We start from the raw sequence: 72089 nt of genomic DNA on the forward strand, positions 1-72089 counted from the left end.
TTCCACTTTCATGCATTGGAGAAGGAAATGGCAACCCACTCCAGTGTTCTTGCCTGGAGAATCCCAGGGACAGGGGAGCCTGGTGGGCTGCTATCTCTGGGGTCGCACAGAGTCGGACATGACTGAAGCGACTTAGCAGCAGCAGCAGCAACAACAAATGGCCTAGTGGTTTTCCCCACTTTCTTCAATTTAGTCTGAATTTGGCAATCAGGAGTTCACTATCTGTGCCACCGTCCCCTCCCGGTCTTGTTTTTGCTGACTGTGTAGAGTTTCTCCATCTTTGGCTGCAAAGAAGATAATCAATCTGATTTTGATGTCGACCATCTGGTGATGTCCATGTGTGGAGTCTTCTCTTGTGCTGTTGGAAGAGGGTGTTTGCTGTGACCAGTGTGTTCTCTTGGCAAAACTCTACTAGCTTTTGCCCTGCTTCATTGGTTACTAATTGAACTAGGATTTACCCTACTTACCCTATTCACAATAGGACTCTACTCTGTGTCTCCCCCTGAGTGGACTATCATTCAAAAGCTTTCCCCCTGTTTTACCTGCTTCTCCATAGTTCTTGTTTTTGGGGCTGTGGCCCTCCTCTTACTATGATCATCCTAAATGAATTCATTATCTATTTTCCTTCACATGGTAACACAAACACTTATCTTTCCTGGAAACACCACTGTTACTGATCTCCCCTTACTCTTTGACTTTTTAACAGATCTTTGGCTTCAGGGAAACTTCATAGAGTTCACATCAACCCAAATTGATGTCTACACCTGGATTCTTATTTTTATCATTTTCTCCCCTTAGACATGAGACGTCACATCACATCATGATTTTATTCTTACTCTCTCTTCTTTTACAGTCCAAACTCCACATTAATACCCTGCCTATAACTCTCTTTCTTTAGTTGCTAAGTCATGTCCAACTCTTGCAACCCCATGGGCTGTAGTCTTCCAGGCTCTTCCATCCATGGGATTTTCCAGGCAAGAATACTGGAGTGGGTTGCCATTTCCTTTCTCCAGGGATCTTCCAGACCCAAGAATCGAACTCGGGTCTCCTGAGATTCTTTACTGACTGAGCTATGAGGTAAACCTGCCCCAAACCTTGCCTACATAGTCAGAACTCTAAATCTGACCCATCATTTACTCAATACCTCAAACTTGACCCTGGCCAGTGATTTTTGGATTTGCTTATCTATCTCCTTGCCTGGAGGATCAGCACTCCTCATTTCCACAGATAAATGGACTCACATAAACATTTCTCTTTACCACACATATAGAGAAGAATCTCTCTTTTTATCACACATACATTATTTATATTCAGTTGATCAAATTCACAATCCTGACAAAATACTGACCTCCTTCCTTACAGATCTCATTTCTACTCATAAAGGACCAGCTATAGGAGGACCCACCACCTCTGACATTTGTCTACAACAATAGGCTCCTTTCTGTTTTTCCAGACAAAATTCTATGAACAATTCTTACCCTCAGCTAGGAACTATACTGCCACACCTCTGTAATCACACTTCACATCTCTCCTTCCCTTTAGGCCAATCTTTCTACCATGTCTTAGGAACTGCAGGACATTCTCTTACTTTCTCGGGGAGACTCCCTTCTGCATATGGTATAAATGCTTCTCTTGTAGGGGCTACAGTGGTGAGTTCACTGTCAGTTTCAGAGACTACTAACAAGTTCCCAGAAAGACTCCTATTTGCTATCAATTTCAGCTGTTGTCTTTTTACTCCTGGAATATTTTTCTTATGTGGAACCACCACCTATTTATGTCTTCCCACTAACTGGACAGGAACATGCACCCTGATATATCTGACCCCAGATATTTCTATTGCTCCTAACAATCAGATCCTTCCTATCCCACTAACTCATAACTGACCCAGACGGGCAATTCAATTCATCCCTCTATTAATCAGTTTAGGAAGAGTGGCTAGGACTGGGACAGGGACCACAGGACTCATAAACTCTTTAAATTACTATCAAAGCCTTTCTAAAGACCTCACTGACAGCCTAGAAGAAATAGCTAACAGCCTTATCACTATCCAAAACCAGGTAGATTCCCTGGTAGCCGTGGTCCTCCAAAACAGAAGAGGACTAGACCTCCTCACAGCAGAAAAAAGAGGCCTATGCCTATTTTTGGAGGAAGTCTGCTGCTTCTACACCAATAAATTAAGCATTGTAAAGGGAACAGCAAGAAATCTGACAAACAGGGCCTCGAGGATACGTCAACACCTCAGTAATTCATGGGAATACTGGTTAAGCAATTGCAATTGGATGCCCTGAGTGCTACCTTTTCTAGGTCCTCTCCTCTACTTACCCTCATACTAACTTTTGGCCCTTGTTTAATGTGTCTTTTTTCAAAATTTCTTCAGGACCACTTACAAGCCTTCACCAACCAAACTATCCATGAGCTACTTCTAACCCACTAAGATTATCAAAAGCTTTGACCCCATACAAATCCCTCTGACCCACATTCCAGCCTTTTCTTATCTCACCCTCATGACGCCCCTGTCCTGCAGGAAGCAGTTACAGAAGATTGACCTTTGGCACTAATCCTAAATAAAAAAGGCTGTAATGATAGGGCCTACATGGGGCCTCATTGTTAAGATGGCTCATTATGTTGACCTTGAAAACAAAGAATAAAAATCACAGTGATCCTTGGGACTGACCAAATTGCCCAAATGATGTTCTGTTTTCTCACTGGCACCTCCCTTCTCAAAGCTATGAGCCCACCAGATTCCAGACCTCCGGCTCCATGACCACAGGACTACAGGCTAAAAATTAACCATCCATTCAGAGAATCTTTCACTGGTGGGGTATAAGAAAGACCCTGTCAGAAAGGGAGGACGCTGGTTCTCCTTAAGGGCCAGTCACTCTCTCTTTTCCCTCTAATAAAATTTCCTTTTCTTGCCTCATTGCCCAGCTTGCTCTTTTTTTTCTCTGCACTGCTCTTACACATGGCACTACCCTGTCATGACCAGAAAAGATAAGAGAGAGATAAAGGACAATGCCTTCTTTCCAGGTGAGGGGTTTATTGTGAGCGCAGGTACTTAGTGGGACTATGGGAAATGCTGAAGGGACAGTTAGTTGATCACCCTAAATGACCCAGAATGACCCTTAAAGACAGTGTGGAAGAATTTACCTAAGAAATGCAGCTTGTGACTCAATGGTGGATGGTTTTGACTATCAGGCTATCAATTTGGTGTCTTTATCATTTACAGCATTCCCGACCAGTCCTATTTGTAGTCAGGATCCTAGCACCATATCTAGTATCTAGTAAGTATTAAATGCATATTTTCACATTTTTTTATACTGTTTCTCCATTTACTTGTGATAGAAAGATGACCCAGACATATGCTCTGATCTCAAACAGCTTTGTTCCTCATGCTTTGTTACAGAAAGCCAAACCATAAAACAATATGAGAAGTGCCATCAGAGAGGTGGGTGTGGCATTTTCTGGGCACAGAGCAGAATCTTCTTATTCTGGCTCTGCCTGGTGGAATCCAGTAAGGCAGCATGGATGAAGTGATAGCTAAGCAAAATATTGAATAGTAAATAGCCTTTTACCAGCCACAACAAAAGCATATTCTCAGAAAAAAATAACATGTGCAAAGGCAGACCAAGCACTAGAGAAAAACCTGGACTGCCTAGTTGAAAGGGGAACTAGTCCCACCTCAGTGCCTGTTTTGTTTGGATTTGTTTTGTTTCCCCTTAGGCTCTGCTTTGGAGGGACCTGAGCGAAGGTTTGCAAGTAGGGAATGAGAAAGTGAAAAACCATACTGCTAATGGCTGGACCATGATCTTCCTAACTGAACATAAACAATGCTCCCAGGATATAAGTAACATTCAGATAAGTATTCTATGACCATGTTTGGAACATGACAGGAACAAAGCCACTCAACAACCACATGTTTACACATATATGCATCCCAGGGTCATCCCTTTTCTGACCCATGTGAATTACTGAGGCTTCTTCTCAATGACAACTCTAGCTCCACTTTAATCCTCCTGCCACCTAAATAAAAACTATACAAAAATAACCAATAACTGAACTGTTTCTTCTTTCTGATAACACCTAAATCAGAACTGGTCCCCATTCCCTTAAATGGTCCTTAGGATCATTCAGCACAACTCTGCATCCTGTAAGAAGCTCCGCCTTAACCCCTCTTACTGAGATCTTCCTGCAGTGTGTCTCCCTCGATGCAGCAAAGTAAATGCCATGCTAAGCCACTTTAGTCATTTCTGACTCTGTGTTACCCTATGGGCTGTAGCCCACCAGGTTCCTCTTCCCATAGGATTCTCTAGGCAAGAATATTGGAGTGGATTGCCATGAGACCTCTCTTTTTCACTGTTGCTATTGCAGGTATAATCCTAGCAGTATTTGGTTGTGAATTCTAATAGCAATTTATTTAGAGATGCTACCAGGGAGCAAGAGTGAGGGACCAGAGGTGGGGTGATGGAAGGAGGGAAATTCAATATAAGGATATATATCAAATTGGCCACTATTGCAGGGGACTGATGTTTGATCTTTAGGAACTTCTGAGGAGCCTTATGAAGTGTATGTAAGAATTACCTGTCTAGGGAAGAAAAGAGGAAAGTATTGGCTGATTAGTTCCTGTCCTCCTTTGATCAAGGAACATTCTACTGGTGTTGATTCCCTTGTACAATATGAATCAGAGTCAGAAAAGCCCCAGGACAGAAAGCAAGGAGGACTCAGTGAGGGCCTGTGCACAATGACTGAAGCCTGGTCAGGACTGGCCACTACAGCAGTAGCTGGAATAAGAGGTAGAGCCAAGAACCTGTGCAGCAATGCCCAAGAGCTCTCTTTTATGCCAAATTTCAGTTCTGCTGTGGGAAATGAAAGTGAAAGTGTTAGTTGTTCAGTAGTGTCTGACTCTTTGTGACCCCATGGACTGTAGCCCACCAGGCTCCTCTGTCCATGCGATTCTCCAGGCAAGAATACTGGAGTGGGTTGCCATTCCCCTCTCCAGCAGATCTTCCCAAGCCAGGGATCAAACCTGGGTCTCCTGTATTGCAGGCGGATTCTTTACTGTCTGAGCCACCAGGGAAGTGGAACATAGTATTACCAAATTGTCAAAGATAGAGCTGAAGGTGAGCAGAATATGCCACCCCAAAATATGTCTCTATGGCATAAAGATTACTTTGAGCTGATTGTTTTGGGAAATAGTAGGCAAAGGAGAGGGCTTCCCTGGTAGATTAGTGATAAAGAATCTGCCTGCAATGAAGCAGACTCAGGTTCGATCCCTGGGTTGGGAAGATCCCCTGGAGGAGGGCATGGTAACCCACTCTAATACTCTTGCCTAGAGAATCCCATGGACAGAGAAGCCTGGCGGGCTACAGTCCATGGGGTCACAAAGAGTCAGACATGACTGAGCGATTAAGCAGCAGCAGCAGTAGCCGGCAAAGGAGAAGATCTGAAAACTGAATAAAAGTTACTCTTTTGTAAGAGATATTTGCATTTACAAGGGAAATTATCATTTGTAACAGTGTCTCCTCTGTGCAGAAAGAGATGGATGACACTCAATTATAAGAGAGGATTGTCCTGGTGGTCAAGTGGTTAAGAGTCCACCTGTCAGTACAGGGGACACAGGTTCAATCCCTGCTCCAGGAAGATTCCACATGGCAAGCCCGTAGGCCACAACTACTGAAGCCCCACAACACCTGGAGCCTGTACTCCACAGCAAGAGAAGCCACAGTAATGAGAAGCCCTTGCACCGGAACTAGAGAGTAGCCCCCACTCACCTCAACTAGAGAAAGCTCATGAGCAGCAATGAAGACCCAGCAGAGCCAAAAATAAAGTTTAAAGTTTTTTTTAATTAAAGAATAAAATAAATTACAGGAGAATCTTATCAATGGAGAAAGCAAGGACTTAAATCTGCATAGCAAACACTTTACCCTTGTTTACTGTGCTTTTCATGGTCACCTCCATAGCCAGCCTCCCCTTCACACCTTTCTTTCCTTTTATTTTTAGCCAAGATGGCATTTAAGCCTGTATTCTAAGCTACCTCACAGAATTACTCATTTTTCTCTGCGTTTCTCCCTTGTATACATGTCAATACACTTCTGCTTGTTTTTCTCTTGTTAATATGTCTTTTATTACAAGGGTCCCAGCCAAGAACTTAGAAAGGTAGAGGAAAATTATTTTTCCATCTCTACATCACACCACAAAGTTTCTAAAGGAAACCCAGTCACTAATGAAAATTAACAAAGACACTTATAAACTGAGCACACAGCTCCAGTGAGAGAGTAGAAATGAAGACTTGGAATTTTTTGGTGGGTGGGCGGGGGACAGCATTGCCGGAAGCTACACAGATACAAGCTGTGTTGGCAAACAAGTGTTTTAATCCTGGATGTGGTAAAATTCAGAGAAAGTCTGCAAAGAGGCAGAGTGAAAGAAAATGTGGGTTATTATTTTAGAAATGGATTGCGAAAGGGGTAAGATTTAAAAAAGAAGAAAGGCTTGTTACTGGAAGAAACCGCTGACCTCAGAAATAAGCAGATGTGTCTCTACCACCAGGAGACAGTTTTAGAATGGATTCTCCCTTGTTAGCTCCAGTTTATTCTTATCCCTAAGCCCAAACGGCCTAGGCGATGGGGACATGGCTTGACTGCAGAATTGCACATATTGAGAGCCAGAATGCCAGGATAGTGGGAAATACAAACCTTGGAACCAGTCTGCTTTTGTTGAAAGACATAGATGTGACATATAACCAACTTTGTGCTGGTGAGCAATTTACTCAACCCTCCTCAGTCTCAGTTCTCTCTATCTGATAGATGAGGTAAGGATGCCTACCTCTCATAACTGCAGAAAGAATTAACATGGCAACATATGAAATATTCTTAGCGCAGTTCCTGGCACACAATTTCTCAAAAGATGTTTGCTTTTGTTACCAAGTCCAGGCTTGCTCTGCTCGCTCCACGTCAGGCCATTGAACTGGAGAGGAGCTGTTGAGGCAAGAAATTCTGTTGACCAAGAAGACTGCAGACTTAACATCTCAAAATAACTGACTCATTGAGGTCTGGATACCAGGTTCTTTTATAGGTCAGAGATGAGGGGAAACAAAGTAGAAAGGCCATTAATCTTGCAAACATCTCCTAGAATGGCAAGCCTCAGGCAGAGGATGTGTTAATTTCTTCCTTCCTGCCATCCACAGGTGGACAGGGTTCTGAAGAAAGGCACCTTAATTTGACAGTCAGGCAGAGGAGTAGGATTCTCTGAGGTAGGCCATTATGTATGATTATAATAACAAAAGCAACTAAAAGCAAGTCAAAGAAAAAACTCGAACATAGAGTCAAAATTGGCTTTTCTCTGTAACACTTTCAACATTTTCTTGTCATTGGATTTTAAGATTGGCACAGTAGAAATAAAAAATCTAATATTTACTGAAACATTTAGACTCAGAGCTTAACTTGCTCTGAAATTTTGTTCTAAAGAATAATAGCATTTGTTTCAGTCTATTTTAATTTTTACAAGTTATTTACATAAATTCCAGAAACCCATAGTGGTACTGTATTACTTAAAGTGATTAAGACCCACCATCTTAAATCCTATAGAAAACAACTTCCCAGCAAAGCAGGCCTTTAAGACTATGGTACAGTGCTGGCATCTGGTGGCAGCAGGCCCTGAAACATGAAGTGTTCTGATTTAATGTTTTAGGAAGCAAATTGGCAACACCCACCACAAGAGTTTAGTCAGCTACATTTTAGAACCCTTTCAAGTTGTACAAATATAACCCAGTTCTAGGAGTTTTAGAGAAAAGAAACTCCAAAGGACTGATAAACATATGAAAAAATGCTCATTGTCTCTAGAAATCAAGATGAAAACAATGAGGTACCATTGTATATCAACAGATTATCAAATATTAAAAAGCCTGATACCAATTAGTGGCAAGAATATGAAAAAAATGGGAACTTTCAAATATTGCTGTCCATATTTGAAATGCTATTTTGTTGTACTAGTAGCAATTTAGCAATACCTTAGAAAAGTTAAGATATAAATGAGCAGTAATTCTAATTTGGGGTATACACTCTAGACCTAGGGAAATGTCTGTGCTTAGGAAAAGTGTTGCAAGGATGTTCATGGCAGTATTATTTGTAACAGCAAAAAAAAGCAAATATTCTAAATGTTCATCAATATGAAGATGACTAGTTTTCATAGGGTTAAATAGCATAAAGCAGCAAAGCTGAATAAACAAGGGTTACATGTATCAACAAAGATGAATCTTAAAAATAATAGAAAAATTCTAGAATGACACACACAGTATACTATTTATGTACAAATGAAAGCACAATAGTATATATTGGTTTTGGAAAACTAAATATGTAATGTAATAATATACAATGGAACAAATTCAACACAGAGGGTGCTTTTAGGGAATGAGGAAGGGAATTGGGATTGAGGAGGGCAAAAGGAATTAATCTATATCTGCAAGGTTTCACTTCTTAATTTTGCCTATTTTCTCTGGCATTTTTATATAAATGGATGTTTATTATATTCTCTTTTTCTACACATTTATATGTATACAATGGAATATTGTTTAACCACTCAAAAAAATGAACTTCTAACATGTACTACAAAAGGGATGAACCTTGAGGACATGATGCTAAGTGAAAAAGGCCAGACACAAAAGGACAAATGGGGTATGACTCCATTTATGTGAGGTACCTAGGGTGGTCAAATTCGTAGAGATGGTAGAATGGTGGTTGCCAGGAACTGGAGGGAGAAGAGAATGAAGAGTTGATGTTTAAGGGGTATAGACTTTCCATTTGGAAAGATACGAAAGTTCTAGAGATGGATGGCGGTGATGGTTGTAAAACAATGTGAGTGTACTTAATGTCACTGATTTGTAAATTTTAAAAATTGGTTAAGATGGTAAAATCTTATGTAGATTTTACCACAATAAAAAAATATTTTTTAACCCCTAAGCTAGTTCCTGCCCACTGGGCAATCACTCGAGTGTGACAGAAAAGTATGCTATATTGATGCTTGCAGTTGTCGTACAACTGCAGCTGTGCTCAGGAAAAGTGTTTCAAGGATGTTCGTGGTGGTATTATTTGTAACGGTAAAAAAAAAAAAAAAAAGGAAATATTCTAAATGTTCATCAATAAGAAGATGTAGTACAGCTTGCAGCTGTAGTCAGTGGCGAGGCAAGGAGATAGCATTAGCTAGCATTTCAGCCTTTCGTAAAAGCTATAGTAATAGGATAACATCAAGATTTAGTGTTTGGTAATTAAAGACGAGTGCAATTTCATTTTACTGCTTCTGGAAATACTTGCTTTTTCTGCCCTGTCATCAACAAGGGACGAGGACCAGCAGTGCCTGCTGATATTTGAACAAATTCTATTCTTCTACTTCCCCTGGACTCCACCCTCAGCAACAGAGGTATGACTACCGTTTCCTGATGATGCTTGGTTGTGGTGACAGGATGCCAGGAGATGGCAGCAAAAGCCCATCTAGTAGGAAAGTCCTGCCAAAGGCCCAAGAGAACAGAGAGAAGTCACAGATTGGCTTCGATTGTTATGTCTCCATATCAATTCACCAAAAAGCTTAGTGTTCTGTCGCTGTGTAATAACACCATGCCTTTGGCCAAGAGAGAGACACCAAGCAAAAGAGCCAATCACCCAACAAAGAGCACTTCTAAAGTGAGGTTTGGAAGGAGAGAGAAAGATTAAGGTCAACCTGGTCAGTTCATGGAGTTTCAAAGAGTTGGACACAACTGAGTGACTTTCACTTTTGGGAAGAGACAGGGAGTACCCAACGAGCCATGTAAACAGCAATTGAAACTCTTTGAGCTCACATAGTCAGACAAAGACCTTGGCAAGAAGAAGAGCCCACTCTCAAACATCAGGCACATAGGGGAGTTTGAACACCCATGCTGGAATCAGCTAGCGATTTAGCAGCATTTTCTGCTAAGTCAGCTCCTTGCTAGGTGACCTAAGATAGGAAGGTACCCAGCCATCCAGTAGACAAGTGGGCTTACGTCTCCTCTGAAAAGATTTTAAGAGGTCCAGAGTTTAAGCCCAACCTCTGTGGGATGGTATAATTAATCCATAAATAAAGAACATGAGCCTATGGAAGGCAGCATCTTCTTAGAGTGCAAAAAAAAAAAAAAAAGGAATGAAAACAAATTGAACTGAAGTAAGAAGTAAAAAAAAATGGAGAAGGCAATGGCACCCCACTCCAGTACTCTTGCCTGGAAAATCCCATGGACAGAGGAGCCTGATGGGCTGCAGTCCATGGGGTCGCTAAGAGTCGGATACGACTGAGCCACCTCACTTTCACTTTTCACTACCATGCATTGGAGAAGGAAATGGCAACCCACTCCAGTGTTCTTGCCTGGAGAATCCCAGGGACGGGAGAGCCTGGTGGGCTGCCGTCTATGGGGTCGCACAGAGTCAGACACGACTGAAGCGTCTTAGCAGCAGTAGCAGCAGGATAGAAGAAAAAGAGTCACTAAGGAAAGCCAATACTGTCATGCCCTGGCTTTAGCAGACACATGTAGGCAACAAAAGACTTACTTCTGTTCATTTAAAATCTATTCAGGTAATGCTTTAGAAACAGCAGAAAAACCTCTGGGAGAGAACCAGAATCTGGGAGAACATGGACCAAACTCAGGAAAACAGGGAAACTCTTGGCCTCCAGGCTAAATCTGTATGAAAAGGAATAAGCAGGCTTGAGACTGGAGAGAATCTACCCTCAACCCTGTCCCAACTTGGGAGAAGGCAAGTTAATTGATTTTGTTTAAGAACATAGGAGTAAATATTTTATAAACTTGGAAAACACACAAAAAACACTAAAAAAATTAAAATCATCCAAAATTCCTCAACTGAAATGTGTCTTATTTCCTCTTTTACTTTTCTTAGGTATATAATTTTTTAATTTTTTTTTAAATTGAGACTATATGAAACAGTGTCATGAGTACTATTTGAATTTTAAAATTCTGTTCTTTGTACAGAAACAGACTCATAGACTTAGAGTACGAACTTACGGTTGCCAGGGTGGGAAGGGATAGTTAGGGAGTTTGGGACTGACATGAACAAGCTGATATATTTAAAATGGGTAACCAAAAAAGCCATACTGTACAGAATAGGGAACTCTGCCCAATGTTATGTGGCAGCCAAGATAGGAGGGGAGTTTGGGGGAAAATGGATACATGTGTATATATGTGAGTTGCTTCCCTGTCCTCCTGAAACTATCACAACATTTTAATTGGCTATATGTGAAAGTGAAAGTTACTCAGTTGTGTCCGACTCTTTGAGACCCCATGGACTTTATAGTCCATGGAATTCTCCAGGCCAGAATACTGGAGTGGGTAACCTTTCTCTTCTCCTGGGAATCTTCCCAACCCAGGGATCAAACCCAGGTCTCCCGCATTGCAGGCGGATTCTTTACCAGCTGAGCCACAAGGGAAGCCCATTAATGGCTATACTCTGACATAAAATAAAAAGTTTTTTAAAAAATCCTGTTCTTTGTAAGTTATTACATGATCAAAACTTAACATAGACTACATGACTTACAATGAAACTAAACATGTTTTTCCATTATATTTCTAAACTTTATGTCATCAACTGAGCTATTAGAGATGAGGATTTAGCACTCTTACATAATGCCAACCCCCTCACCTCTAACATTATATCAATTTCTAGTTAAACTAGTATTTACTATTTTCCTTATTATGATTATTATGATTCTCTGCAAAGCTAAGTGGTAAGTATGATATGATTCCTTTTCAGTACTCTTCTATTGCATTCCTGGAATTCATTTGCCTTGTTTTTCCTTTCATTTCAGTTATATATTTGTATAGGTTCAAAAGAAACAATTTGGAAATCTGATATTTAATTATCAGATTAATATATAATTAATTGTATAATTATCGGTCATTAGTAAAGGCAAACCTTTTCAAACTAAAAGATACTACCATTATATGCTTCAGCTTTATGTGTTGAAATAGACTTCTGTACATTCTTAATTTTCACAGAATTGTTAAGCCCTAAAAAGTATTGTTTGATGTATCACACAGACTGCAAGATAACATTGTTCTTATGCTGAATGTCCCAAACCACACATATTGTCAGGAGATATTGATGGTGTGCTCTTTGCTAACAAGAAGGAAGAGAAGGAAGAAGGGCAACAGAAAAAGATGGCAGGGCCTTTTTTCCCCTTACTTGGCATTTATCATTTTCAACATTTCTCCTTTGCCTTCTGAGTGATGTCTTACGTTCCCTCTCCCATGGAGACTACTAGGAATGTTCTTAGCGGTGGTCCTGAGCACCTAAGTGGAGATGTCAGTTTCTCTGGCTCTCTAAATCTGAAAGTCTTCCATACCTTCTCCTCATTGGTGAGCATAGTGTCAGTGACTCTTTCTGGAATGGATCAGTGTTTTCTGGGTTTTCCTTGTTAACAGACTCAGAATCCGAGTGCCAGAATGGTAAGGGAAACTGAGGCCATTTGGTACATCTTTTTGAGCACTTAACTCAAGTGGACCTTCAGTTTTTGAACCATATTAGCAGTTACCGGCTCCAGTCTCTGCATTACTTTCAGCACAATAAATATTCCATTGAGGATCTTTTTCCCCGTAACTTTTCATCTTTGCCGTTTGCAAATGTCTGGACATCCCCTTCTTCATGTTATACTGTGGCACTCATACTCGTCCTTTCTCCCAAGGTTGGCTTGAGAGAGTTCCCTGGCAGTTCCACGGTTGGGACTCTGCAGTCCCACCCCAGGGTGCAGGGGTTCAATTCCTGGTTGGACAACTAAGATCAGGCAAGCTGTGCAGTGCAACCGAAAAAAAAAAAAAAAAAGATAAGCTTGAGTTATGTATAGCTTTCTCTTCCTTCTTCCCTCCATTTTGTAATTTGATATTTAAGCAGAAGCATGCATAATTTTCCCACAGAACAGGGCCATCTTTTTCACATACACTAAAAGGACAATCCACCTTAGGATATTTCACTATTCAGATATATATTTGTCATACTTGTCTTGACCATGACCACAGGTATGACAACATAGTAAAATACTCATTTCTTTCTCTTTCTTTCATCTGTTTTCTACTGGAAAAAAGATTAAAGTCATTCAAATTTTTATCTCATTTTTCACAGACAGAAACATATGTTTTCATTATTATACTACTGGGGACAGTCTCCTAATACTGTAACTCAGCAGTGGAAGTGTTACAACCCTCCAGACGAAAATGGAAAATCCCAGGAAAGCAGTAAAACAAGGAGAGCTCTAGGTGCTGAAAGGTACAGTCACCCAGGAAGAGAGCAGGTATCCAGCAGGCACTGGACATTTCCAACTCTTTGCCGCCCCATGGACTATAGCGCTCCATGCTCCTCTGTCAGTGGGATTCTGAAAGTAAGAATACTAAAATGGGTAGCCATGCCCTCCTCCAGGGGATCTTCCTGACCCAGGGATCAAACTCGCCTGTCTTATGTCTCCTGCATTGGCAGATAGGTTCCCACCTGGGAAGCCTATGAGAAACGCTCTAATCTGGGAGACGGGGTAAGGATGAAGGCAGAGACAGCACTGTTCAGCATCCAGTTGTCCAGCAGAGGGCAGTGCTGTCCAGAGATGCCAACATGGGAGGCAGCTGTGGGCTGGGGTAGAAACCACTTGTAAGAACTGGTGAAAACTCTAGCTGTCTCAGCTTGGGAAAACTCAAGGACAAATATCTCTTTGCCTTTTTTTCATTTTCTTAGTTTCTTACTTCTTTATCATGAGTTCTTTATGTTCTACACTGAACTGGAAAACCCCTATGAGTACATTTTTCTACATCAGTTCAGTTCACTTCAGTCCCCCAGTCATGTCCGACTCTTTGCGACCCCATGTACTGCAGCACGCCAGGCCTCCCTGTCCATCACCAACTCCTGGAGTTTACTCAAACTTATGTCCACTGAGTCGGTGATGCCATCCAACCATCTCATCCTCTGTTGTCCCCTTCTCCTCCCACCTTCAATCTTTCCCAGCATCACGGTCTTTTCAAATGAGTCAGTTCTTCACACCAGGTGGCCAAAGTATTGGAGTTTCAGCTTCAGCATCAGTCCTTCCAATGAATATTCAGGACTGATTTCTGTTAGGATGGACTGGCTGGATCTCCTTGCACTCCAAGGGACCCTCAAGAGTCTTCTCCAACAACACAGATCAAAAGCATCAATTCTTCAGAACTCAGCTTTCTTCACAGCCCAACTCTCACATCCATACATGACCACTGGAAAAACCATAGCTTTGAATAGACAGACCTTTGTTGGCAAAGTAATATCTCTGCTTTTTAATATGCTGTCTAGGTTGGTCATAACTTTTCTTCCAAGGAACAAGCATCTTTTAATTTCATGGCTGCAGTCACCATCTACAATGATTTTGGAGCCCCCAAAAATAAAGTCTGACACTGTTTCCACTGTTTCCCCATCTATTTGCCATGAAATGATGGGACCAGACGCCATGATCTTAGTTTTCTGAATGTGGAGTTTTAAGCCAACATTTTCCACTCTCCTCTTTCACCTTCGTCAAGAGGCTCTTCAGTTCTTCTTCACTTTCTGCCATAAGGGTGATGTCATCTGCATATCTGAGGTTATTGATATTTCTCCCAGAAATCTTGATTCTAGCTTGTGCTTCGTCCAGTCCAGCATTTCTCTTGATGTACTCTGCATAGAAGTTAAATAAGCAGGGTGACAATGTACAGCCTTGACGTATTCCTTTCCCGATTTGGAACCAGTCTATTGTTCCATGTCCAGTTCTAACTGTTGCTTCTTGGCCTGCATACAGATTTCTTAGGAGGCAGGTCAGGTGGTCTGGTATTCCCATCTCTTTCAGAATTTTCCACAGTTTGTTGTGATCCACACAGTCAAAGACTTTGGTGTAGTCAATAAAGCAGAAGTAGATGTTTTTCTAGAACTCTCTTGCTTTTTCCATGATCCAACAGATGTTGGCAATTTGATCTCTGGTTCCTCTGCCTTTTCTAAATCCAGCTTGAACATCTGGAAGTTCATGGTTCACATATGGTAGTTTGAACATTCTTTGGCATTTGCCTTCTTTGGGATTGGAATGAAAACTGATCTTTTCCAGTCCTGTGGTCGCTGCTGAGTTTTCCAGATTTGCTGGCATAATGAGTGCAGCATTTTCACAGCATCATCTTTTAGGGTTTGAAATAGCTCACCTGGAACTGAGCTAGCTTTGTTCCTCCACTAACTTTGTTTGCAGTGATGCTTCCTAAAGCCCACTTGACTTCGCACTCCAGGATGTCTTGCTCTAGGTGAATGATCACACCATCATGATTTTCTGGGTCATGAAGATCTTTTTTGTACAGTTCTTCTGTGTATGCTTGCCACCTCTTCTTAATATCTTCTGCTTCTGTTAGGTTCCTACCATTTCTGTCCTTTATTGAGCCCATCTTTGCATGAAATGGTCCCTTTGTATCTCTAATTTTCTTAAAGAGATCTCTAGTCTTTGCCATTCTATTGTTTTCCTTTATTTCTTTTCATTGATCACTGAGGAAGGCTTTCTCATCTCTCCTTGTTATTCTTTGGATCTCTGCATTCAAATGGGTATATCTTTCCTTTTCTCCTTTGCCTTTCGCTTATTTTCTTTTCATAGCTATTTGCAAGGCCTCCTCAGACAACCATTGTGCCTTTTTGCATTTCTTTTTCTTGGGGATGGTCCTGATCACTGCCTCCTCTACAATGTCACGAACCTCTGTTTATAGTTCATCAGGTACTCTGTCTGTCGGATCTAATCCCTTGAATCTATTTGTCACTCCCACTGTGTAATTGTAAAGGATTTGATTTAGGTCATACCTGAATGGGCTAGTGGTTTTCCCTACTTTCTTCCATTTAAGTCTGAATTTGGCAATAAGGAGTTCATGACCTTAGCCACAGTCAGCTTCCGGTCTTGTTTTTGCTGACTACATCATCAAAATCTGATCTTTTGACTTCTTGAAACTACCTCTACCGGAATCCTCTATTTTCCTTCTACAGTTTCGGTGGACATTGATCTGATAAGGTCTTACAAGTTTGTTGAAGCCTCACCAAGTGCCCTTATCAATAGGCTTTCTCTAGAAATTTTATCTCTGGAGAAATTGAACAGTCTTAATCTCCAGAGTAGGATAGAAGGGTTAAGTTCAATGGTTGCCATTAATAGGAGTGCGCATGAGAAGGGATTGTGAGTCCTCGTCATTCAGTTGGGAAGACCGTCATCAATCTTTTCAATGTGACAGTCTCCCTCAACTGCTGTGCCTGTTGTCCTGGAATTAAGAGCTTCTCTGGTATGAAGTATCTTCAGAATAAGCCTTTAGTTTCCAGTGCAGTTCTGGGAGGAGTGGTCTCCTGGATTCATAGAAGGAGAGGGAAAGGTGGCTGGGGGTGCAGCTGTTCATTGCGCTGACTTTGAAAACAACTTCCTTATTTGCAGCACCATGCCTCAGCTCACCATCAGAGCTACACTATTTTGTGAGAGCATTTCCTTGTCAGCAGCTTGAACCAGAATACTTTCCATGGCATCCCCTCTGCCAGCTGGTAACTTCCTAGCTGCCAAAGATGTGTGGATATGTTTTCATAGTTGTCTCTTCTCCCATCTTCTTTATCCCTGCTTCTTTAAAGAGCCAAATTAAAACAATTCCTTAAAAAGTATTAATCCCCAAAGGCAAACACTTCCACTCCAACATGTTTAAGTATAAATTCAACAACGTTTTTTTCTCTTAAGGTTTGTGAAAGCTTACCCAGTATCATTAACAACTTTAATTTAAATTTGTATATTGAAATTCAAGTGGTTTAACATTTTACTTCTCCAATTAGCGTATTTGCTGTTCCTTCCTCTTCCCCTTCCTTTCCTCCAGCAATCTGATTTTTATTGATTATCTTGTCCTTTTCAGTTTTAACGTTAACTTGATACCAAAGCTGGATAAAGACAGCACAAGAAAACTACAGACTAATAACATCCCTTTTGAATATAGATGCAAAAATTTTTCAGCAAAATTCTAGTAAAACGAATCCAGTAGCACGTCAAATAATGTAACCTCCCAGCTATATAAGATGAGGAAATCAGCACAGTTACAAATTATAACAGTGTAGAAATGATATTGCTTCATACCATCTCTTCTCTCTCCCTTCCATTTCAATTAGTTATAAAACAGAATGTGAATGTCCAAAAGTATTTTAGCCAGTCAGATATTTAAGTATATTGTGATGAGTTCTTTTATCTTTTTTCCAATACTTTTATATGAGTGAATTTCATATTTATCTAAGGAAAGGGCTCATTCTGTGAAATCGAGAATGTTCATTCAATGCTCTTGCAGGCATTTCTCCAAACTTTTGTTCAAATATGGGCAAGCAAAGTCCTTAAGTAAATAAAGCATGACCAGAGCATTTTCTAAGGAGCAACGACTCTTTGAGAGGTAGTGAATATTGAAGATTAAAAGTAGTCTTCTTTCTATAAAGCTTTAAAATTAGAAGGCCACACCACAATCTCATAAGAAAGAGACACTCTTAGAAAAAGTTATTTGATTTTAGTGATGACCATTTTGTGTTCAAAATCAAAGTGAATCTTTGGACAGCCAGGCAAAAGATTATCATTCATAATAGAGAAATAAAACATAAAACTATTAATGTTTGATTTGAAACCATTAAAGTACTAAAGCAATGGCCCAGAGCAAATAAATGGATAAAAAGAATTTAAAAGGCCGAATGAGAAAAAGAGATATTTAAGGGAGTCCAGTCAGTTCAGTTCAGTCACTCAGTCGTGTCCAACTCTTTGCAACCCCATGGACTGCAGCATGCCAGGCTTCCCTGTCCATCATCAACTCCTGGAGTTTGTCCAAGTTCATGTCCATTGCATCAGCAATGCCATCCAGCCATCTCACTCTCTGTCATCCCCTTTTCCTCCTGCTTTCAATCTTTCCCAGCATCAGGGTCTTTTCAAATGAGTCAGTTCTTCACATCAGGTGGCCAAAGTATTGGAGTTTCAGCTTCAGCATCAGTCCTTCCAGTGAATATTCAGGACTGATTTCCTTTAGGATTCAGGGAGTCCAATGCATACATAATTGTATTCTGCTTTTTTATTTCATTTCGTTTGCTGTGATTCCTTTTGTTTGCCACCTTCTTTCAAAGTCCCATGGATTTTTTCTTCCATTTTAAATATGACTTGACAGAGCTCAGAAAATATCTTTCCTATGTCAGTATATTTTCCATGAACTCTTATACATTTGCTTTGTGTTATTCTTTCATAGAGAATATTGCTTTTCCTGAGTTTTACTGTTTAGAATGATATATTTCAAAGTTTTTATTTTCTCTGTGGCAATATTTTTCTGGTGAAGACTAGCCTGTCACATGTTATTTCCATTCTTTTGTTTCCTCTTTTCATCTCTAAATAGGTCATGTGCTGTTTCCTTTCTGATTATTCATCTTTAGCCCAGGAAATACCCTGGTTTCCTCTTTGGAAACACCACTAAGACTGTCAGTGTGGTTCTCCCCTTCATTGTACTATATCCAGTGAACGTCTCTTTGTTCAATCTGATAGGTTTTTCTGGTGTACTTTTTTAAGGAGTGGACAGATGACAGATCCTAATATGTTAAACCAGCATATAAGTGTACAAGTTGAGAATTATATATTAAGCAAAAAGTCTTATTACCAACAGACTGAAACCACAGCCATGACTTTCATTTCACATTGTTAGCAATTTAAAGGACCACTGAGAAAAGTAATAGATTGTCAGTGGTACTTTCTACCCTACTTCCCCCACCTCTACTTACATTTCTAGGTTTATAGGAGAACTGTCCCGAGAGCATAAGAACCAAATGAAAGCGAAGATAGTCTAGCAACTTCACTTCTAAGGATACATCCAAAAGGAATACAACATGTCCAAAAATGTTGAGAAAAGTTTTGCAAAACTTGGAAATAACGCAAAAGAATGAATTCATGTCCTTTCCAATGTCATTCTGGAGTATTTTCTAAAAGATCTGTTCATGGGTTATTTAATTATATAGGAATATATATCATTCCCCTCCATTCACTATTATTGTGGGTCAAGATTACTAGTTACACGTTAACATGTAATAAGCCTTTGTCCTATAGAGAGGTAAGTGATTTTATTTTCTAGTAGAAAAAATAATCCCAATGGTATTTTGTTGCCCTACTGGCCATTAATCAGTTATGTATCTAATTTAGCAATCTTATGCCAGATTTATTTCAGGACCTACATATACTGACTTGCTTGATTTACCCTTTGAACCAGTTTTATCAACTTGTCAGTTCTCTCAATAATTAGTTAAACATTTCATGAACTTGCTACATTTACAGTTGGTCTCTGAACAACATGAAGACTAGGAGCATCACCACCTGTGCAGTTGAAAATCTGAGTATAACTTTATACTCATCCTTCTATATATGCATTTTTTTAAATATCTGAGCTTCTGAATCCACAGATTCAACTAACCACAGATTGTGTAGTACTTTAGTAGGTATTTATTGAAAAACATCCATGTATAAGTGGACCTGCACAGTTGAAACTCATGTTATTCAAGGTTCAACTGTATATCAGTAACCTTTTTAATATTTTAAAAAATGTATACTTTGACAAAGATTAGGCATCGGGGTGTTTATAAAAGCAAGATTAAAACAAAAAAGTAGCTTCTAATTCTGAACAAAATGGAAGAGGTGTGATAACCTTATTCTTCACACTGCTGCTGCTGCTGCTGCTGCTAACTCACCTCAGTTGTGTCCAACTCTGTGTGACCCCATAGACGGCAGCCCAGCAGGCTGCCCCGTCCCTGGGATTCTCCAGGCAAGAACACTGGAGTGGGTTGCCATTTCCTTCTCCAATGCATGAAAGTGAAAAGTGAAAGTGAAGTCACTCAGTCGTGTTCAACTCTTAGCGACCCCATGGTCTGCAGACTACCAGGCTCCTCCGTCCATGGGATTTTCCAGGCAAGAGTACTGGAGTGGGGTGCCATTGCCTTCTCTGATTCTTCACACTAAGTACAGCTATAAACCCTGGAAATAATACATAAATCAACATTCAAAGGTGCTGAATGATGAAGAAAAGAACACAGACTATTTAGGGATCTCCCAATTTGAGCATGACATGGAGGTGAGTTCCCTGGGTTTTGTTTTTGCTTTGTATATATATGGACTGGGCTCTGGAGAAGTCCACAATCTGCAGACAGAAATGAGAAAGACAAAAAGGCCTCAGGAGAAGCATACTATTGTTAACCAAAGGAACAATAATGGTAGTCTAACAAGATAGAAACATTTTTACAATATTTACCCTATTGCAGTCAAACACCACTGAAAAAAAAAAAATGTGAATCCCTCTTTGCACCCCATCAGCAGAGACTGAGTCAGGAGCAAGGATTCCTGTCTTCACTTGTGAGTAGTAAGGTAGTGATCTGAACTCTAAAGAAATAAATGTTAAAAACAGCTAGAGAGAAATAATACATTGCTAATACTACAACAATGATTGAAGACAAGATTTGTCATTGAAAGCCATGGCGGACAGAAGACCTGGGAAGAACATTTTTTTTTAAGTGATAAAAGAGAAAAGTGTATTCACCCAGAATTCTTTAGACAATGTAAATATTGTTTAGGAATGAAGGGAACCAACCCTGTGATTAGAAAGTTGAAACCTTCAGCTTCACCTCCTGATCTCTAGGGAGGGTAGATGGGCTGGAGGTTGGGTCCAACCACCAATGGATGTTTGGAGAAGGGATAGGCTACCCACTCCAGTATCTTGGGCTTCCCTTGTGGCTCAGCTGGTAAAGAATCTGCCTGCAATGCAGGAGACCTGGGTTCAATCCCTGGGTTGGGAAGGTCCCCTGGAGAAGGGAAAGGCTACCTAAAACTAAACTACTGAAACTAAATTATACCAAACTGAAAAATTTCAGGACTGACGTTTTCCAGTCCTGTGGCCACTGCTGAATTTTCCAAGTTTGCTGGCATATTGAGTGCAGCACTTTCACAGCATCATCTTTTAGGATTTGAAATAGCTCAGTTGGAATCCCATCATCTCCACTAGCTTTGTTCATAGTGATGCTTCCTAAGGCCCACTTGACTTCACACTCCAGGATGTCTGGTTCTAGGTGAGTGATCACACCATTGTGGTTATCATCAAATTACATATGATATTACTTATATGTGGAATCTAAAAATATGGTACAAATGAACTTAATAAGCATCTACCATATAGCACAGGGAACTCTACTCAATAATCTGTAATAACCTATATGGAAAAAGAACCTGAAAAAGAATGTGTGTGTGTGTGTGTGTGTGTGTGTGTATATATATATATATATATATATATATATATATATATATATATATATAACTGAATCACTTAGCTATACACATGAAACTAACACAACATTGCAAATCAACTATACTTCAATTTTTTTAAAAGATGCACCTATTAGACATACAATTTGGGATATAAACCTGGAGATCAGGAAAGTGATCTGGGCTGAAGATATAATTTGGGGTGATACCAGCTTATGGTGGCATTTAATGCAAAACCAAATGGCTAGATCGGCTATCAGGTATGACCTAGTGTGTCTTAGATATTAAGAAGTCTCACTGGGCTATTGATGATCAAAAAGGTAACAGCTCAAGCTATCACAGGCAGTGGAAAAGTCAGAAAAGCTAGAAGTTTAAATGGTCAGTCTTCATCCTACATCTTAAGAGGATGAGACCAGTTTTCTAAAGGCCCATGGAGTTGTTTTTGGAGCACAACAACTTGCAGGGAAAATGAAGTTTCACTTGGTGAAGATGAAATTCTGCCCCAAAGACTGGGCAAGTCCAAGGCTATAACAAATGGACACAGGGTTGTCCTGAGAAGTGGTATAACACAAAACTTATAACATCCCCCAATTTGGAATCCTGTTTCTTGTCATGTGGTTGAGAATTGACCCTTGCTACCAAAGGGTTGGACACAACTTGTGGCTAAACCACTACCACAACAATCAAATCCCAAGTACTCTAGACTGAGGACCTACCAAAATGCACTTTGGGTTAAATAGTGTATGCTTATCAACTTAAGGACTTGATTTTTCTTAGATCAAGGAAGCCCAATATCCAGATTTAAACATGAAAAAGAGTTGTACTAATGTGTTGGCTTTGACACTGTAATAGAGTTATGTAAGATATTAATAGTAGGGGAAGATGCGTGAAGGGTAAATGGGACTCTCTGTACCATTTTTTCAATTTATTGTGAATCTATAATTACCTCAGTATAAGTTTTGGTTGTTGTTTCAGTGAGGTACAGGAGTCTCTCCAGAGGTCTTTCTCAAGGTCAGAGATCCTTTGAACACTTGTAATTAGATTCCTAGCCTCACAGATTAACTTATCTGAATAAGGAGCCTTATAAAATATGCTGTCACAGTAGGGATGACCATAACCCATGTGCTCCAAACCAAAATAAGCAATTTATCTTTTACACTAGCGGTTCTTAAGTTAGGAATCCAAAGTATTATAATATCCATGGAATTTTCATTTTATTGGGAAAGCATTCGTCTTTATTTTTACTAACCTCTAATTCAAATTTAGTACTTCTTCAGCTAATATATTCACCATTAGCAAAATCAATGAATGTCACCGTAGAAATCAGTTATTTTTCATTCCACATTACCTTGCTACTGAGCTCAATTTTGTGTTGTTCACTACCTCAAAATTATGGTAGTAATTAGAGTAGCCACCAGTTGTCACAAGATCACTGTCTTTGTGTCTACAGATATTGGTACAAGGTAATTGCCCAACTCTGGGCCAGGTAGACATTCAGCTACTGAGGAATGAAGTAGAAATTAATGTCATGGCCGACCAAGAAAGCCATGTTGTTTTCCTGTACTCACTACCTACAATTAGTTTGGGCTTCCCCAGTGGCTCAGCTGGTAAAGAATCTGCCTGCAATGCAGGAGACCTGGGTTCAATTCCTGGGTCGGGAAGATCCCCTGGAAAAGGGAATGGCAACCCACTCCAGTATTCTTGCCTGGACAGAGGAGTCTACAGTTCATGGGGTCGCAGAGAGTCGGACACAACTGAGCAACTAACACTTCACTTCTTTCCTATAAATGAAAGTTTCTGAGTCATTCTTGTTTTTACAAAACTAGCACACTCAAATAAGAACACAACTCTTCATAAGGCAGCATGAATTTTCTAACAGATAGTACATGGACTGTAAGGGTGGACCAGGCAAGTTGAGACACATCTGAGAGTTGTAGTAACCTTAACCAAGACATTTAAACAGTTATTACTAACAGATTGTGTAATGTTGTAGGTCATGCACAGTGTAAATGTGATGATTAACAAATGATTTTTTCCTTATACTCTTTTAGTACATGGTTAGGAAGTAAAGGGGCTTCCCAGGTGGCTCAGTGGTAAAGAATTTATCTGCCAATGCAGGAGATGCAAGAGGTGTGGGTTCGATCCCTAAGTTGGGAAGATACCCTGGAGGAGAAAATTGCAACCCACTCCTGTATCCTTGTCTGGAAAATCCCATGGACAGAGGAGCCTGGTGGGCTACAGTCCATAGGGTCGCAGAGTTGGACATGACTGAGCGACTGAGCATGCATGCAGGAAGTAAAGACATACACAAGGGTGAAATAAGGTATTTTACAAGGGGTATTCATATACCGTTTTGTGGAAATACCCTACTCAGCATTTAAAAAACAATTTTTGCAAGAAAACCAATTACACAAAACACTATTTTTCTAGAAAGGCACAGAAGGCCACATATCTGGAATGATAGAAGTTCTTTACCAAGGTGAAGCTGCAATTCAAAATTCTATTTCACTGATGAAAAATGACTGACTCCTGGAAACACTGCAAAACTCTTTCAAAAGTTTTTTTTTTTTTTTCCTGATGATAATGCTGAACCATGGGTTTGTAATCTCTTCTTAAATATAAAACTATATCAAAGAATTTGTCTTAGCCAAAGATGATCTATTGATTTTTTTTAAACAGTAGTTTTGAGATATAATAAACATATGAAAAGAATTAACTCATTTAAATTATTAAATTCAGTGGGATTTCTTTAGTATAGGAAGTTGTGCAGCCATTACCACCATCTAATTTCCAAACATTTCATCATCTCAAAAAGAAATCCCAGGGACTTCCCTGGTGGTAGAGTGGCTAAGACTCTTTGCTCCCATAGTTGGGGGCTTGGGTTCGATCCCTGGTCAGGGAACTAAATCCCACATGCTGCAATTAAGAATTCCCACATGCCACAACAAACACCTGGCACAGCCAAATAAATATTAAAATAAAAAAACCTTGGGGAAGACAAGTGTTCTTGTCTCGCAACATGTATTAGGGAAGTTTTAGTTCCTTCTGAAACAACACCTTGTGAAACTGAGAGTTTTCATCACTTGCATCCACTAAACAAACTGGAAAATAAGAATTGAATGGATGTCCGATATGACATGCATACTGTCTGACTCAAAGACCACCTAGATTCAACACTGTGACACAAGCTAAGCAGCCTTCACACTGATGTCTTTAAACTTTAACTTATTCATGTTTAAAATGGATTGTCTTATTATTTAATGCATTAAGATATATATTTTTATTATACAAGTTTGCTTTCAAATTGATACCTTGCAAATTTTTTACTTTGAAATCCCATGTGTTTTATTTTAGACTTTTATACACATTATTCTGAACTGCCCACAGAGTTCAAACTACAAAAGTAGATCACGGGGAAAAGCACAAAGGCCTTGCAGCAACTGCAGAGAAGAACACGTCTTCCAAAGGACAAGAAAAATCACTGCAGCATTTTTTAAAATGCTGTACTGAAATATATCAATAGTGAATGACAATGAGCCTCTGGCTCTTTTCTACCTCAATCTAAAGTTCCAAATTGCATACTGTCAATTTGATTGGGAGTAACAAGAAAGATGAAGCCTCTGACTTTTCTATATGAAAAGTCTTTAACCCTTAAAAGAGGCCAGCAAATAGATATTTCCGAGATTGCTTGTTTGCAATTATTACAAGCAAATTTGTAAAGCACACTTTTTTTTCAGTGTGTCTTTTTTTTTCTTTTCTTTTCATTTTGTCCACACCAAGCGGCTTGTGGGATCTTAGTTTCCCAGCCAGGGATCAAACCCAGGCCCTGGCAATGAAAGCACTGTCTTAATCACTAGACCTCCAAGGAATTCCAAATATATGTCTTTTAAAAATTGTTATTGAAATATAGTTGACTTACAATGTTGTGTTTATCCTTTTCTATTATGGTTTATCACAGGATATTGAATATAGTCCCCTGTGCTCCACAGCAGTACCTTATTTTTTATCTATTCTATATAGAATAGTTTGCACCTAAAGCAGATTCTTATATCAGCCCAAAATGGCACTGTCTTCAGAGTTACATTTGATCTTTTTAGAAAAACTTCCCAGCTTTCTATATAGAATTATCACTGTGGGTAGCAGAGTTGATACTAGTTTGTAAATCTTCACTGCTATATTATGGATGTAAGAAAGATGGCTTTTTTCAACTAAGTCAGATAGTAGAAATATAAACCAAATTCCCTGGGATCAAAGGCATCTAACTGTATATTCTTGTTCCAGTTTTTAAAAAACAAACAACCTTATAGTGCAAAGCATGGCGACTCTTGGGTCAACTGCCCTGTGCCTAGGTCAGCTAGGACTTATAGGTGGGTTCTTTGAGGAAGAACCAGAATCTGGACTCACACACAAGATACATATAAATACCTCAATACACTGAAGAAAAGGCTCATGATCGAATCAACAAAGTTCCCGTTCCATGGTCTCGGACACAAAGAGAATCAATCAGTGAAGAATGAAAGTTTAAGATAATCAGGAAACAAAAGATGGAATAGGAGAGGCTTCCTACTGAGAGGAAGATGAATTCCTTACTAAATTCCCTGATTCTAATATTATAATTTTTAATGGAAATATTTCTATCCATTTCAATCATTTTAGCACCTGCCATGTGTCAAGGGCTAGACAATGGAGATCCAAAGGTAAATGACTGTTCTTGACCTCAATGAGTTTGTAGTTCATCATTTTGCATATTTAGGCATATCAGCCTTGATACGTTCAAAACAGAACACTTCAGGATCCCCATGCAGTATCCCACCACACCCCCAGTCTTACTCATCTCAGCTAATGTCACCATCCACACAATAGTCTGGGAGAAAATTCTGTGCTACCCTTGATTTATCTCACATCCCACAGCCAGTTTGTCAACAGTCATGGAAGTTAAAGCTTCACAGTTTTCAAAACTAGACCCACTTCTCATGACCTTCCTCAAACCCACCTGCACCACCACCACCTACTTGACTCTACTGCCAGGTCCTCTTAACTGATCCTGCTCCATTCTCACCCCTGCACAAGTCAGGGTGACCTATCGACCATGGATATCAAGTATCATGCCCCTGCTTAAAACCTCCCAAAGAGGGACTTCCCAGGCAGTCCAGTGATCAAGACTCTGTGCTTCCACTGCCAGGAGCCCAGGTTCAATTCCTGGTCAGGGAACTAATATCCCACAAGCCACACAGCCCCAGTGAGGTGACAATATAGTGATACTTAACAAAAAAATCCCAACTGCTAACTCTTTACCATAGTCTGCAAGACTACACAATCCTGTCCCTGTCTGCCTTATATCTTTCTGCTTTCCTCCTTATTCAGTACTCTTCAGCCACACTGGTCACATTTCTGTCCTCCTGCACTTACTGGTAAAAAGAAACTCCCTCCATCCCTCCAGGCATTCATTCTACTGCCTCCTTCCCATTCAGGTCTCTACACTACAGAGGCCTCCCTTATAACCTTAACTAAAATAGCTATCCTTGCTGTAGCTACCCCAACCACATAACCCTGTTTTGTCTTTATGGCACTTGGTTTTAAACATTCTGATATATACGTGCCATTTCACTAGTACCACTAGTCCTCATTCTAGATTCTGGGGATAAAGTATCAATAGTCTGCTGGGTCTTATGACTGCCTGACTTAGCGACACCCATTCCTGACTGTTCTTTCTGTTAGCTAAAGTTGCCTATAAGTACAGTTATTTAATTTCTGTCTAATATCTGCTTATTCTGTTTCTTAAATGTATTCACTTACCTCTCTTACTCAGCTTGAGACATCTTCCTCTCCACTGTACCTGCTCTTTTTCCCTCTATGTGCTCTATTCTCAGAATTAGATATAAGCAGACATTTACCTGATGCTTCCCATACAAATATAAGCATCTCCTTCTCAATGCAAACTTTGCCTATTTGCTGTCCTAACAGTAGGTCCCTCCAACAGTTGTTGTTGGTTTTGTTCAGTTGCTAAGTCATGTCCAGTTCTTTGGACTGCAACACACCAGGCTTCCCTGCCCTTCACCATCTCCTGGAGTGTGCTCAAACTCGTGTTCATTGAGTTGGTGATGCCATCAAACCATCTCATCCTCTGTTGTCCCCTTCTCTTCCTGCCTTCAATCTTTCCTAGCATCAGGGTCTTTTCCAATGAGTCAGTTCTTCACATCAGGTGGCCAAAGTATTGGAGCTTCAGCATCAGTCCTTCCAACGAGTATTCAGAATTGATTTCCCTTAGGATTGACTGCTTTGAGTTCCTTGCAGTCCAAGGGACTCTCACAGAGTCTTCTCCAGCACCACAGTTCGAAAGCATCAATTCTTCAGTGTTCAGCCTTCTTTATGGTCCAACTCTCACATCTATACATGACTCCTGGAAAAAGCATAGCTTTGAGTATTTGGAACTTTGTTGGTGAAATGATGTCTCTGCTTTTGAATATGCTGTCTAGATTTGTCACAGCTTTTCTTCCAAGGGGCAAGCATCTTTTAGGGTTTATAATGAATACACTAGGAAGTCTTTCATATATGACAGAAGTCTAACAGACCTCTGGGATACCTGACATAAGGAACAAAACTATGACCCCAATTTGTTCTAGAGATGGACACTGGAGTGTCTGTTCCTTTCCAAATTGGGGTCATCTAGTAGGTGAGCAAATCAGAGTTGATCAAAGCCTATAGCTTTCGGAACCAGAGTTTCCTCTCTCATTGCAGGACCCATTCACTGATCAGTTGAATCAGATTAAACCAACCTCTCAAATTCTAGGGCTCCCAAAGCTACTGAGGAGCAGCTCTGCAACTCAGATGTCACTGAAAAGAGAAGGATTGCCGAGAAACCACTGAGTCAGAAATTCTAGCCCTGTAATCTCAAGTAGTAACTGCTCTGATGCTGCAGTGCCTGTGTTGCTACCATCCAAGTCTAATTGCATCAAGCTCACCCACTTGTCCAGCTGTTCTGCTCAGCTGTAACTGAATATGGAGCTACAGAATCCAAAATTCACAGGGGACAGAACAGCAACGTTCTTTAGGCCCCAGCTTACTAAGGAGGTGGGACATGGGGTACAGCCACAACTGTAATCATGACATTTGGTAATCCATAGAGAAATCATGACATTTTCATCACAAGACATGTGCTCCATGCACATACATCCATTATCGATGGCATTAGTCCCACTGTTAAGCCCAGGAAGAGGAACATGGAGGTGAGGGAGGCAATGATCCAGCCCAGTGGGCTGCCCAGCCTCTAAATGAGTAGATTTGAGAATGGCTGGAGATCAATTCTATTCACCTCCTCCCCACCACATTCCCTGCTTACCTCCACTGAACAGGATATGGCATCCTGCAGCCAGCCGTATTCACACTAGCTCCCACAGAGGAGGTGTGCCCTACAGGTGGGCTGCTACAGTGTGATGCCCCAGGCTCAGAAAGCCTTTGCCCCTTCTGCTAAGAAGTACCCTGGGCCAATAGTAGACACTGACAAGCAGGCCCTTATATTGTATCTCCCATTTCCCATGCTCATTTCATCCCTCTGAGCAGTGTTGCTGAATACACCCATCTCCTGTCCAACATGATGGTCTATCAAAGAGAATCCACAGATTTGTGAACCAAGCCTTGGTTCAACAGTCCAGTAGAAAATGAAAGAAAGGCACCTGTTGATGGGTAACTCCTGCCAGGGATGGGGTGATATTTCACAAGACCACCCTGTGAAACAGACTAGTGTCTTACCTTACTGACTTTACCGAGCCTTTGGCACTAGGATCCTTTAAGCAACAAGCTTCATCAGCGTGACCACAAGATCCAGCCACTATTTTTTCAGCTGTGCCACCAGACCTATTTATGTATTCCACAACATCTTGCTCCTTATATTCATATTTTAAGTGCTCCATCTCTACAAATATTCCAAATACAGAGACAAGAGAGTTGCCTCTATGTTTTATATTCCTGCAGAGCTGACTTAGTTCCCAGGACCCAGTCCATAGCAAAAGGAGATTCCCTTCTAGAAGCCAGATGAGGTTTGCTAACGCTAACTTGCAGCAGGGGTTGTTAATCCGTGGTTTGGCTAATGGAGAGTTCAACCTCTATCGTGTCACCAAGATCAGAGCATAGCCCACTCACCCTTTGTTTTTGATCCTTCACATGTGAAGGTCACAGGTCTTTATCAAACTATACCTCTGGGATACCCCCAGTCTTGCCAGCCTTCAGCAAGGACTTCTAGCTGTTACTGAAGCAGGAGAAAACAATTTGGTCTGGACAATGGCTGGATGCCCACCAACAGTAAGGACAAAACTCAAGACTATGAATGGAATTCGGGCAGTTCACCTGGGCGTTGTCTCCTTGAGAATCTGCTTCAGGTAGACTCAATAGCTCCAAGGAGCCTGTATTCACCTCTTCCTTTCACCACACTTGTAATATAGAGATACCTAGTGACATAATTGACAACCTTTGAGAAACTCTTTGTAACACCTGAATTTGGCTTAGAACCAGGCATGGGAACTTGAAGATCTTTCACCCTTCCAAGCTCTGAACATCTCTGGATTTTGTATGAATTTTCCCAGTGCCTGTTGTGTCTACACTAGTGGACATCTTCAAAGAAATGGTATATGTCAGACTTAGCTCAGGTACCACATTTACTCTACCCACTACCACCTTGCTTAGTGAAACTCTATGACGTGTGGACTAAACCACTTTATTTTTAGCCCAAGTCACATTTTTGAGGATAAGCTCCAGTCTCAAGTCTGTACCCCCAGCTCCTTTCCCATCACTCCCAGGCATCTAAGGTACATCAGTGGTGTTTAAGAGATATATATGCTATTTCATATCCCATGAATAACATCAATGTTGCACCTATACTGTAGTCAGCAATTTTTGTTGTTGCTATTTAGTTGTTAAACTGAATCCAGCTCTTATGTTACCCCTTGGACTGTAGCCTACCAGGCTCCTCTGTCCATTGGATTTCCCAGGCAAGAATACTGGGGTAGGTTGCCATGCATCACCCCCAAAACCATTCCACACAAACTACAGCTTCTACACCTCTGGCGTCTATTCCTGAATGCTTACCAAACAACACTTGGGGTATATCACTCCTCCCCAATATCCTAGAAGTCCCCAGCTGCCACCAGTCATTTAACTTATCTCAATGGGTTCTATTGTTCAGGACTTCCTGTTTTTTTTTTTTTTTTGGACTAATCACTCTTGTAAACAGAGTGGAGTATCCTATATCTGATTTGGCAACTTGACTTTTTAACTGACTACTTCCCTTTAAGATTTCTTCAACCATTTTTAAAAATTTTTTATCTTATATTGGAGTAGAGCCAATTAGTAGCCAATTAGTAATGTTGTGTTATATACACTGTACTATATTTAAAATGGATAACCAACAAGGTCTTACTGTAGCACATAGAATTCTGCTCATGTTACATGGTAGCCTAGATGGGAAGGGACTTTGGAGCAATCGATGCATGTAGATGTATGGCTGAGTTGTTTTGCTGTGTACCTGAAACCATCCATGTTTGATACAGCACGAGGCACTGCTACTTACTAGTCCAAGGCCCTCTCTCTGTTTCCAAATAGCACATGGCCCTCTTTTGGAGCCACTCTGACCTCTCAGCCACTTTCAGGTCCATATATAACCAGCCTGTCCACACCTGCACTGTTATTCTACCCAATAGGTTTTTTCTCTTCCTGGGGTCCCCCACTGGTTTTACCCCCCAAGGGCTGTCACAACATGGCCACAGTGAACTGAGCCTTTGTCTTATTACAGTACAGTAGTATAGAGCCCACTATGTTAGTTGGGTACCTCAGCTAACTCTGCTGGACTTAAGAACAAACTGGACTTACAAACATGCTCTCAGAACGTAACTCATTCATATGTAGGGGACTTATTGTAGTCTATGTGATGTCTTCCCATCTGGCCCAGTAGTAGAGAATCTGCCTGCCGATGCAGGAGACCTAAAAAATGCAGGTTCGATCCCTGGGTGGGGATGATCTCCTGAAGGAGGTCATGGCAATCCACTCCAGCATTCTTGCCTGGAGAATCTCACAGACAGAGAAGCCTGGCAGGCTACAAGTCCATGGAGTCGCAAAAGAGTCGCGCATGACGAGATTCAAAGGCAACTGCAGCCACTCAGCATCCTCACATGGTAAAGAGCAGTCGTGCAACTGGGCAAACCTCTGCAAAGCAAACCCCAACTCAGAGCCCCAGGGGCTTCTGACAACAAAACAGGAAATTCTGCAAAATTTTGGAGTCCAGCAGACTTTATGGACATGGAATGAAACTCACTTGTCCTTTCACAGACTGGGAAACTGAGGAGGAAAAAGAGATGCACATGATAAAGAAAGAAAGAGGCAGAGTCAAAGTCTTTGCAAGTCAAGACCCTTACACCTCAAAGGATATGACTTGACTTAATGACTTTAGTCAATTTTCTCCACAGCTAACTGCTTAGAACAATTTTAGAACAATATGTCTGAGTTTAAGAGGTAAAGTCACTTGTGGGTAAAAAGCAAAGTCTGAATTAGAGAGACTTCATGAAGAATAAGAAAAGTTGTTAAATTTTCCAGTTTATTTTCCTGACTTGCAGACCTAAGATGAGAAATCAGGTAGAACACAGAGAGAAAACTAAGGGGATTTACCAGCCATGAACTTTAGCTTTTTAACATTCACAGGCACAGGACACAAGTGATGTCTGGCCAAGGAAAGGTTGTTTGTTCTCAAATCAGGCCAGGCTGCTTTAGTAAGTGCTCTGTGTCACAAGAGAAGTTGTTCCTACAGAGATTAACTCCTTGGATTACTGAAGTGTCTCATTAGGTTGTAGCAAAGACAGATATTTGCTGAAGAACGCCATTCTCCAAGAGAAACCTCTATCTAGAAACCAGCATGAAGTATGCAGGTTCCTTCCTTATTCTCAACTGTAAAACTGAGCTGGTTATACGTGGGACATAGGGGAGAGAGGATTGGCTGCACACCAGGGGAAAAACTGTTTGCAAAGGATACTGAGGCCCTGCTAAGCCACATTTTCGCCAAAATCTTGGCCATTGTCAACTTGCAAAACCATTCCAAACAGCCAAAAATCTGACAGGCTCAGCTCTCTTTCCTTCAGAAGGAGTCTTGCCCTGGTGCGTATTGAGCAAACATTTCCTAGAAAACTAACCACCATTGGCTGTCTATTTTGATTCATGGTGTGTGCTCAGTCACTGAGTTGTGTCCAACTCAGGGATTTTCCCAACCCAGGGATCGAACCCGAGTCTTTCACATCTCCCACATTGGCACGTGGATTCTTTACCACTAGTGCCACCTGGAAAGCCCTGAACAGGACCTGCAGGGGGATGATTAGCAATATCCTTGGCAACCTTGTGTTGAAGCACTCCTGCTGAGGATTCATAATAATAGTCTAACAAGAGGAATCCTATAAAAGACCTTACCAGGTATTTTATTACATGGGAGTATCATCTGCTAGATGGTTTTTAAAGCTAATTATTCCCTTAAGACAGCAGATTATTTACCTTCTCTTTGTTGTAGGGTTCTTGATGCAAGTTTGGGATGTATTAAAGCTAAGATTCTCTGCTCCCCTTCCTCAATATATTCTGTCACTTTTCTTAATAGTTAAAGGAGTTTTAAAGCCTCCTGGTTAAGCTGTACTATTTGCCAGCTCCATTACTGAGCTGTACAGCTGCACAGTGAGAGTTTTTCACTGGAAAGGAAAATCATTCAGACTAAATCAATCAACTGTTTGTCCTCAATTTTTAACAACTTTATAGCCTTCTTTTTGGGCTTCCCTGGTGGCTCAGAAGTTAAAGCATCTGCCTGCAATGCAGGAGACCTGGGTTCGATCCCTGGGTCAGGAAGATCCCCTGGAGAAGGAGATGGAAACCCACTCCAGTATTCTTGCCTGGAGAATCCCATGGACGGAGGAGCCTGGTGGGCTACAGTCCACGGGGTCGCAAAGACTCAGACATGACTGAGTGACTTCACTTTCACTTTCATAGCCTTCTTTGGATATCCTATCCATCAGATATATATATAGACAAAAGGAAGGTAATATGAAGATTGTTGAATAGTAAAGCGGAGTGGGGGGTGGAGGGGAGGGTGCGGCTAGCAAATGTTTTGTGTCATTCACCATAAGATGCGAGGAGTGCCAGGAAAATAATGCTGAATGAGACAAGTACCCTGCCTTCATGGAATCCCAAAGAAAGGCAATGCCAAAGAATGCTCAAACTACCACACAACTGTACTCATCTCACATGCTAGTAAAGTAATGCTCAAAATTCTCCAAGCCAGGCTTCAGCAATACATGAACTGTGAACTTCCAGATGTTCAAGCTGGTTTTAGAAAAGGCAGAGGAACCAGAGATCAAATTGCCAACATCTGCTGGATCATCAAAAAAGCAAGAGAGTTCCAGAAAAACATCTATCTCTGCTTTATTGACTATGCCAAAGCCTTTGACTGTGTGGATCACAATAAACTGTGGAAAATTCTGAAAGAGATGGGAATACCAGACCACCTGATCTGCCTCTTGAGAAACCTGTATGCAGGTCAGGAAGCAACAGGTAGAACTGGACATGGAACAACATACTGGTTCCAAATAGGAAAAAGAGTATGTCAAGGCTGTGTATTGTCACTCTGCTTATTTAACTTATATGCAGAGTACATCATGAGAAACGCTGGGCTGGAAGAAGCACAAGCTGGAATCAAGCTTGCCAGGAGAAATATCAATAACCTCAGATATGCAGATGACACCACCCTTATGGCAGAAAGTGAAGAAGAATTAAAGAGCCTCTTGATGAAAGTGAAAGAGGAGAGTGAAAAAGTTGGCTTAAAACTCAACATTCAGAAAACTAAGATCATGGCATCTGGTCCCATCACTTCATGGCAAATAGATAGGGAAACAGTGGAAACAGTGTCAGACTTTATTTTTTTGGGCTCCAAAATCACTGCAGATGGTGACTGCAGCCATGAAATTAAAAGACGCTTACTCCTTGGAAAGAAAGTTATGACCAACCTAGACAGCATATTAAAAAGCAGAGACATTACTTTGCCAACAAAGGTCCGTCTAGTCAAGGCTATGGTTTTTCCAGTGGTCATGTATGGATGTGAGAGTTGGACTGTGAAGAAAGCTGAGCGCTGAAGAATTGATGGTTTTGAACTGTGGTGTTGGAGAAGACTCTTGAGAGTCCCTTGGACTGCAAGGAGATCCAACCAGTCCATTCTGAAGGAGATCAGCCCTGGGTGTTCTTTGGAGGGAATGATGCTAAAGCTGAAGCTCCAGTACTTTGGCCACCTCATGGGAAGAGTTGACTCATTGGAAAAGACCCTGATGCTGGGAGGGATTGGGGGCAGGAGGAGAAGGGGACGACAGAGGATGAGATGGCTGGATGGCATCACCGACTCGATGGACATGAGTTTGAGTGAACTTTGGGAGTTGGTGATGGACAGGGAGGCCTGGTGTGCTGCGATTCATGGGGTCGCAAAGAGTCGGACACGACTAAGCGACTGAACTGAATTGAAAGCCTGGCTATGCTTTCTTCTTTGTTCTTCACAGCTGACAAAGAATTTACAAACCAGTGATGGTATTTAAAGCTTAGGACAAAACTGTATATTGATATTTATGCCACCAAGTTTTGCAAGTGCTACAAAACATAGAAACAAATGTCTAAAACACTTCCAGTTGTGTGGGTGTACTGGTTTAGAAAATCAAGGCACACAGTCATCTCTCTAGATTTTCAGCTAGAATCAACTATGTCTATGAACTTTGGTTCTTGACATCAATTCATCTGGGAAAAGAGAGAGAAGAAAGACACTTTGAAGAATCCTATATATCTGATATTTGGCAGTCATAGACATAAAGATTAATTAGACAAAACTTTTCTAAAATGATCTTATAGTTTTCATAGTCTACCTTTTCAATGAAGATCTTTATTTGTGTAAAGAATCCCTTTTGAGTTCTTATCAGTACTCTATGAATAAAATGTTTGCTCAGTTTAAAACAAAAAGATTTTTCAGCTAATTCAAGCTGGAAAGGCAGGCCCATAAAAGAGCTGCTGAAAGCCAAAATACCTCTGTCTTCCAACATTTTGAACCATTTATCAAGTCCACTGAAAAAAATATATGACTTTGGCATGATCACAAGATAGACAGACCATGGTAACAAGAAGCGCATAAGCTTGATTGTGCTGGGAAGTAAATCTGTTGCAGGACTGCTAATCAGTTTTGCTGCAAGTATTGTATTTTTGAGGTTCCCTGAAGCTTGACTTAAGTCTAATATTAAATTAAGTAAATATATTTTTCCCATGGGGTAGATTTTGGGTTTTGATACATTAAATACAACTTTAGGTTAAATACAAATTTGAGAAGCAATGATAAGGCATGAAATTCACATGAGGTTTTTGCCTCCAATGAGGCACTGACTCTCTTGGAGATATCATTCATCACTCAAACACAGAAAGGGCAAAGAAAATCATTCCAAGCTTTTTTAATATCGTGAAGGTGGTACAGCCTTGTGAAAATTAAACAATTTCAAATGCAGAGTTTCCTGCATGTCTTTCCAACAAAACCTAGAGATTTTTTTTTAACACTACAAATTTCTGGTTTACTTGCTCTCTGTGTGTCATAAGATAAAGTCAAACCTTTGGAAGTAAATAAAAGACCTCTTTCCCAAGAATATTCATAGGTAAAAATCCCTCCCCCTCAGCTACCCATCATAGTGCATTGTTGTACTAGTTACCCATGGCTGAGTAACAATTTACCTCGAGATTTGGTGGCCTAAAACAAGTATTTATTGAACACTTTCTGTGGTCAAAAATTTGAGAGTGGTTTAGTGGGTCGTTCTGATTCAGGCTCTGCTGTGAGGGCATAATCAAAATGTTGGCCAAGACTGAAGTCACCCTACACTCAAAGAGAATGTAAGCCTGGGGCTGGGGATCTAACTCTAAGCTTACTCATGTGGCTTCTGGCTAGAGGCCTTAGTTCCTCATCAGATGGGTCATACCGTAGGGCTGCTTGAGTGTCCTCCCAACATGGCAGGTGGTTTCCCTAAGAGGAAATGATCAAGACAGAAGAAAACAAGGGGGAAGCCACAATAGGATTATGACTTAGTCTTTGAAATTAAATAGCATCACTATTTATGACAATATGCTATCCATTAGAAGTGAGTCTCTTAAGTCTAGCCCACACTTAAAGTGAAAAGTGAAGTGAAGTCACTCAGTTGTGTCCAACTCTTTGTGACCCCATAGACAGGAGCCTACCAGGATACTCTGTCCATGGGGTTTTCCAGGCAAGAGTACTAGAGTGGGTTGCCACTTCCTTCTCCAGAGGATCTTCCCGACCTAGGGATCAAACCCAGGTCTCCTGCATTGCAGGCAGACACTTTACTGTCTAAGCCACCAGGGACTACACAGTCCACACTTAAAGAGAAGTAAACGCCGCATCTTGTCTTGAAAGGAGAAGCATCAAAGAATTTGTGAACTTTTTAAAAAAAATCACTATAATCATTTTAGTGAAAAAAAAAAAACTAAAATGCTTCCCCATGAAACAGAAAAAGTTCCTACCATACATTAGCAGTGCTCTGTTGTGATTATCTGTTAAGAGTGATGGTGACCTGCTGTGTCACATAGGAAATCATTTTGATGCAATCATTAATATTAAGCAAGCTATCCCAGAATCCCAGAGGTTACAGAATAGAAAAGTTCACAGACCAAAGTATTATGTAAATAATAAACATATAGTTTATTAAATCTATCTGAAACACAATGAGAAACAAGAAGGAAAAGATGGGATAGTTTAATACCCTTAAGACAGGTAGAACAGAAGAACTGAACACCTAAGTCTTTAGAATAGTTTCTCTCTCTCTTTTCCTCTCTCTCTCTCTCTTTCCCTCTCTCCTTCTCTCCCCTTCTGGGCAACATCAGCCTTTGTCCACTGATGATGGAGTTAGGAAACTGCATTGTGGGTTTCAGGGACAGGCATTCCTGGACACAGATGTAGGCTGTCAATAAGCCTGCTGAACAGCTATGAGATTAATTTGTTTCTCTTGGGAAGAGCACATGTGAAGCCATAATTGAACCCTGCAGGATATCACTAATGTGTGGCCAGTTTAGAGGTGACATGACTGTCAACCAGAGGTAGCATGATCATGATTTGGTTTTGTTTTTTCCATTACTTTATATCCATAAGAACACTTGTCTATTCTATTCTAGCCTTCATTTGTTCTATTTAACCTTAACATATCTGTTAGGTTACTAACTTATCTAAATTCAAAACCTCTTAAAAGTTCTGCCTATCTCACAAGCTACATGCTTACTCATTGTCTATACTTAACACATCCTATGAATTTTGCATATATCTTATGAGCATCTAGCTTATTACTATTTATGCTTAACACTTCTTATGGTTTTCATCTGTCCCACTTAATTTTCTTTTCCATAGCAGAAACAAATTATTGAATTCTAGCAGAAATATGAATGATAGCAGTTGTATTATTCTCAAATAATAGCAAAAAGAGACATTTTACACGGTCTATAAAAGCAGAGACAGCTCATTGCTGATTGAGGGAATAGTTTTTCTCATTATGTATTTGGATTATATGAGCTCTAAAAGAAATGAGTGATAGCACTTAAAAGAGGTGAAGGTCACCAAACAATGGACCTGCACAGCCGACTGCTCTCCCAGACAATAGTGGACTGCCCCCCATACACATACCCCACCCTGCCACTGCATGCAGAACAACCAGTAACAAACATCAAGATCTATTCAGCAAAATGGCGCAGATTTAGTGATGACTTCAGGAGCCAGATGGCATCCAAAGAACCTCTTACAGATTCAGTTCTCTGGAAGCAGATGCTGTGATAGAATCTGGGGTACAATATGACTGCGTGCTAAATTGCTTCATCATCATGTCCAGCTCTTTGAGTCCCTATGGACAATAGCCCACCAGAGTCCTCTGTCCATGGGATTTTTCTAGGCAAGAATACTGGAACGGGTTACCATGCCCTTCCAGGGGATCTTCCCAACACTGGAATCGAACTCGCATCTCTTACATCTCCTACATTGACAGGCAGGTTCTTTACCACTAGCACCATCTGGGAAGGCCACAAGATGACTATTAGAGATCGAAATGTTTGAAAGAAAGGGGAGCAGAGGGAGAAGCTGAACTATGGTGCAGGCCCAATACAGGTTAGTTCAATCTAGTGAGAATCTGTGAAGATGGGATCGTCCATCAGAGGTGTCTCCCAACCAGATAAAATAGCAAGGCCTTTACCCCACTGTGTCCCTTAGTCATTGGATGTGGGCTCCCCTGGAAGAGCATGACCTTTCACAAGGCTGCTTTATGCAAAGGAAGAGACCCTGAAGGCACTGACAGCTGGAGGCTGCCTGCTGACTCCACTCCTCACAGCCAGGTATCAAATCCTTGAAGAAGAGTTGGGTGGTGCATCTCTGTGCTGAACACAGAGCCACATCAGTCTTTTTCTGTGGGATGGGATGTGGTTTTCCTGATAGGGAGGAGAGAATATTCAGACTGGAATATTTGAAAGAAAGTGTTCTTGGGAAGCAGAGACCAAAACTCGGGAGAGAAAAGCCCACTAAGAGTTAGGGAAAGCTGGAGAAGGGAAGGCCTGTGTCTCTGGGCACATCCCTTGAGAGATGGACTGGAAATTCAAATGAAGCAAAAACTTTGATTTCTATCTCTACCTTCTGTTCCTCTTTTCTATAAAAACTTTATCTCTTTAGGGACAGGATAGCCAGAGGGTGTCTCCCATATCTCTGAGAGAGAACACCATGGTGATTTCTGGCCCTGGGAAGTTTCCCACAGTTAAGCCAGAGGTAGCATAAAGCACCAAGCCCCTAAGAGAAATGTTCTGGACAGAACATATGCAGAAAATAAGACCAAACCTTTAGGCTATGGCTATAGATAAGGAAAATGACAGCTCTTAAGAACAAAGGGGGCCTTTCCTGGTGGCCAAGATGGTAAAGAATCTGCCTGCAATGTAGGATACCTGGGTTCAGTCCCTGGGTTGAGAAGATCCCCTGGAGAAGGAAAGTATTCTGGCCTGAAGAATCCCATGGACAGAGAAGCCTGGCTGGCTACAGGCCATGGGGTCACAGAGTTAGACACAATTGAGCGACAAACATTTTCACTTTTAAGAAAGAAGGGAGGGACCCAGAAAACTCCTAGTTTACTTTCAATCTTCCCACATTGTGAAGTAGCTTTTTCTGAAATGTTTGCCTCAGTTCAGTTGCTCAGTCGTGTCTCACTCTTTGCAACCCCATGGACTGCAACACGCCAGTCTTCCCTGTCCATCACCAACTACTGGAGCTTCCTCAAACTCAAGTCCATTGAGTCAGTGATGCCATCCAACCATCTCATCCTCTGTCGTCACCTTCTCCTGCTTTCAGTCTTTCCCAGCATCAGGGTCATTTCCAATGAGTCAGTTCTTCACATCAAGTGGCCAGAGTATTGGAGTTTCAGCTTCAGCATCAGTCCTTCCAATGAATATTCAGGACTGATTTCCTTTACGATGGACTGGTTGGATCTCCTTGCAGTCCAAGGGACTCTCAAGAGTCTTCTCCAACACCACAGTACAAAAGCGTCAGTTCTTCAGTGCTCAGCTTTCTTTATCGTCCAACTCTCACATCCATAGATCACTACTGGAAAAACCATAGCTTTGACTAGACAGACCTTTGATAGCAAAGTAATGTCTCTGCTTTTTAATACACTGTCTAGGTTGGTCATAGATTTTCTTCCAAGGAGCAAGCATCTTTTAATTTCATGGCTGCAGTCACCATCTGCAATGATTTTGGAGACCAAAAAATAATGTCACTGTTTCCATTGTTTCCCCATCTATTTGCCGTGAAGTGCTGGGACTAGATGCCATGATCTTAGTTTTCTGAATGTTGCGTTTTAAGCCAACTTTTTCACTCTTCTCTTTCATTTTCATCAGGAGATTCTTTAGTTCTTCACTTTCTGGCATAAGGATGGTGTCATCTGCATATCTGAGGTTATTGATATTTCTCCCAGCACTCTTGATTCAAGCTTGTGCTTTATCCTGCCCAGCGTTTTTCATGATGTACTCTGCATATAAGTTACATAAGCAGGGTGACAATATACAGCCTTGACATACTCCTTTCCCAATTTGGAACCAGTCTGTTCCATGTCCATTTTTAACCGTTGCTTCTTGACCTGCATACAGATTCCTCAGGAGGCAGGTCAGGTGATCTGGTATTCCCATCTCTTTCAGAATTTTCCGCAGTCTGTTGTGATCCACACAAAGACTTTGGCATAGTCAATAAAGCAGAAGTAGATGTATTTCTGGAACTCTCTTGCTTTTTTGATGATCCAACAGATGTTTTCAATTTGATCTCTGGTTCCTCTGCCTTTTCTAAATCCAGCTTGAACATGTGGAAGTTCATGATGCGTGTACTATTGAAGCCTGGCTTGGAGACTTTTGAGCATTACTTCGCTAACGTGTGAGATGAGTGCAGTTGTACGGTACTTTGAGCATTCTTTGGCATTGCCTTTCTTTGGAATTGGAATGAAAACAGACCTTTTCCAGTCCTGTGGCCACTGCTGAGTTTTTCAAATTTGCTGACATACTGAGTGCAGCACTTTCACAGCATCATCTTTTAGGGTTTGAAATAGCTCAGCTGGAATTCCATCATTTCCACTAGCTTTGTTCGTAGTGATGCTTCCTAAGGTCCACTTGACTTCACATTCCAGGATGTCTGGCTCTAGGTGAATGATCACACCATCATGGTTATCTGGTTCCTGAAGATCTTTTTTGTATGGTTGTTCTGTATATTCTTGCCACCTCTTCTTAATATCTTCTGCTTCTGTTAGGTCCATACCATTTCTGTCTTTTATTGAGCCCATCAACGTTCCCTTGGTATCTCTAATTTTCTTGAAGAGATCTCTAGTCTTTTCCCATTCTATTGTTTTCCTCTATTTCTTTGCATTGATTTCTGAGGAAGGCCTTCTTATCTCTCCTTGCTATTCTTTGCAACTCTATATTCAAATGGGTATATCTTTCCTTTTCTCCTTTGCCTTTAGCTTCTCTTCTTTTCTCACCTATTGTAAGGCCTCCTCAGACAATCATTTTGCCTTTTTGCATTTCTTTTTCATGGGGATGACTTCGATCACTGCCTCTTGTGCAATGTCATGAATCTCTGTCCATCATTCTTCAGGCAGTCTGTCTATCAGATCTAATCTCTTGAATGTATTTGTCACTTCCACTGTATAACTGTAAGGGATTTGATGTAGGTCATACCTGAATAGTCTAGTGGTTTTCCCTACTTTCTTCAATTTACATCTAAATTTGGCAATAAGGAGTTCACTATCTGAGCCACAGTCAGCTCCTGGTCTTGTGTTTGCTGACTGTATAGAGCTGCTCCATCTTTGGCTGCAAAGAACATAATCAATCTGATTTCAGTATTGACCATCTGGTGATGTCCATGTGTAGAGTCTTCTCTTGTGTTGTTGGAAGAGGGTGTTTGCTATGACCAGTGCATTCTCTTGGCAAAACTCTGTTAGCCTTTACCCTGCTTCGTTTTGTACTCTTATGTACTCCAATGTTTGCCTAGGAACCAGAATATAATTCTCATATATATTCTGAATTTTTTGGTTCAGTCACAGGTTCCCATAAATGGTGGGTGTATTAGTCAGGAAACAGTAACAAATAAACCCTAAAATCTCAGTGGCTTCACATGACAAAAGATTCATTCTCACTCACATTATACAGTCAAGGGGACACTGTGCTATATACACTCAATCACCCAAGGTGTAAAGGCCCACCATCTTGAAGCCATGCCATTCAGAAAACATGTTCACCACTCACTTCTACATGTCAGCTCATTAACCAGAATCCAGTGCCACGGCTACAACTTCAAGACAATAGAAGTTGGAAACTGTAACCTTCCTGTGTATCAAGATAGTAGAAAACAGAGTGGATTTGGTGAGCACATGGCATTGCCTTTTACACAATGAGGGATAGATGGCAGTTTGGTTCTGTAAAAAATCCTGGTGCACCTTCAAACCCACTTCTCAGTTACTCTTACTTTTATTTGGGTTAAATAATCCCAGATTTTGCACTGTATATCAGCAATGCCAAACAACTGCTTTGGGAAAGAAGACATTAAACTAAATTTTGAGACAACTTGGTACCCAAGGACCATTGTCTTTGCTTATCTATACACCTTGAAACTACTGGGGTATAAAAATGATGAGTAGAACTGAAAAGCTATATTAATATATGTTCAAGTTCAAATACTATTTTAGAAAAAAAATCTTCACAATTTTAAGAAACCCAGAATCAAGAGAGGACTGGTGGTCTGTCAAAACACCAAGGAGCCAAATACGCATTTTTCCACATTTTTCCTCAGATGGCAAGATAAGGTAGCTCACTGAAGTTGTTTCTGTGTCTCATTTCTTCTAAATATATGAATAAACAGAATATTTCCAGAACATGCATGCCATCTAAACTCACAGACAAATATGGTGTCTGAGTATCTTTTATTCATTCCATCTCTTTCTCAGTTCAACAAAACCATGATAGACTGGTATCACAGGCTACCTCCTTGAGATGAGTAAATGGTTTACTTTCTCTCTACAAATATGCACTGAACATATATTAAGTGTGAGGCAGTTTTCTCTGAAGATGAAACAGTGGCCATACAGAGAAATTCTCTACCCATTTAAAGCTTTCATTCTGGATCTGGATACAGATAGACAAATAAATGATTCAGTGAGATAAATAGTGTGTCAAAAGGTTGTAAGTGCTACAGGGAAAAACAAAGCAAGGAAGACAATTGGGAGCTGAGATGGGAGTTGTTATGGGCTTTGGGTCATTGTGAGCTGGTTCCTGGTGCTCTCAAGGCAGATAGTAGCAGGAAAAGGAGACTTGGGTATTGGGTATGGAGGTTTTGCCAGATACATGTAGTGTTCTGGTTTCCTTCTCATTCCTGTCAATGGTGAGGTGAAGACTGAGGAATAGATTACTGGAAAGACTGTAGAGTTCTGGAAAGCTCCTGCTCTCCATTGATTTTTCTGCTTTTCCCATTGAACTGTGAATTCCTTGAAGGCAGCAACTGTAACTATGGGGATTCAATAAATGTAGGATGACTAAATAAATCTCTCTAAGATGCCTTTTCAAGTGTTGTGACTGAATTGATTAGCCAGCAATCTATAGCAGTGGCTTGGTAACAGTGGTGGCTTTATAATGTGTCAGCTTGGCTAGACGGAACTACATTTTCCAGAATTCCCTTTCTTGTATATTTCCAGTGAGGGTCAGTGGGGAGATTCTTGGGAAATGTGGAACCCAGAAGGAAGCAGCAGGTGTTTTGTAGCTCAGACATATCGATGCTGATCTGCTGACTCACTCACTAGTGTAAGGCTAGATCTGAGACCATTCTACCTTTGCCTGGATTCCCCTGCAGCATCTCCAATTCCTGAGGCAGGTGCGTGTCATCAGCTCTTTAACAATGCATCACAGTCACACCCACTAAGGTCAAGGGCAACAAGAACTAACATGGATCTCAGTCTGTCCTTGGGGGTTCCAGGCTGCCTTTTCTCTTTCTACTTTACAGCTGTCTTTCCTTCCTGATTGCCTGCCCTGAAGGCTTCACCTTCTAGCGTCAGACACAAAGATTTACACACACACATGTGGCTCTGCCTCTAGAGCCTAGTTGAACCGTAATGGATATATATATATATATATATATATATACATACATACATACATACATACACACACATATATATATTAATTATTAATGTACCTAGAGAGTTATGAGAAAATATTGCATCTGTGAAAAAAGACTAGGATACTATAACAAAAGGGACATTTAGAAAACAACCCAAAGAAGTTATCAGAACTCAAAAACAAGACAGCAAAAATTTTAAACTTCAGTAGATGGTTTGGAAAATATAGATGAGATAATCTCCCAGAAATTAGAGCAAAAAGATTGTAACTTCTGCCTTGCTCACTTTCTGATTCTTCTGACTTGCTTGCTCTGATAAAGCCAGCTGCCATGTTGTGATCCACCCTATGGAGAGGTTCATGGGACAGGAAACTGAGAATGGCCTTCAGCCAACAGCTAGGGAGGAACTGAAGCCCCCAGCCCAACACATGGAACTGAATCCTTCCAACAATCACATGAATGAGATGGGAAGTGTGTTGTCCTCTACTCGAGCTTCAAGGTGACTGTGACCCCATCCAAGGTCTTGACTGCAGCCTAATAAGAGACCCTGAATCAGAGGACCCAGCCAAGGTGTACCCAGATTCCTGACCCATAATAAACATTTGTTGCTTTAAGCTACTAACTTTTCAGCGTGATTTGTAGTGCAACATTACATAGCTAGAAGGGCTTCCCCAGTGGTGTAGTGGAAAAGAATGCCCCTGCCAATGCAGGAGGTTTGATCCCTGGGTTGGGAAGATCCCCTGGAGAAGGAAGTGGCAACCACTCCAGTATTCTTGCCTGGAGAATCCCCATGGACAGGAGCCTGGCGGGCTACAGTCTACAGGGTCTTAAAGTGTCAGACACGACTGAGAGACTAACACTATACTAATGGTAGATGATCATTAACCTAAAATAAATTTATCTGTATTCAGAAGTTATAAGTAAAGCGTAAGCACTTATTACAGACATATCTTAATGCAATCACGTTCAAGTTAGGTGGAAAACATTACAATTTTGGAGTGTTAAATGGTATAAACTTTGTTCTAGTCTCTCTCCCTGACTAATAGTAGCATGGATTAAACTTGGCAGCAAACAAGGCGTTCTCAGAAGAGAAAAACAGGTTAGTCTAGGACTAACCCCAGAATTTGGCAAGAATTTCTGAAGAAAGCAAAATCCTGACTTCTAAGGAAAACAAAAGATGCATTTGTTTGTCAGTGATTAGGCTTTCCTAGGAAGCTTTCAGAAGTGAATAACTCATATCTTGATATTCCAAGATACCTATCCCTAGGTGAAATGTGCACTTATTAAGTTTGTGTCGTGTACAGGTATATGCAAAACTGCTTTACTGTAAGTTACAAATCACTGAGAAGAACCAAAGTTATGCAACTTCAGGATTGGTCTTAATCCTGAGATTCTTTCTTGGCTCTATGTTTTTAGGGGAATATGCTGACATGCCAACTTGCAACATATTTCTACTGTCAAATGAGTGTGTTGGTCTCGTTTTCCTTTTCCAGACATTTGCACAGTGAGTGCACCCATACCGTGATTAACAATTGTTCTATATTTAGCAAATATATTTCATGAAAGCAGTGACAGCTGTGATATTTAGATAATGGTTTGAGGATTTCTGTGTGAAAAACTATGTCACCTAGAGCTGCTTTTGTAGTTTTTATTTTTATTTTTTATTTTTTTGCTTTTGTAGTTTTTAAACAGATTTCATATTGCAATGAATCCTTCACACAGGTTTAAGGATGTTAAGAATATAGACAATGAAGAGGATGAAATGAAGCCTACCTTGTTGAATTCGAAAGGCATTAGTACAAGCTTCTCATGTGATATTCCACCACCATCATGCAATGCTCACTTAGTACTGACTTTTTAAATATTTATTTATTTTTAATTGATTGATGATTGGTTTACAATAGTGGTTTGATTTCTGTCATACATCAACATGAATTAACCATAGGTGTACTTTTTTTCGTATTTATTTTCTCACTTCAACTCTGTGACTTGCTAAGTGAGTAGGAAAAACTCACCTGTCTGGTGTGTCTTTTTATGACTCACACAGAACGTTTCACTTCCAACACTCTAGCCACCCAATGTTTGGGGGATAGGGTTTCCCCCACCAAGCAATTCTCTGCGACACTAGCTGAGTGTCCTATAATTCAATTTAATTTAATTCTGATACTATCTACCAAGAGTTAGCATCAGCTCCTACAAGGTAAGAGTTCAGGTCCATAAGACTGCCCCAGCCCCACTTCAGATACCAATTGCAAGCCCAGGTTATCACTTGTACTTTTGACTAAATGGCTATAAATCAAGTTCCCAGGATCCCTTCCTTGGGTTGGATAATTTCCTAGAAAACACAGAACTCAGGGACACACGATTTACTAGTTTATTATATAAAGGATAAGATAAAGGGTACATCCAGATAGAAGAGACACAGAGGGCAAAATACATGGGAAAGAACACAGAGCTTCCAGGACCTCTCCAGGAGCATCATTCTCCCAGCACCTCCATGTATTCATCAATCTAGAAGCTCCCCAAACCCCATACCACTGGAATTTTTATGGGGGCTTCATCACTTATGCAAGATTCATCATGAAGGCAGGTTCCAGCCCACCCCCCTTCCTGGAAGATGAGGATGGGGCTGAAAGTAACTTCTTGTCATAGCTTGGTCTTCCTGGTAACTCGTCCCCATCCAGGAACCCACAAAGCACTGCTTCATTAGAACAAGAGATGTTCTAATTCTCATCACTTAGGAAATGACAAGGGTTTTAAGAGCTCTGGGCCAGGAACCAGGGGCAGAGGCCAAGGTCTACTTTTCCTGTGGCTTCACACTAAGTTGTTGCTGTTGTTTAGTGACTGTAGCCTGCTAGGCTCCCCTGTCCACGGGATTTCCCAGGCAAGAATACTGGAGTGGGTTGCCATTTCCTTCTCCAGGGAATCTTCCTGACCCAGAGATCAACTCGTGTCTCCTGCATAGGTAAGTGGATTCTTTACCACGGAGCCACCAGGGAAGCCCCCTGCCGCAGAAGCAAATCAGCAAATAAAATTGCCTGTGAACAATTACAGGAAAATATCATAATAAAAATTAACTTTAATAAGCTTAAAACTCTCTAAACACAGGGGGACTATCAAATTCATTTTTGATTATGAGACTAGCTTTTAAAATGGAAGAACTGGCTAGAACAATTAGCAGAACTGCTTGAACAGCATATTTTTCCTGAACTTCAGGTGGTCTACTTAAGGCTTAACTACTCTGGTAGGCAGCAGTGGTTGAAATCAGGAAAGCATTTACTTGACTTCAGGTCTGGAACTTTTTTCAATGAGTAAGAGAGGGAGATGGCTGAATACCTAACAATGCACAGGAAACATCTATGCCTTTCCCTCACCTTCTCTTTAACCACCTAAAAGAAAGTTCACACACTAAATCCCATGTAACTTTTTCCTACTGCTGCTGCTGCTAAGTTGCTTCAGTCGTGTCTGACTCTGTGTGACCCCACAGACGGTAGCCCACCAGGCTCCCCCGTCCCTGGGATTCTCTAGACAAGAACTCTGGAGTGGGTTGCCATTTCCTTCTCCAATGTGTGAAAGTGAAAAGTGAAAAGTGAAAGGGAAGTCGCTCAGTTGTGCCCGACTCTTCGCAACCCCATGGACTGCAGCCTACCAGGCTCCTCCGTCCATGGGATTTTCCAGGCAAGAGTACTGGAGTGGGGTGCCATTGCCTTCTCTGTTTTCCTACTAGAGAGCCCTAATCTATCATTCTGAGTTAATTTACAATTCTAACATATTTCATTCCTTCATTAAACAAATACTGAACACCTATTCTAGGTCAGCTCCTTATGCTAGTAATTGGAATTATAAGAAAATAGAAATAGTTCCTGCTCTAATGAATCTCACATTGTATAGTGGGGCTGGGGGAGGCAGATGTAGATAATGAAACAACGGACGATAATAAAATATGTAGTACTAATAAAATAAATTTTTAAATGTAGTGTCATTACTCGGAGAAGGCAATGGCACCCCACTCCAGTACTCTTGCCTGGAAAATCCCATGGATGGAGGAGCCTGGTAGGCTGCAGTCCATGGGGTCGCAAAGAGTCGGGCATGACTGAGCGACTTCACTTTCACTTTTCCCTTTCATGCATTGCAGAAGGAAATGGCAACCCACTCCAGTGTTCTTGCCTGGAGAATCCTAGGGACGGGGGAGCCTGGTGGGCTTCCATCTATGGGGTCGCACAGAGTCGGATAAGACTGAAGCGACTTAGCAGCAGCAGCAGCAGCAGCAGCAGCAGCAGCAGCAGTGTCATTACTGGAGGAGAACTGAAGGAACATGTGTCACAGAGACCTAAACTAGTGAAGGCAGTCAGGGAAAGCGGACTTTCCAGCCAGGTGAAAGATGATGTCATTCATTAAGGTCGTAGAGGAGGCGGGTAGTTACAGCAAAGGAAATGAAGAATTTTATTCTAGGTCTGTTGAGTGAGCTTATGGTGCCTAAACACAAGTTATATTTTGGTGGCAGTCAGATGAATCTTGTCTGGAGCTCACAAGAGACCTCTAACTTGGAAGTCTTCACAGTGTGGCTGGTAAAGGAAGTGTGTGTGTGTGTTCAGTCGTGCCTGACTCTCTGCAACCCCATGACTGTAGCCCACCAGGCTCCTCTCTCCAACAGGATTCTCCAGGCAAGAATACTGGGGTAACCTGACATTTCCTACTCCAGGGGATCGTTCACCACCCAGGGATCGAACCTGCATCTCCTGTACCTCCTATATTGGCAGGCAGGTTCTTTATCACTAGCACCGCCTAGGAAGCTGGGTAAAGGAAGCCAGAGCGGGTAAATGAGCTCACCCAGTCAGAAGACAGGAAATGGAAGAGAGGATGCCTAGGGCAATACAATGAAAGACAAAAACATCCGAAGGTAGAGGAAAAAGAGTCAAAGAGAGAGCTACCAGATAAGCAAATAGAATTCCAAGACTGTAGGGCTCCAGAAAGAAAAGAAAGAGTGCCTCAGGAAGAGAGGGAATGTTGAATGCTGTGGAAAGCCAAGTAAAATGACAACTGGGGAATGTTAATTAAATTAGTGACAAAACACTAGGATAAATTTGGCAAAACCAGTTTGAGAATAGTGGAAGAGACAGAATACAGATTGCTAGAGTGGGAGCTGAATTAGGAGAAACATCAAGTGTAGACAATTGTTTCTAGAAGTTTGGCTGTGCAAGGGACTTGAGAGAGCTTGGACAGTGAGTGGGCAAGAAAATGAAGATGAATTGACTAAGCAATAGGTGAAGCAGGATGGGACAAAAAGAGGGTTTTTTTGTCCATCCCCCTCACCTTTGCCTTTGGTAACCTTAGTTTGTTTTCTATGGTCTGGTAAACTAACATGATATTGTAAATCAACTGTACTTCAATTTTTAAAAAGAGAGACTTTTTTCTCTTTGTCTTTTGAATGGGAGATATTTGCAGATTTGCACTTTGATGGGAAAGAGAGTGTAGAAAAGAAAGGGATAAAAATAAACGTCAGAGAGGAAGATGGAGATGAAGAGCAAGAAAGGGAATGAAAATGGCCAGAAATATAAATACTGAAGGAGCAAGAATTCAGAGCACAGTTCCTACCGCAACTGGCAGGAATGAAGGAAAAGACTACTGTGAATGCTGATAAAGGTTGGTAGATGTAATTGCAGAAAGTTGAGAGGATTTTGTTATTGAGTTTTCCAGGCCACATTAGATAAAAAACAAGAAATGAAAAGGAGTTAGTTCATCGCAGCACTGTTTATAATAGCCAGGACATGGAAGCAAGCTAGATGTTCATCAGCAAATGAATGCATAAGAAAGCTGTGGTACATATACACAATGGAGTATTACTCAGCCATTAAAAAGAATACATTTGAATCAGTTCTAATGAGGTGGATGAAACTGGAGTCTATTATACAGAGTGAAGTAAGCCAGAAAGAAAAACACCAATACAGTATACTAACGCATATATATGGAATTGAGAAAGATGGTAACAATAGTCCTGTATGCAAGACAGCAAAAGAGACACAGATATATAGAACAGTCTTTTGGACTCTGTGGGAGAGGGCCAGGGTGGGACGATTTGGGACAATGGCATTGAAACATGTATATTATCATATGTGAAACAAATTGCCAGTCCAGGTTCCATGCATGATACAGGATGCTTGAGGCTGGTACACTGGGATGACCCAGAGGGATGGGATGGGGAGGGAGGTGGGAGGGGGTTTCAGGATGGGGAACACATGTGCACCCATGGCAGATTCATGTTGATGTATTACAAATCCAATCCAAGACTATAAAGTAATTAGCCTCCAATTAAAAAAAAAACAACAACAACAAAAATAAATAAAAATAAAACTCCTAAAAATAAATAAATAAATAAAAGGAGTGGACCTATTAGGGTCCAACTGTTATAAAAGTAATAGTTGATCTTAAAGGACATGAAATTCATTTATTTAACAAACACTCACCTAGTACTATAATAGGGCTTCCCTAGTGGCTCAGATAGGAGAAGGCAATGGCACCCCACTCCAGTACTCTTGCCTGGAAAATCCCATGGACGGAGGAGCCTGGTGGGCTGCAGTCCACGGGGTCTCGAAGAGTTGGACACGACTGAGTGACTTCACTTTCACTTATCACTTTCATGCATTGAAGAAGGAAATGGCAACCCACTCCAGTGTTCTTGCCTGGAGAATCCCAGGGATGGGGGAGCCTGGTGGGCTGCCGTCTATGGAGTCGCACAGAGTCGGACATGACTGAAGCAACTTAGCAGCAGCAGCAGCAGCAGTGGCTCAGATGGTAAAGTACTATAATAGGTTTTATGAGAATATTATATTTTTGATGAAAAAAATTGTCTTAATTTTACAAACCAATGGGAAAGAAAAAATCTTCCCTCTTTTAATAAATGGTAACCCCTACCATTCTGCCATTCATCTAGTTGCTTGGAGGAGAACCCAGGAGTCAACATTAACTCCTTCCTTTCCTTCATCTACCCTCCATGCATGCACACACAACACACACACACATCCCGTATCCAACATTGGGAAGCCCTGTCAATTCTATTTCTAAAACAAGTCTGGAATTTGACTGGTATTTGCATCTCCACTGCCTCAATCTTGATCCAAACCACTAACATTTTTCATCTGGACTATTATAGTAGCCTCTGTTAAAGAATAAAAATTCAACTGAATACAATTTACAAACCTTATTGGCTTTATTCAGTGATTTATGAGTTGGGCAGCATCCAATCTAGCAGATACAAAGGAACTCTGAGGAGCCATACAAGGTAAGAATTTTATAGACAGAAAGAAGCAGAAACCAGGAAGTTGGACAAGGTAACAAAGCAGATCAATTACTGCAAGATTACTTTCCTTTAGGGGATGGTAAGGGCTTATTGGTCAGATTACCTGACTAGCGCTGATCAGATTGCTGATTGGCTGGTTTAAGATTCCATTAGTGGGAGAGCTGAGAGTATAATTAAATTACAGCTCAGTTTGGTAGTGAGGCTTAGCATAAACCACTCCATTTTGAGTCTTTTGTCTTTAACACCTTTTAACTTGTTTCTTCCTGATAACCAACAGCAATAACATAGATCAGATCATTATAGTCACCTACATAAAACCTTCTAACAGTTTCCAACTGCTCAGAAAATAAAATTGTCACTATACCCTGAAAGACCCTACATTTTTTCCTGACCACTTGTCCACACTTCCCTCACTCAAAACACCTCCCCCAAAAAACGTTATCATAACCGAAAAAAAAAAAAAAAAGCAAATCATCTCTTCCACACAGGGACATAGGCCCCATCTTAGTTCCTAGAATATGCTGAACTCCTGTTCAACTTGGGGGCTTTGAACTTGCTGTTCCTCTGCCTAAAGCATGCTTCTGGCTTTTTCCATGACTGGCTCTTATTCAACCCTAATGTCACTCTTGCTTGATAATTTCATTAAAAGTGTCTCAGTTTACTACCTATGATAGCACTTTAATGATTCCCATCATAACACCAAAGACAATTTGTAGTCATTTTATGGGTTTGCTTTTGCTGTTTGTATTTCCCACTAGAATGTAAATTCCATGAGGGCAGGGACAATGTGTGTCTTGTCCCAGTTCCTAGAATAAGGCCTGGCATATGAAAGACATTCAAAAACGTAGCTTGAATAAATGAATTGCTCAAGGCAAAACCAATACAATATTGTAAAGTAAAAAAAAAAAAAAAACTAACCAATAAACAAAGCAGAATGAAAGTATACTGAATTACACATAAGATAAAATTTGTGAGAGCACATAAGAAGAGATGATAAATTCTCCTTGTCTAATAAATATAATGACAATAAGAGTGTTTAAGGCAAAACTAATCTATGCTACTAGAGGTCAGAATGATGCTTTCTCTTGGAGGGGTGTGGGTTCTGTTTCTTTATTTGGGTGCTGACTACCCAACTGTGTTCAGTTTGTGCACTTTTCTGGATGTATATTTCTAAAAAAAGTGAAAATTGAGGAAAAACTTACTTTATATGGACCATGTGACATCAAGGTACAATAACAAATGTTCATAATGGTGGCCTAAGTGATCAATAAGATTATGTTTATTGTGAACTACTTTCTAAAACTTCAAGTGTGTAATGTATTTTTTAAAAGATTTCCACTAAAAATAGTTAAATCATGCCACTGAGTTGGGTCCATTATCTGCAAATTTGACTTAAGTGGAGTACCTTGTGCTTCCTTGATGCTCAAGAAATAAAATATTAATACATTAATGCCATTAGAACAACCATAATATCCAGGCCAGAACCACTGCCCCATTTTACAGAAGAGAACATTGAGACCCAGAGAAGTTATCCAATTTTTTTTATAGTTGCACATACAGAAAGGCTGGAGTCAAGTTCCTCTGATTCTAGGAGCAGTACAGTATGCCTCTTACTACTTCCTGTATGAGTACATGGCAGTCTGGAAGAGAAGAGACAGAGCCAATGGGGTTGGGCTTGGGCCATCTCAGGAAGAACGGTCTGATAAGAAGATCCTCTGTGAGTGATGACCATCTTCAAGACTCCCTTTAACATCTCCCATGACTCCTCTCCACCTGCTTTGAGTGGCACTTGGCTTTTTTTTTTGAGCATGGAAACTATGAATCTTCATTAAGCATTCACCGAGTCTAACCACAGATATAGCTAGGCTCTGAGTGCAGCCATGTTTTATTTCTAGGATCCTCTGTACATCTATTCTCTGGTTATAAATAGTAATAAACAGAAATCACCCTGAAAAATTACTATCCTCTGTTGAGGCCTAGATATTTCACCTCAAAGCTGATGGAATCATTTAAGGCAATGCCTGGGTAACCACTTCTCCAACATCTAAGTTCAAGACATTGATTTATGAACCAATCAAGGATTATCAAATCCTGATTGAATGAGAATGTAGGCTATTAGAGGAAAAGAAGTGAGATGCACTTTGGCATAAAGTGGTCTCAGGAAGACCAGTTTTCCCAGAATTCTATCAGATCTTGAGGGCTTGGTGCAGGCCTCTTCTTGGGCCAATAAGATTAATATGTGTAATTCACATAAACCAACACAGCCACAGAGCCCCCGTGTGAGCATCAGAAATGACAGTTCTGTATCCCAGGAGGAACCTGAACTTGATCCAAAGTTCTAAGATAAAGCATTAGATAAGACCCAGAATTGATTGGACTTGAGACCAGATTAGATTTAACAAAGCCTAGGGGCTTCCCTGGTGGCTCAGACAGTAAAGCATCCACCTACAATGCAGGAGACAGGGGTTCAGTCCCTGGGGAAAGAAGATCTCCTGGAGAAGGAAATGGCAACCCACTCCAGTATTCTTGCCTGGAAAATCCCATGGATGGTGGAACCTGGTAGGCTACAGTCCATGGGGTCGCAAAGAGTCGAACACAACTGTGCGACTAACAAGCTCACAAGCTCCAGCTGAGTCCGTTTTCTGGGAACAGGGAACCTGACCTCAAACAAACCGTTATAAAATATAGAAGTTATTGTAAGTTTGGGAAACGTAAAGGTCATGAATGTAAATAGCTACAATATGAATGCAGCAGAAAATATCTTCCTTGGAATGTTATTTTAGAAGCAGTAGATTGAGACACTTTGAAAGGAGGACAACGTGAAACTGTCACGTTGCACATAAACAATGCCCAGGAAATACAAATAGAATTTGGGCAATAAAACAAAGTCTAACCTCTTGCTTTTCCTTTGTGCTTAGTCAAGTTTCACTTGCTCAGAGGCTGCCGCCTGCAGAGGTCTTGCACGCAGCACTTAGGACTGGAGTTCCAGGTGCAAAACGGCAGCAACCACACCTCGATTCAAGATGATGGCGGCAAGGAGTGTGCGGAGATGCTGGGCTTCATCCTGAAATCCTGGCCGTGATTAACATGTCTGCACAGCTGGAGAGAACTCTGCACCCCTCCCCCTGAACCAGAGATATCTACAAAGCAGCCCCGCCCACAACCTGACCAGTGGTGAAGAGCAAGTGCTCACACCTCTTGTCTTTCTTTGATGAAGATTAAAAGCTTCCTTTTGTTTCTGAACTGAACTTGATTTCCTTCCACTGGTTCCAAGGACGCCAGGCAGAAGGACCTTTGTTGGGGACCAACTCAGGAGGGTCCATAACAAAACTGCAATTAAAAAAAAATAGATTTAGCTTAGACTTCATTTTAATTTTAGGGATGTTTCAGCCTACAGCTATTTTAGAACTGGAGACGCAGGCAGAAGTGCTGAGTTTTTGTCTGTGGTAAACTGTGCCTGAAGAGACCAAGGGTTGATACTTTTAATATCTAAAAAGCTCATCTATATCAATAAATAAAAGCATGAATACTTCAAAAGATATAAATATTTAATGGTGTGAGTAGATAACTCAAAAGCAAGCATATATTAAGAAAAATCTCCAGTAATTTAAACTGCAATTAAAGCAATATTTTCCCTATTAAATTAGAATACATTAAAAAATTATAAAATTCCTAACCCTGGTGAGGTTTCAATAAAACAAGTTCTTACTTACTGCCAGTGGGGTGCAAATTGGCAGTCTTTTGGGGGAAATACTTTAAAGTTTGATAGTAAAACTAAGAGATTAACATCCTTGGTCAAACTAATTCCATTTCTTGGAACCTATCATGGCATCTGGTCCCATCACTTCATGGCAAATAGATGGGGAAACAGTGGAAACAGTGTCAGACTTTATTTTGAGGGGCTCTAAAATCACTGCAGATGGTGATTGCAGCCATGAAATTAAAAGACGACTACTCCTTGGAAGGAAAGTTATGACCAACCTAGACAGCATATTAAAAAGCAGAGACATTACTTTGCCAACAAAGTTACGTCTAGTCAAGGCTATGGTTTTTCCAGTAGTAATGTATGGTTTTTCCAGTTAGAGTTGGACTGTGAAGAAAGCTGAGTGCCGAAGAATTGATGCTTTTGCACTGTGGTGTTGGAGAAGACTCTTGAGAGCCCCTTGGACTGCAAGGAGATCCAACCAGTCCATCCTAAAGGAGATCAGTCCTGGGTATTCATTGGAAGGACTGATGTTGAAGCTGAAACTCCAATACTTTGGCCACCTGATGCGAAGAGCTGACTCATTTGAAAAGACCCTGATGCTGGGAAAGATTGAAGGCAGGAGGAGAAGGGGACGACAGAGGACGAGATGGTTGGATGGCATCACCAACTCAATGGACATGGGTTTGGGTGGACTCCGGGAGTTGGTGATGGACAGGGAGGCCCGGCGTGCTGCAGTTCATGGGGTCACAAACAGTCGGACACAACTGAGCAACTGAACTAACCAAGTAACTAATCCTCAAGGAACAATTCCAAATATGGTAAAAGTTTTGTTCTACATTTCTTTTCATCACAGCATTAATTCAGTTTGCAAAACTGTGAAAACAAATGTGAGACATTAAGCCTATATATGCATTTGATGGACTGTTATACAATCATAAGTGATTACAAAGAGTTTATAAAAATTTGGGAAATGCTCATAACTTAACGCTAAGTGAAATTTTAAAAGATACATTGTACATTTCCCCTCTTCTATTGAGTGGAAAATTTCTCTTCCACCTGATATCGCTTTTGGACAACTATATCCCACATTTAAAATACTTTTTCTCAACAATTTAAGATACTGAAAAGATATTGTGTATCTCAGTTTTATTTCATTTTAAGATGATCCCTGTTGTGTTGGACACGTTTCTTTCACATCCATTGCCTCCAGCAATCAGACAAAATGGTTCACTGAAACTTTTGATTGGAACACAGTACAGTAGCAGGTTAAAACACGGTCCCACTGTGGGATGACTTCAAGAACTTTAGGGTTTTTAAGTAGTTCAAAGCCCTGGATCATCGCCCTAACTCTATTTGCTCTGGCAAATGCAGTAAAAAAGACTTTATTTACTGAACTACCAAAGGAAATTTACCTCAAGGTGACTCAACCCATAAAGCCATCAACAGTAAAACCCAAGGACTTCCTAGCAGGAAGACTGCATCCTGCTGGTGTTAGCTCCTGCAGGAAGAGCTGCTTCATCATTAACCAGTTAGTCTCCATGTAATGAGTGGTGTACAGCCAGAAGAAATGGTAATGGCTTTATGTTTTATATAAGTGTTCCAGAGTAAAATCTACAGTTAGGTACTAGAAACACAGGCAAACTTCTTCTGCATTTCTCTGCATTTTTCAAACAATACTTCTTGAGGGAAGAAATGCTAATCAGATAGCTTGATCTGTGACTTAATTCCTTAGCATCACTGCCCTGGATGAGTTTGATGCATATAAAAGTCTGTTTTGTTACCAGAGCAGTACTTGGGAAATCATTTACATATTACCAAAAAAAAATGTGTTCATATAACATAATTTAAATGTTTAAATTTGCATTTCAAATTTAAAAATGATGAGAAATGTATAATTTATCCTCTTGTCACGTGTGCATGTGTGCTCAGTCATATGTGACTCTTTGCAACCCCCTGGACTGTAGCCAGCCAAGCTCCTCTGTCCATGGAATTTTCCAGCCAAGAATACTGGGGTAGGTTGCCATTTCCACCTCCAGGGGATCTTTCCAACCCAGGGATTGAACCTGCGTCTCTTGTTTCTCCTGCATTGGCAGGCAGAGTCTTTACCACTGTGCCACCTGGGAATAAATTTTCAAAAGTTATTTGTAATATGTGTTATCTTGGCTATGAAATATAAAATCAATGGTTTTCTCATTTTTTTATACTTGACTTTTATCGTCTTATTTCTTCTCAGTGGGATATGATTTTCTATAAGAAGGTAATAACAACATGAATTTTAAGAGCATTTAACATTTGTTGTAACAGTATGATTATTTGTTTCAACCACAGATTTACATACACTCCTATACCAAAAACAAAGGGAATTCCCTGGCAGTTCAGTAGTTAGGACTCCGTGTCCTAACATGGATTTTCACTGCTGAGGAGGGCCCAGGTTCCATCCTTGGTTGGGGAACTGGGATCCCACAAGTCTCACAGTGTGGCCAAAACCAAAAGCAAACAAACAAATAAAAGAAACAAAAATCTTTCTCCTCAGGTGTAATTAGAGCAAATCAATTTTGTTAAGAGAACAGTCAATATTCAACAGAGTGTAGCAAAGATATCGAGGAACTGGAACTCTTGTACATTGCTAATAGGGATGTAAAATAGTACAACCACTTGGCAAACAGTTTGGCAGTTTCTTAAAAGGTTGAACACACTCTCACTGTACAATCCAACCATTCCAACTAAAGGTTTTATCCAAGAGAAATGAAAGTATACATCTATACAAATACTTGCACATAAATGTTCATAGCAGTTCCATTGTAATAAAGAAAAACTGAAATCAACCTAAATGTCCATTCAAAGGTGAGTGAATAAACAAATGTGATGTATTTGTTACCAAGTCCAAACTCACTCTGCTCGCCGTATGACAGACCAATCAACCTAGAGACAAGGTGTTGAGGAAAGGAATATGACTTCATTTGGAAAGTCAGCTGACCAAGAAGATGGCAGACTGATATCTCAAAATAGCCTTCCTATTAGGGTCTGGATGACAGGTTCTTTTATAGAACAGAGGTGGGGGAAGATAAGGAAGTAAAGTAAAAAGGCCATTAATCTTGCAAATATCTCCTGGAATGGCCAGTCTTGGGAAGAGGATGTGTTAATTTCTTCCTTCCTGTAGCCATCCACAGGTGGACAGGGTCCTGAACAAAGGTACTTTGGTTTAATATTCAGGCAGAGGGGCAGGGTTCCCCAAGGCTGGCCATTATATATGGACAGTATCTTTTTAATGAACAAAAGCAATGAGAAGCAAAGGTTAAAGTAAAAGAAACAGATCCAACGTGGAGTCAGTTCTTCCCTCTAACATATCTGGTTGTCCATCATCTACAGATATCTCATATCGGCAATAAAAAAGAACTGCTGATATACATAGTATCATGGATGGATTTCAAAATAATATGCTGAATAAAATCAGATAAAAAAGAATACATTCTGTTTTGAGTCCTTGTAGCCAACATTATAGAAAATGCAAGCTCATCTAAAGTCATAGAAAGCTGATTGATGGTTGCTTAGGAATTAGGAGTCTGCAGGGGTAGGAGAGTAGGATGGCGAAGTAGCTCAAGGAAACTTTGAGGGCTGATGAATATGTTCATTTTCTAAAGTGTGGTCATGGTTTCAGGTGTGTATACACAAGTCAAAATGTATGAAATTATACTCTAAATCTGTGCAGTTTGCTGTATGTCAATTATACCTCAATAAAGCCCTTAAATATTGGAAGTCCCCTGGTGGTCCAGTGGTTAGGACTTGGCATTTTCACTGCCATGGCCCCAGATCCCACAAGCCATCTAGTGCAGCCAAAAAATAAATAAATAAAAATAAAGGGGACTTCCTTGGTGGTCCAGGGATTAAGAATCCACTTTCCAATGCAGTGGACTTCCCTGGTGTCTCAGACAGTAAAGTGTCTGCATACAATGCAAGAGACCTGGGTTCGATCCCGGGTCTGGAAGATCTCCTGGAGAAGGAAATGGCAACCCACTTAAGTATACTTGCCTGGAAAATTCCATGGACAGAGGAACCTGATAGGCTACAGTACATAGGATTGCAAAGAGTAGGACACGACTGAGCGACTTCACTCACTTACAATGCAGTGGACGTGGGTTTAATCCCTGGTCGGGGAACTAAGACCCACATGCTGTAACTAAGACCTGAGGTAGCCAAATGAATAATAAATTAATAAATATTAATATCATGAGGTCTTTAAAAATAAATAAATAATAGAAGGAATAATGTTCAACAGAAAAATGTTGTAAGAAAAAATAATATGTGATGAATGAATTTCTTTAAAAGAGGATATAAAATTTATACATCTTGTCTTTTAAAGAATTGCTTAGGGGACTTCCCTGGTGGTCCAGTGGTTAAGACTCCATGCTTCCACTGAAGGGGGCCCAGTTTCCATCCCTGGTCAAGGAATTGCTTGGGAAGTTACATAAGGACAAGCAACAGAGCTGGAAGAATCTTATAGAGGGGATAGTTACTTAGTGACTTTCTATTCACCAGGTCTTCAGCTATGTAATAATACCCCTGGGAGAGATAGAGATATTTTATTTAAATATCAACAATAATGCAATCTCTCCATCAGAGATTCGGGGAAAGCAAAGTAGAATCCTGAGCACATAAAATCCTGACCCAAATATAATCTAAAATTTCTCCATCCAAGAGAGAAGGATATAAAACATTAAAAACCCTTAGAATACAAAGCAGGCACTCACCTGACAGATTGCAGCCTATTCTGTAGGCAAGGAAAGGTGTCTAGGAAGTGCATGTGAAGACATATATCATCCTGCAGAATCTCTTCTTTTAGTAAAACTCCACCCATGGACAATTTCCCCAAGTATCAGTTAGTATTTAAAAGTTAAACCCAGTTGAAAGATTTTACACTTCATCTGGGTAAGCAAAGTAAAGAGAGAGATAGCAAAGGAAGGCCAGAAGCCTGGGGGTCTGCTATCTCTGATTTGATGTGTCAGCCACGGAAGCAGATATCCTAAACAAGTTAGGAATATTGGATCTGTCTTCCTTGAAGCAAAGGATTAATCCTATTGAATATATCTTCCCTCTAAGGCTGCTTTGGAACTGTTGTTTAACCTTAAATCTCTGGATCCTTTTGGCATAGGGCTTTGAGATAACAATACGAAAATGAGCTTTGGATCTTGTTTTTAAATACCTTCATGAACAGAAAGAATAGGTTCACATCTAAAAGTTCTGACATGAACAGGGCAATTTCTGGGGTAACACAAGGGTGAAACCGACAAGAAAATGATGAGAAAGCCGAAGAATACAAAAAATAGATGAGAAGAGGGAAAGACACACCCTAAGTCTGATTACTTTGGGGTTGTTGTTTTTGTTCACTCACTCAGTCATGTTTGACTCTTTGTGACCCCATGGATTGCAGCACACCAGGCTTTCCTGTCCTTCACTATCTCCTGGAGTTTGCTAAAACTCATGTCCATTGAGTCAGTGATGCCATCCAGCCATCTCATCCTCTGTCACTCCCTTCGGCTCCTGCCTTCAATCTTTCCCACGATCAGGGTCTTTTCCAGTGAGTTAGCTCTTCACATCAGGTGGCCAAAGTATTGGAACTTCAGCTTCAGCATCAGTCCTTCCAATGAATATTCAGGACTGATTTCCTTTAGGATTGATTGATTTGATCTCCTTGCTGTCCAAGGGACTCTCATGAGTCTTCTCCAGCACCACAGTTCGAAAGCATCAATTCTTCAGTGCTCAGCTTTCTTTATGGTCCAAGTCTCACATCCATGCACGACTACTAGAAAAACCAAAGCTTTGACTAGATGGACTTTTGTTGGCAGAGTGACATCTGTGCTTTTTAATACATTGTCTAGGACATGACTGAAGTGACTAAGCAGCAGCAGGAGCAGGTTTGTCATAGCTTTTCTTCCAAGGAACAAGCGTCTTTTAATTTCATGGCTGTAGTCACCATCCACAGGGATTTTTGGAGTCTAAGAAAATAAAGTCTGTCACTGTTTTCATTGTTTTTCAATCTATTTGCCATGAAGTGATGGGACTGGATGCCATGATTTTAGTTTTTTGAATGTTGAGTTTGAAGCCAGCTTTTTCACTCTCCTCTTTCACCTTCATCAAGAGGCTCTAGGGGAAAAGAAAACTGGGTTGCCTAGAAAGGTAGACCCTTGAAGCAAATGAGACTCCACAACATTTACTGATAGGTACAAATGGCAACCTTCTCCAGTATTATTGCCTGGAGAATCCCATGGACAGAGGAACCTGGCAGGCTATAGTCCACGGGGTCACAAAGAGTCAGACATGACTGAGCAACTTCACTTTGACTTTCACAGCTTCATAAGTAGATAATAATTCAGTTCAGTACAGTTCAGTCACTCAGTAGTGTCCAACTCTTTGTGACCCGATGGACTGCAGCACACCCAGCTTCCCTGTCCATCACCAGCTCCCAGAGCTTGCTCAAACTCATATCCATTGGGTCGGTGATACCATCCAACCATCTCATCCTCTGTCATCCCCTTCTCCTCCTGCCTTCAGTCATTCCCAGCATCAGGGTCTTTTCCAATGAATCAGTTCTTTGTAACCGGTGGCAAATGTATGGAGTTTCAGCTTCAGCATCAGTCCTTCCAATGAATATTCAGGACTGATCTCCTTTAGGATGGACTGGTTGGATCTCCTTGCAGTCCAAGGGACTCTCAAGAGTCTTCTCCAACATCACAGTTTAAAAGCATCAATTCTTCAGTGCTCAGCCTTCTCTATAATCCAACTCTCACATCCATACATGACTACTGGAAAAACCATAGATTTGACTATACAGACCTTTGTTGGCAAAGTAATGTCTCTGCTTTTTAATATGCTGCCTAGGTTAGTCATAGCTTTTCTTCCAAGGAGCAAGTGTCTTTTAATTTCACGGCTGTAGTCACCATCTGCAGAGATTTTGGAGCCCAAGAAAATAAAGTCTGTCACTATTTCCATTGTTTCCACATCTATTTGCCATGAAGTGATGGGAGTGAATGCCAAGATCTCAGCTCTTTAAATGTTGAGTTTTAAACCAGATTTTTCACTCTCCTTTTTCACTTTTTTCAAGAGGCTCTTTAGTTTCATTTAGATAATGATTAAATTAGCCTAAAAGAACAAATAAAAATTATCCAGGCAGAAATTCATACAGAGGGAGAATGAAGCCCAGGAAGCAGCACAAATAAAGAAGTGACATTATAAAACATTGTGCTGCTCTTGCTGGTACCTAGGAGGTGGAGATTGGGGCAGGAGAGTGGGGGGCCAAACAGGAAATTGACATTGGCGCTATGATTAGCTAGACTACTGATCTTGCTTGGAATTTACCAAATAACAATATTTTAAAAATTAAAGTGTTAGCATTCCAATAGTAATATGTATATAAGTAAAGGATGATTGCTAATGGTTTGTGTGGACTCTTATGTAGAAATTACTTCAGTGATGGGACTTCCCTGGTGGTCCAATGGTTAAGAATTTATCTTCCAATGCAGAGGACATGGATTCAATACCTGGTCAGGGAACTAAGATCCCACATGATGTGGGGCAACCAAGTCCACATACCACAACAAGAAGCCCTTGTGCCACAGCAAGAGAAACCTGTGTACACAACTAGAGTTAACCCATGTACCACAACAAAGACCCAGCACAGCTAATAAATAAATAAATAAATGAATGATTTGTTTAAAAAGATCACATAAAAAAAGAGAAAGAAATAACTTCATTGAAGATGGTGAGCATGCATCAACCAATTTAAGTATATTTAAGGACTTCCCTGATACCTCAGTTGGTAAAGAATTTGCCTGCAATGCAGGAGACCCCAGTTCAATTCCTGGGTTGGGAAGATCTGCTGGAGAAGAGATAGGCTACCCACTCCAGTATTCTTGGGCTTCCCTGGTGACTCAGCTGGTAAAGAATCTGCCTGCAATGCAGGAGACATGGGTTCGATCCCTGGGTTGGGAAGATCCCTTGGAGAAGGGAAAGGCTCCTCACTCTAGTATTCTGGCCTAGAGAGTTCCATGGACTGTATAGTCCATGGGGTCACAGAGTCAGACACAACTGAGTGACTTTTCACTATCATTATCACAATCACTGGCATGAAATGCAGACAGCCTCTGTCATATGGAAGCATGCAATCCAGCTAGGAAGCTGAACAATGCAAATAGAAATGAATACACTAAATTCTTAAGAGTTCAAAATGCAAGCAGTTCTGTTGGAACAGCTGGAAACTTGCTGCAGTGGTAATCCCATGTAGCCCAAAGATAATAGGGCTGACAAAAGTTTCAGTCCAAGTGTTCAAAGGGTTGTTTGCTGTTTTTGCTGAGACATCAGGTATTTATAAGCAAACTATGACTTTGGCCTATCAGACGTGGTAGTTTTGTCCTTTGCTCCTCAAGTGTGGGCAAGTGAAGTTTTCAAAATGGTGTAGGAGGGGAAAGACTAGACTGACAAAAGACAGATGAACAAGAAAAAACAAGCAGAATTTTTAACATCTGTATGATGTGTGCACATGGAAGCACTTGGTGAGTAACTCAAAGGAGTGGTCAAAACTTGGACTTATATAGTATTAACATCTTAAGAACAGAACAATAAATTTGCAGAAATTTGACAAGGCCAAGAACCAGGGTTTTAGGCTTCCGAGGGTAGCAAACTGTGGGAAGGTAAATACAGGGCAGAAACTAATGACAGGTAAAGGTTACTTTTTCAGGCCCATTTTGGTGCTGACTTTCCATCTTCTTCATGGTCATAAAACTTGCCTGGGAGAGGGGATTTATGGCAGTCCTCATTTCTCAGAACTGTCTCCTTTTATATAGATAAGGAAAGCTCTGGAAGGCTTCATTTTGCTTCTGTTGATTCCCATTTGCCTCCAGTTCAAAATTATCTTTAGGGCAAAGTGACATTTTGGTATGGCATATTCTGTTATCCTTTGATGGGAACAGTAAAAGTAAAAGAAAATGGATTTCTCTGTCCCTAGGGACAGTGTTTCTGGGAGCATTATCCAAGAAATTTACTTCCTCCTAAACACAGCAGAAGAGAAATATTTGTTCTGATCATTGAAAAAGTAATGACTGAAGTGATCATTGGGACCTAAGCCTCAATAAAGACTAGAAAACTTTCTAAAATAGAGACTAGCTGTAACTTTCTAAGTTATAGCTGGTTGACTAAGGCAGATGATCGTAAAGATTTTTGTGGCATGGACCTTTTGGCAGTACGGATAACAATTTTTCTAAATAAAGCAAATGATCTAAGATTACAAAGGAAACCAATTACATCAAAACACAGTTATCAAAGTATTAAAATTTTTATGGTACAGTATTGCGCTTAGTCACTCTGCTGCTGCTGCTGCTGCTGCTAAGTCGCTTCAGTTGTGTCCGACTCTGTGCGACCCCATAGACGGCAGCCCACCAGGCTCCCCCTGTCCCTGGGATTCTCTAGGCAAGAACACTGGAGTGGGTTGCCATTTCCTTCTCCAATGCATGAAAGTGAAAAGTGAAAGTGAAGCCACTCAGTTGTGTCCGACTCTTCGAGACCCCATGGACTGACTGCAGCCTAACCAGGCTCCTCTGTCCATGGGATTTTCCAGGCAAGAGTACTGGAGTGCGTTGCCATTGCCTTCTCCAGGGGATCTCCTCAACCCAGGGATTGAACCTACATCTCCTCTGTCTCCTGCATTGCAGGCAGATTTTTTACCTGCTGAGCCATCTGGGAAGTTTGTAACACAGTATACATGTGATTTTTTAATTAGTGCATTAAATAGGAAGGTGTAGCAGTGGACTTTGTGACTAGTTTGAAGTACTGTAAGAAGTATAAACGATTTTCAAGATTGTTGCAAGAACTACTATATAACAATGCTTGTGATTCTTGTTGGTGACAAAGTCACAGGTACTGCTAATATTACTGGGGTTTGTTACCCACATCTGAAATTGAAAAAATGCTAATTTCAGTTAGAGGTTGGTGAAAGTATAACCCAGCAGGACCCTGTGAGACTCTTGGGCACAGAAGCCTTTCAAATAGTTGCTAATCTGTTAGGGAAGAGGCTTTCCTGTGGCTCAAATGGTAAAGAATCTGCCTACAATGCAAGGGACCCAGGTTTGATCCCTGGCTTGGGAAGAGCCCCTGGAGAAGGAAACAGCAACCCACTCCAGTATTATTGCTTGGGAAATCCCATGGACAGAGGAGCCTGGCAGGCTACAGGAGTTGGACATGACTGAGCGACTGACACCTTGGGCTTCCGAGGTGGCTCAGTGGTAAAGATTCTGTCTGCCAATGAAGGAGATTCAGGAGATGTGGGTTCAATCCCTGGGTTGGGAAGATACCCTGGAGGAGGAAATGTCACCCACTTCCAGTATTCTTGCCTGGAAAATTCCATGGACAGAGGAGCCTGGTGGGCTACAGCCCATGTGGTTACAAACAGTCAGACAGGACTGAGCCTGAACATGAATAAGGGAAGGGAGGGAATGCAGAGACAAGGGAGGAGAAGCCAAGAAACAATAGTACAATCTTGAGTCAGGGCCCTGGTTCCACCTCAGGGGATGCATATAACAATATCTCTGAGCTCTTTACAGGATTGACACCCCCAAGGGATGGAAGATGTCAGCATTCTTCTTTCCAGAAAGGACTACCTGAGGCCAGATTAAAGAAACTGGAGAAACTCATCAAGAGACAACCTGAAACCACATTAAAGAAGTGTAAGCCCTACACATACCCTTATCTTTATCAGCAACCCCATACATGAAACATTGCTATAAAACTCCTCATCAAATCCTCCCGGGTTGGGACACACAGTTTTGAGAGCAAAATCCCACTGTGTTCCCCTTTGCCTGGCAAAGCAATAAAGCTATTCTTGTCTACTTCACAGAACTCTGTCTCCAAAATTCAATTCAGCACTGTTGTACACAGGATGAGTTTTTAGCATCAAAAATGAAGATGTAAGATTTTTCCTTCTCAAGATTACAGATCTTCCTGAATTCTATTTGTTAACCCTCAGATAAGAACCCCCCATAATCTGTGGTCCATCCCCCAAAACAGGCTCTGCTAGTGTGTCCTCAGAAAATCCCCATTATATACCAAGCTACATGCTCAGAGACAATACCCAAGGTTTTCCAGACCCCCACCCCCTTTTTGAACCATATAAAAGTGGTCAGAAGACTGGGCAGTGTCTGGCAACTCTGCTATTTGCATAGTATCTGTTCATAACTTTTTACCTATAACTCTCAGCTTGCCCTGTATCTGATGGCCTTATGTAACTCATCTTTTGAAAAAATTTGTCATAATCATGATTTCAAATTTTAGTCCTCTCAGGACATTTAAAAAATTTTCATCTTAATATACCACAGATGTACACTGAAAGGATTTCCATGAACACAGTTACTCTGTACTTGTAGCAAGAGCTGTTAGATCCAATTTTTTTTTTAATATGGAATATGAAGCAATTCAAAATAATGAAGCTGACTCAGGCTCATACTTATCAATCCAAACTGTTGTAAAGAACTTTCACCTCCATGCAAAGGATCATGGTGATGATAATAGATATCAGGTCACACTTTCTCTTTTTAAACATTCTTTCCCAGCTCAGCAAATTTAGAATGGTATACTCAACCATGCGTATACACTGGGATTACAACTTCATTTCTGAAATAGTTTAAGGGACTCATTCAAAAATAGAACATAGAAAGTAAACATAGCTCCAAATTCCTGCTTCTCAGAGGGTCACATTGATGCAGTTGACTGGTAATCAGGAGCCTGATCAGAAATACAAGACAATGAGTTTTTTTAAGAAATAAAGATTGATTATATTCCATATTGAAAGTGTTAGTTGCTCAGTTGTGTCTGACTCTTTGTGACCCCATTGACTGTAGCCTGCCAAGCTCCTCTGTCCATGGAATTCTGCAGGCAAGAATACTGGAGTGGGTTGCCATGCCCTCCTCCAGGGGATCTTCCCAACCCAGGGATCAAACCCACATATCTTATGTCTCCTGTATTGGCAGGCAGGTTCTTTACCACTAGTGCCACCTGGGCTGAATTTACATTCCATATTAAGCATTGACTATTGTATCCTGTTTTTTTTTTTTTTTTTTTTTTTAAGTAACTAGAGTTTACCTTTCAGGGACTCCCTTGGGCATTTTTTAAAACTTTTTATTTACTATTGGGGTATAGCTGATTAGCAATGCCGTGATACTTCAGATGAACAGAGAAGGGACTCAGCCATCCGTGTACATGTATCCCAGATGGGGTTTTTAAAAATAGGTTTTTAAAGAAGGGAACAGTTACAAAAGTATGAACTGCATTGAGGGAACCAATAAGAGATGCTGAAACTTGCAGGGATTAGCCATGTTGGAGAGCCATTACTTGGCCTAACTGGGCATGGGGAATAAATGAAGGAGTTAGAGGAAGACAACCAGGGCCATGACCTCATACAACTGGGGAGAGGGTGTGGGGGTGGGGGAAGGGGGGCAGAGATGTTGAAATTAATGGAATAAACACCCTGACCTTTCTCCCATGCCCTTCACTCTCTTGACAACTCCTACTCCTATGGCCTAGCCCAACAAGAAGTTAAAGGGCAGGGGTGCCCAGGCCATGTATTCCGTGGGTGTCAGAGCAGGGTAGAAAAGGGTGGAAAATCAATGTGCAGAAGGGAGAAATGGGGAATAACCAGCACACGGCCTCAGCTTTTTGAACAGTATTTATACAAAAGAACAAGTTGGGGAAATTGAAAACGGTTATCTGGTTTATAATTCAAGTCCCTCAGAAGATGATGCTTTTAAGGAACATCTTGTTTGCCTGTCGTTCCAGTCCCTTATTGATCAAATTGTGGAGATAATTGTTTGTTTACCTTACCATCTGACATTGCCTTCCCGGTCCCAGTCAGTGGGAATGCCTGGAGCTTATCTCTAAAGTGAGATGGATTTGAGCTTAATTTTTTTATCCGCTCCAAGGAAAGCACCGCCTGTTTGTTGTTGTTGTTGTTGTTGTTGTTTAATCATTGTTGTTGTTTAATCATTCTTGTTGTTCAAATTCTGTCTTGAAATATTAAAAGTTAAAGGGATGGTTCAAAGAAACTGGACTTCAAATTGCCTAGAGCAACATAATACAGAGGGTTCTCTGACTCTTCGACTGTTGAGTTGAAGGAAAAAGTAAACACGTTTATAAATGTCAGACACAGCCCCTCTAGGGGCTATTGATGCAGACAGCCAGAGACGGCATTAAAAAAATTATCTAAAGGGCTTGATTCAATATCATTGCTGACCAGAAGTCTGGGGAAGAACGGATGTTGATGTGCTTGGAAAGTCTTACCTATCCCCGATCAATGTCACTGCACACAAGAACCTCTTTAAAGGGGCCAGCAGCTGAGACAACAAAGTTAGTTTCTATCTTACTGCTCTACATTCAGTGCCTTGCTCTGCGCTTAAGTCACCTTTCACCTGTCACTGTTTCAGAAACTCAACCACAAACATTTCTACTTCTTGGATGTGGTACACTCTTCTGAGAATTTCATTCAGTCCACATACGCCCTATCTCTGGTCATCACCATGATAATCAATGTGGTTCCTTCCCACAGTGGGGTTTTATGGAAAAGTATTATTCTGTTAGTGTTCTATGATTTTCCCTACCCACCCCCCTTCACGGATACACAGAGGGTCAATTTCACTCTCCTCCAGTCTACTTTGTAGATAAAATAAAGATATCTTAAAGATATTCAAAGAATCTTCTAACTTTTGTGTCAAATGAAGAGTCTCAGAAATATGTATACCAGTTTTCCCTCTCCCAGAAATTAGTTGAGACAGAGTTTAGGCAAAGTGGAAAGAGATGGCAAAACAGAAGTCCAAGTGGAAGAAGCACTGAATAGTGGGAGGAATGAATTTTCTGTCACAACAACCAGAGTTCTGAGTAAAAGGAATCCCCTCCCCCTCTCCTAGCCAACTGATAATCTCCAAACACCTTTTGAAAATACTGGACATGTATAAGTCTCCTTTCCCACCCCACCTTTGACCACAAGATGGGGATGGCAGGTAAGAAAGGAGAATCTTTGCCCCTGGTAAGCTGGACCTAAATAGAAACATTTGGGAGTATCCTTTTTGAGCAGGGAAACAGTAGATAGATACAATTTACTGTTTCACATTCATTTAAAGAGTTATATCGGAAGCATTAAGCTCCCTGCTTGTGACTCAAAACTCCAAATAATAATGGCTTAAATAAAAGGAAGCATAGCTGTCATGTAAAAAAAGGCTACAAACATACATACTTGTTGCATCGTATGACTCTGCCAGCCTCCTTTCATCTCATAGTCTCAGGGAATGGGATAGCAATGGGAATTCCAGCCTTCATGTCCATATTCCAGGTAACAGGAAGGGAAAATGAGGGGACAATCTCTCCTTTAAGAAAACTTTTTGGGAGTGTCACGTGATATTTCCAATTATATCTATTTGCCAGAACTTAGTCACCAAAGGAAGGCTGGAAAATTATAGCCTTTATTTTGAGCAACAAAATCTGTGGGTTCTATTTCTAAGGAGAAAAGGGAAAACAGATATTGGGGTATAACTAACTGTGTCTTCCATGAAGATAATCACAGTGATCTTCTTTCATTTTGTTAAAAACAAGACAACAGGCCCCAAATGGGGTCACTTATGCTAAGCCCCACGTCATCATGCTGTGCTGTGCTGTGCTTAGTTGCTCAGTCGTGTCCAACTCTTTGAGCTCGCCAAGCTCCTCTGTCCATGGGGATCCTCCAGGCAAGAATACTGGAGTGGGTTGCCATGCTCTCCTCCAGGGGATCTTCCCAACCTGGGAATCTAACCGGGGTCTCCTGCATTTCAGGCAGATTCTTTACCAGCTAAGCCACCAAGGAAGCCCCCCACATCATCATACTGAGGCTTAATTACACTTTCAGCTCTCCTAGAAATGGAATTTTAAGCCAGACAATCAGGAATTGCCTGATAACACTAGTTAGGTTAGCAAGATAGAGCCCTGTCATCTCCGAAGGGAAAGTAACTATGTAATCACCAATATATTTTTTGCCTAGTGTAACTTTCTTTTTCCTGCTCTCCTCTGCCTATAAAAATCTTTCATTTTGTACAGTGCCTTGGAGCTCCTTTCATTTTGCTAGATTGAGTGCTGCCTGATTCTTGAATCATTGAATAAAGCCAATAAGATCTTAAAATTTTACTCAGTTGAATTTTGTTTTATAACAATTTATAATGGAATAAAAGATGGGAATTAACAGAAAATCAGAGACAGAGATAAAATAACAGAAAAAATGCATAAATTCTTGGCATTTATCCTTTATAAGAGTGAAGTATAGTAAAAAAAAAATCTGAACCTGTAATGTGGCAACAGATATATGAACAGCCAATTTTAATATATTTATACTATATGCAGTAGAAGATGTTATACAGTAGGATCAGAAGACATACATTTATTCAAGATTGGAGCCTGGTCAAAGAGGGCCATTGTCAGGGCCAGTTTCATAATTCCCATGGCCCCATGAAAAATGAAAAGACAAAGCCCCTTGTTCAAAAAGGGCATCACTAATGCTACAGGCAAGTGAGGCAATAAACAGAGAACATGCATTTTGTGTTTACCTCCTCAGTTCCCATGCATGTGTCACTGTCTCCTTGAGCTTCACTTACAAAACACAAGTTCAAAGATAAAATTATTGTTTCAAGACAGTGACTTCAGGGCATTAAAATAATGGCAGGACCCTCCTGAACATGGAGCCCTGTGGGACTGCACAGGTCACATGCCCAGCAAGCCAGCCCCAGGTGCTGTCGTAGACATGTGCCACTCATTTCCCTCTTCAAGAAAGGACCCTCTGTAAATAACAGACAGGAACTGCTATATAGCACAGGGAACCATACTGTAATAACCTGTAATAGAAAAGAATTTGAAAAAGAATATACATATGTACATGTGTGTGTGTGTGTGTGTGTGTGTGTGTTGCTCAGTTGTGTCCAACACTCAGTTGTGTCCAATTGCGACCCTGTGGATTGTAACCCACCAGGCCCCACTGTCCATGGGATTCTCCAGACGAGAATACTGGAGTGGGTTGCCATTCCCATCACCAGAGGATCTTCCCACCCAGGGATCAAACCTGAGTCTCCTGCACTGAAGGCAGATTCTGTACTGTCTGAGCCACCAGGGAAGCCCGTATATGTACATGTATATGAATATGTATATAACAGAATCACTTGGCTATACAATTGAAACAAACACAACATTGAAAATTAACTACATCAATAAAAAAGATTTAAAAATTTGACAGAAAGGGGAAAAAAAAAAAGAAAAAAAAGGACCCTCTGCCCAGAAGCGAGGAGTGTGGTTAGCTCATGGGCTCTAGATGTGATTTTCTTCAGAATCTGCCTCAACTTTAGAGCCTGCTTGGCAATATTCTTGGGGAAGCACAATCCAAGAAATAAGCAAAAGCAGTCTTGTTAGGGGGCTTCCCTGGTGACTCAATGGTAAAGAATCTGTCTATAAGGCAAGAGACGTGGGTTTGATCCTTAGTTCGGGAAGATCCCCTGGAGGAGAGCTTGGCAACTCACTCCAGTATTCTTGCCTGGAAAATCCCATGGACAGAGGAGCCTGGTGAGCTACAATCCATAGGGTTGCAAAAAGCCAGACACGACTGAAGCAACTAAGCACACATGCACAGCCTTCTCAGGGCAACTCCCAGTAATGACTGAGCAAAGCTCTGGTACTCCAGACTGGCCATTTCCACCCAACTTGGGGCTCCTCTGATGGTACTTTTTGCTTGGAGTTCCTGCTGAGCGGAAAGCAGTTAGATCTGCAATGCTGCATGCTGGCTCCTGACCAATTCCACTTCTGCCCTTTTCCTTTTTTACTAAAGCTTTTGCATAACTAGTTTCAACTCAATATCTGCTACCCAAAGAATCCTTAATCTGTGGCACCCTCATTTGGAAATTAGGTCTAGAATAATGGATACAGAGCACTTCCCTGGTGGTACAGTGGATAAGAATCTGCCTGCCAATGCTGGGGACATGGGCTCAATCCCTGGGCTGGGAATATTCTACAAGCTGAGGAGCAACTAAGCCCATGCACTACAACTACTAGGTCAATGC

The sequence above is a fragment of the Bos grunniens genome, chromosome X, assembly GCF_055505025.1.
Source record: "Bos grunniens cultivar Pamir isolate PY7600 chromosome X, Bosgru_T2T1.0, whole genome shotgun sequence".
Taxonomy (NCBI): Eukaryota; Metazoa; Chordata; class Mammalia; order Artiodactyla; family Bovidae; genus Bos; species Bos grunniens.